The sequence below is a fragment of the Echiichthys vipera genome, assembly GCF_963691815.1.
Source record: "Echiichthys vipera genome assembly, chromosome: 13".
In the NCBI taxonomy this organism is placed as follows: Eukaryota; Metazoa; Chordata; class Actinopteri; order Perciformes; family Trachinidae; genus Echiichthys; species Echiichthys vipera.
Window position 1 is genome coordinate 26798296 of NC_139838.1, and position 72089 is coordinate 26870384.

The 72089-nt window shown below is 45.5% G+C and overlaps 2 protein-coding genes across 10 annotated transcripts in view; both read left to right on the top strand.

Moving 5' to 3' along the window:
* LOC310955465 (coiled-coil domain-containing protein 106-like) overlaps window positions 1–9894 on the top strand; it is a gene marked incomplete at both ends in the record, with an annotated part of 11725 nt that extends 1831 nt beyond the window's left edge. The window contains 6 exons of the mRNA XM_083925283.1: window positions 5835–6002; window positions 7318–7509; window positions 8615–8761; window positions 8842–9033; window positions 9143–9303; window positions 9739–9894. Coding sequence (XP_083781409.1) covers window positions 5835–6002; window positions 7318–7509; window positions 8615–8761; window positions 8842–9033; window positions 9143–9303; window positions 9739–9894 — 1016 coding nt within the window. The remainder of the gene's footprint in view (window positions 1–5834; window positions 6003–7317; window positions 7510–8614; window positions 8762–8841; window positions 9034–9142; window positions 9304–9738) is intronic.
* A 2937-nt stretch (window positions 9895–12831) lies between these two features.
* LOC310955734 (CCR4-NOT transcription complex subunit 3-like) lies at window positions 12832–49647 on the top strand. Of its 9 annotated transcripts, none has more exons than XM_083925733.1 (19): window positions 12832–12961; window positions 15697–15759; window positions 21087–21154; window positions 24116–24190; window positions 25193–25282; window positions 26947–27075; window positions 27555–27650; window positions 31233–31358; window positions 31614–31704; window positions 33613–33746; window positions 34438–34494; window positions 35639–36758; window positions 36829–36949; window positions 38317–38503; window positions 40105–40201; window positions 40538–40763; window positions 42542–42674; window positions 42888–43013; window positions 45162–49647. In XM_083925733.1, exons 2-19 carry the CDS (start codon window positions 15735–15737, stop codon window positions 45258–45260), a joined length of 3000 nt encoding a protein of 999 aa, XP_083781859.1. In that variant the 5' UTR covers window positions 12832–12961; window positions 15697–15734; the 3' UTR covers window positions 45261–49647. The 9 variants fall into 9 exon arrangements, with proteins under 9 accessions (XP_083781859.1, XP_083781862.1, XP_083781863.1 ...); XM_083925736.1 differs by having other exon boundaries at window positions 40562–40763; XM_083925737.1 differs by having other exon boundaries at window positions 38353–38503.
* Window positions 49648–72089: the final 22442 nt, after the last annotated feature.

Here is a 72089-nt window from a genome sequence, read left to right on the forward strand (position 1 = left end):
ACCCAAATATATCCACTTTAATATGACTATAACCCAAATATATCCACTTTAATATGACTATAACCCAAATATATCCACTTTAATATGACTATAACCCAAATATATCCACTTTAATATGACTATAACCCAAATATATCCACTTTAATATGACTATAACCCAAATATATCCACTTTGATATGACTATAACCCAAATATATCCACTTTAATATGACTATAACCCAAATATATCCACTTTAATATGACTATAACCCAAATATATCCACTTTGATATGACTATAACCCAAATATATCCACTTTAATATGACTATAACCCAAATATATCCACTTTAATATGACTATAACCCAAATATACTCACTTTAATATGACTATAACCCAAATATATCCACTTTAATATGACTATAACCCAAATATATCCACTTTAATGTGACTATAACCCAAATATATCCACTTTAATATGACTATAACCCAAATATATTCACTTTAATATGACTATAACCCAAATGTATCCACTTTAATATGACTATAACCCAAATATATCCACTTTAATATGACTATAACCCAAATATATTCACTTTAATATGACTATAACCCAAATGTATCCACTTTAATATGACTATAACCCAAATATATCCACTTTAATATGACTATAACCCAAATATATTCACTTTAATATGACTATAACCCAAATATATCCACTTTAATATGACTATAACCCAAATATATTCACTTTAATACGACTATAACCCAAATATATCCAGTTTAATATGACTATAACCCAAATATATCCACTTTAATACGACTATAACCCAAATATATCCACTTTAATATGACTATAACCCAAATATATCCACTTTAATATGAATATAACCCAAATATATTCACTTTAATATGACTATAACCCAAATATATCCACTTTAATATGACTATAACCCAAATATATTCACTTTAATATGACTATAACCCAAATATATTAACTTTAATATGACTATAACCCAAATATATCCACTTTAATATGACTACAACCCAAATATATCCACTTTAATACGACTATAACCCAAATATATTCACTTTAATATGACTATAACCCAAATATATCCACTTTAATATGACTATAACCCAAATATACTCACTTTAATATGACTATAACCCAAATATATTCACTTTAATATGACTATAACCCAAATATATCCACTTTAATATGACTATAACCCAAATATATCCACTTTAATATGACTATAACCCAAATATATCCACTTTAATATGACTATAACCCAAATATATCCAGTTTAATATGACTATAACCCAAATATATCCACTTTAATATGACTATAACCTAAATATATTCACTTTAATATGACTATAACCCAAATATATCCACTTTAATATGACTATAACCCAAATATATCCACTTTAATATGACTATAACCCAAATATATCCACTTTAATATGACTATAACCCAAATATATCCACTTTAATATGACTATAACCCAAATATATCCACTTTAATATGACTATAACCCAAATATATCCACTTTAATATGAATATAACCCAAATATATCCACTTTAATATGACTATAACCCAAATATATCCACTTTAATATGACTATAACCCAAATATACTCACTTTAATGTGACTATAACCCAAATATATCCACTTTAATGTGACTATAACCCAAATATACTCACTTTAATATGACTATAACCCAAATATATCCACTTTAATGACTATAACCCAAATATATCCACTTTAATATGACTATAACCCAAATATATCCACTTTAATATGACTATAACCCAAATATATCCACTTTAATATGACTATAACCCAAATATATCCACTTTAATACGACTATAACCCAAATATACTCACTTTAATACGACTATAACCCAAATATATTCACTTTAATATGACTATAACCCAAATATATCCACTTTAATATGACTATAACCCAAATATATCCACTTTAATATGACTATAACCCAAATATATCCACTTTAATATGACTATAACCCAAATATATCCACTTTAATATGACTATAACCCAAATATATCCACTTTAATATGAATATAACCCAAATATATTCACTTTAATATGACTATAACCCAAATATATTCACTTTAATATGACTATAACCCAAATATATCCAGTTTAATACGACTATAACCCAAATATACTCACTTTAATATGACTATAACCCAAATATATCCACTTTAATATGACTATAACCCAAATATATCCACTTTAATATGACTATAACCCAAATATATCCACTTTAATATGACTATAACCCAAATATATCCACTTTAATATGACTATAACCCAAATATACTCACTTTAATATGACTATAACCCAAATATATTCACTTTAATACGACTATAACCCAAATATACTCACTTTAATATGACTATAACCCAAATATATTCACTTTAATACGACTATAACCCAAATATACTCACTTTAATATGACTATAACCCAAATATATCCCCTTTATACGACTATAACCCAAATATACTCACTTTAATACGACTATAACCCAAATATATCCACTTTAATATGACTATAACCCAAATATATTCACTTTAATACGACTATAACCCAAATATATCCACTTTAATATGACTATAACCCAAATATATCAACTTTAATATGACTATAACCCAAATATATCCACTTTAATATGACTATAACCCAAATATATCCACTTTAATACGACTATAACCCAAATATACTCACTTTAATATGACTATAACCCAAATATATTCACTTTAATATGACTATAACCCAAATATATTCACTTTAATATGACTATAACCCAAATATATCCACTTTAATATGACTATAACCCAAATATATCCACTTTAATACGACTATAACCCAAATACATCCACTTTAATATGACTATAACCCAAATATATCCACTTTAATATGACTATAACCCAAATATATCCACTTTAATATGACTATAACCCAAATATATCCACTTTAATGACTATAACCCAAATATATCCACTTTAATATGACTATAACCCAAATATATCCACTTTAATATGACTATAACCCAAATATATCCACTTTAATATGACTATAACCCAAATATATCCACTTTAATATGAATATAACCCAAATATATCCACTTTAATACGACTATAACCCAAATATACTCACTTTAATACGACTATAACCCAAATATATTCACTTTAATATGACTATAACCCAAATATACTCACTTTAATACGACTATAACCCAAATATATCCACTTTAATACGACTATAACCCAAATATATCCACTTTAATACGACTATAACCCAAATATATTCACTTTAATATGACTATAACCCAAATATACTCACTTTAATACGACTATAACCCAAATATATCCACTTTAATACGACTATAACCCAAATATATCCACTTTAATATGACTATAACCCAAATATATCCACTTTAATGACTATAACCCAAATATATCCACTTTAATATGACTATAACCCAAATATATCCACTTTAATATGACTATAACCCAAATATATCCACTTTAATATGACTATAACCCAAATATATCCACTTTAATATGACTATAACCCAAATATATCCACTTTAATATGAATATAACCCAAATATATCCACTTTAATACGACTATAACCCAAATATACTCACTTTAATACGACTATAACCCAAATATATTCACTTTAATATGACTATAACCCAAATATATCCACTTTAATATGACTATAACCCAAATATATCCACTTTAATATGACTATAACCCAAATATATCCACTTTAATATGACTATAACCCAAATATATCCACTTTAATATGACTATAACCCAAATATATCCACTTTAATATGAATATAACCCAAATATATCCACTTTAATATGACTATAACCCAAATATATCCACTTTAATATGACTATAACCCAAATTTATCCACTTTAATATGACTATAACCCAAATATATTCACTTTAATATGACTATAACCCAAATATATTCACTTTAATATGACTATAACCCAAATATATCCACTTTAATATGACTATAACCCAAATATATCCACTTTAATACGACTATAACCCAAATACATCCACTTTAATATGACTATAACCCAAATATATCCACTTTAATATGACTATAACCCAAATATATCCACTTTAATATGACTATAACCCAAATATATCCACTTTAATGACTATAACCCAAATATATCCACTTTAATATGACTATAACCCAAATATATCCACTTTAATATGACTATAACCCAAATATATCCACTTTAATATGACTATAACCCAAATATATCCACTTTAATATGACTATAACCCAAATATATCCACTTTAATATGAATATAACCCAAATATATCCACTTTAATACGACTATAACCCAAATATACTCACTTTAATACGACTATAACCCAAATATATTCACTTTAATATGACTATAACCCAAATATACTCACTTTAATACGACTATAACCCAAATATATTCACTTTAATATGACTATAACCCAAATATATCCACTTTAATATGACTATAACCCAAATATACTCACTTTAATATGACTATAACCCAAATATATCCACTTTAATATGACTATAACCCAAATATATCCACTTTAATATGATTATAACCCAAATATATTCCACTTTAATATGACTATAACCCAAATATATTCACTTTAATATGACTATAACCCAAATATATTCACTTTAATATGACTATAACCCAAATATATCCACTTTAATATGACTATAACCCAAATATATCCACTTTAATATGACTATAACCCAAATATATCCACTTTAATATGACTATAACCCAAATATATTCACTTTAATATGACTATAACCCAAATATATCCACTTTAATGTGACTATAACCCAAATATATTCACTTTAATATGACTATAACCCAAATATATCAACTTCAATATGACTATAACCCAAATATATTCACTTTAATATGACTATAACCCAAATATATCCACTTTAATATGACTATAACCCAAATATATCCACTTTAATATGACTATAACCCAAATATATCCACTTTAATATGACTATAACCCAAATATATCCACTTTATTATGACTGTAACCCAAATATATCCACTTTAATATGACTATAACCCAAATATATCCACTTTAATATGACTGTAACCCAAATATATCCACTTTAATACGACTATAACCCAAATATATCCAGTTTAATATGACTATAACCCAAATATATTCACTTTAATATGACTATAACCCAAATATATTCACTTTAATATGACTATAACCCAAATATATTCACTTTAATATGACTATAACCCAAATATATTCACTTTAATATGACTATAACCCAAATATATCCACTTTAATATGACTATAACCCAAATATATCCACTTTAATATGACTATAACCCAAATATATACACTTTAATATGACTATAACCCAAATATATCCACTTTAATATGACTATAACCCAAATATATCCACTTTAATATGACTATAACCCAAATATATCCACTTTAATACGACTATAACCCAAATATATCCACTTTAATATGACTATAACCCAAATATATCCACTTTAATATGACTATAACCCAAATATATTCACTTTAATATGAATATAACCTAAATATATCCACTTTAATATGAATATAACCCAAATATATCCACTTTAATATGACTATAACCCAAATATATCCACTTTAATGACTATAACCCAAATATATCCACTTTAATGTGACTATAACTCACTTTTGCACACATCTGTTGTGAGTGTGTAGATGTTTTGGATTCATCACCATAATGTTTTGTTGTCGTTGTCAGAGCACTACATGCACCAGTCGTCGTCGTCTTCATCCTCAGGAGGAGGAGGAGGAGGAGGAGGAGGAGCAGGCTTGTATCTGGACGCCTACGAGGTCTCGTTCCCTCTGGAGGAGAACACGCACCGACCGCCTGCGTATCACCTGAGCCAGGGGCAGCAGATGATGGACGGTACGCCTCGTCTACTACTCATTGTAAAGAAGACAAAGTAGCCGAGTCCTGAGTGTCTCATGCTGAAAGAGTTTTATACTTGAACAAAAGAGTCGTCAACACAGAGTAGTGCTCAGACTCCGACTCTTAGGGCGCACTCACACTGTCCTTCTGCACCGCGCCAAAACAGGTTTTTCAGCTAAAGCCTAGTGCGTTTGACCAGTGTGAGTGCAACCGCTCCGCGCATAACTGCGGCCAGCTGGCCGTCCACGGCCCGTCTGAGAGAGGTGGGCTTTTGTAAAGCGTGTTTGCACGTGTACGAGCAAGAGCGTGCACACGAGCACGAGCACGAGGCCTACGGCGGTTCTGAGGTCATTTCCTGTGCGCCTGTTGGGACGTAGAAAAAAGAAGGAGGGACCATGCGCGGACATTTCAAACAATGGCGGTGAAAGGTTCACGTTGGTGTGATGCGGAGGTGGAGTGTTTACTGCAGATTTGGTCGATGAAAAGATTCAAAAACAGTCGACAAGACGCACAAAAACTCCGAGGTCTACGGAAAGATCTGGAAACAAAGCCACGCATCGCCATGACGTCATCAATGCGTGTGACGTGTTACGGCGTGATGACGTATAGGCAGCAAGAAGCATTCTCCGAGGCCCAGGTAGTGTGAGTACAAACGGGCCTGGAGGGGGGGACAAGGACCCTAAAGCACGGGGTGCGGTGCGGAAGGACAGTGTGAGTGCGCCCTATACTAGGAAGATGGATCGAGACAGTGAAGGGGGGTGTGTGTAAACATCCATTTGGCTGTAATGCATAAACGTGAAGATTAAGGATTCACACCAGCGGGGAAATAAAAGTGCGACCGAGTGATGAGCGTCATCCTCTAACTCTACAGCCGTGTCTGCGACCTGCCAGAGAGCGAGACACAAGACGCCGAGACGAATCATGGTTCCTCCGAGCGTTCAGGGCCGAGAACCGACCACAGCGGGCATCTAACGAATTATAGCTCTCCAATCTAATACAGAGGGATGATCCTTAAGTACACAAACTGTCTAAGGAAATGTAATTTCCCGTAGATGAAAATGTGTCTCGCTGCTGAAAGAAGTGGTCCTAAAAGGGACCGGATCTATTCGATTCGGTTCTATACTTAGATACTGTACACGTTGCATGCTAGTCTTTGAGCGGTTCTATAATGAGGAGAAAGAGAGGCGGTTTATAGATGCAACCCATGACCAGGGTATCAGAGTTTACAGGGCTGATGTGAGAGGTGTAGCACCTGTGAGATCCAGTTTTGTGCTGTAATCTTTGAGGTTACGTTTCTGATGTCTCCCTGCAGAGCCCCCGGTGCAGGAGCCACCTCACTCTCAGTACAGCCCTTTCATCCTGGTCTCTAACCTGCGGGCTCACCTGTACGTCACTCTGGAGAAGAACGCGTGGCTGCAGAAGCGCATCGAGGAGCTGGAGGAGGAACGCAACTTCCTGCGCTGTCAGCTGGACCGCTTCATCGTCAGCATGAGTGCTCCGGACGGTGAGCAGACACCAGAAATCAGGGAACATCAGGGAAAAACGCAGAAAAGTCGATGCACGATGCACGATCTGCATGTGTGCATGTGTGTGTGTGTGTGTGTGTACTATACTGCTTTAATATCAGCAGCTGAGCCACAATAGACGAGTGAGGATGATGTTTTATTCAAATATTCTTATTGTTTAGGTCTAACAAGATTAAGAATCAGTGCTATTAAATAATAAATAAATAAATAAATGAGTAAATAAATATGGGAATCAATCACGTCTGAATCAGTGTTATTAAATGCAATTAAATTCTGCAGTTACTGTTATTTCCCAGTTTGGGATCAAAGTATTTCTATTTTATAAAAAATAATAATAAATGAGTAAATAAATGAATAAGGGAGTCAATCACCTCTGAATCAATGTTATTAAATAAATAAAACAGGTTAAAAATAATAATACAAGGTAAAATACAAATCAATGCTATTAAATAAATAAAAAATAAATGAGTATATCATTAGATACGGGAAAAAATAAATACAAAAGGGTATAATATGATAAAGTTTATAACCTCTATATCAATGCTATCTAATAAATAATAAATAAATCAGGGTTAAATTAATAAATGAATAAGGAAAAAGTACAAAAAGGTAAATAGGTATGACAAGATTAAGATTATAATCTAAATATTAATGCAATAAAATAAATAAGGTAAAAAATAAAGGTAAATACAAAAGGGTATAACAAGATTAAGATTATAACCTTATATCAATTTTTTTTTTTAAATAATAAATACATAAATCAGGTAATAACAAAAATAAATTAGGTAAAAGTACAAAAGGTAAAAATATAACAAGATTAAGATTATAACCTACATATTAATGCAATAAAATAAATAAATCAGGTAAAAATAAAGAAAAATAAGACTAAATACAGAAAGGAATAACATGATTACGTGTATAACATTCATATCAATGCTCTCACATAAATAATAAATAAATGAGGGGTAAATAAAAAAGGTAAAAGTAGAAACAGGTGATAATTGTCACACTGCTGCAAAACGCTTGCTCATCATTTCCCCACACTCGGGTCACACACACACTCTCACACACACACTTTGACAGAGAGGTGCAGAGACTCCCAGCGTGTGGTGAAGGTCCAGCCTGCCAGCCCTCCCTCCCCCCCCTCCCCGATGACCACCAGGTCTGGGATGACCCTCAAACGCCTGCAGGGACCCGGCCCCCGGCCCCGCCGCAGCACCGCCATCCCCGGTGAGCGAAGCGGTGACTTTAACGCTTTTCCCTGTAGTGTCAAAGAGCACGTGGAGACGCTTCTGTTTCCCCGGCTGCAGTGAAGCAGGAGTTCCACCTGGAGGAGGACAAGTACTACACGGAGGACGAGTACATGGAGGAGGAGGACGAGGAGGAGGAGGAAGAGGACGACTCGTCCGCGGAGAAGGGCTCAAAGAAGAAGGGCGGAGGGCGAGCCCGGATGAAGATGAGGAGGATCTTCAGGATCACGCACGGGAGGGAGAGACAGAGAGGTGGGTGCGCACTACGCAAACATCTGTTTCAGCCACACACAGGTATTTGTGCCGCCGCGGTGCAGCCGAGCAGATCTAAGACCCAGAACCTCCCTTTGCTCCTCCCCAGTGAAAGACTCCGAGGGGGTTCTGATCCGTTATAAGAAGATCCTGACGACCTACCAGCGGGTGCGGAGCATGTCCCGGGCCTTCCAGATCCACGGGGTGGACAGGAACACCATGGCCTCCACCTCCCCCATCGCAGAGCTGCTGCTGGTGGCTCCAGAGAGGGTACTTTCTAATCTATACCTAAAGTTTACGCCATAAGAACATGACGGATATGTTGTTTCTAGCGCCCTCTGTGGTGGTTGGATGGAACTGCAGGTGAGCCGGTTCTGTCAGAACCTCCATCTTGTCACGTTCATTTAATTTTGCTCTTATTTAAACTTTATTGAAACACGTTCACCTCCCTACTTCAGGTCCGTCCCCTACGTGTTCAGCCCTTAAATACACACACACACACACACACACACACACACACACACACACACACTTTCCTATCACACTTCTGCCTTCACTACGAGCCTGTCTCAGAAGTTGAGGTTCCTGATTTTCGATTACACAGCGGTTTATTTACATCTATGTCTCACAGTAGGAAAACAGTGAAATGGTTTCTGCGTGCACCGTAACGAAGCGTGTGTGTGTGTGTGTGTGTTGTTCCCTCAGGTGGCCGAGGTCGGCGAGTTCGAGGCGTCCAAGGAGAAGCTGCTGGACTACGCGCGGCGCTGCTACAAGAGCATGGACGAGCAGACGCACGAGAAGGTCCAGAACATGAAGAAGACGCACAAGCTGCTGCCCATCTCCTACAGGTTCAGGAACTGAGCCGCGGCGGGGCCGATGAGGACGACGAGGAGGAGGAGGAGGGAAGGGACCTTTGTTTTGTTTTGTAAGAAGAAGAAAACGTCAGATATGTGAGGATGAGAAGACGAGACTCCATATAATAGGGTTTAATTTAGTTTTTTAGCAACAAGCTGCCGGATTTCTACTCCTCCTTTTTATTTAAGGCGCAGCTGTCGGGGTTTGTTCCCGTAGTTCGGTTGAAGGTGTGATGGAGTCACCGGATGTTGCTTTGTGCTTTACCTCAGCTGTTCACTGAAGTCACACGTTACAGTGACATAGTGTGAATTATGTGTTTTTTTCGTTTCAAAGCATCGCACTGATTTTTGAGCACCTGCAGACATTTAACGGAGCAGGTTATCAAAGTAACGGGTGAGTAAACGTGTCAAAGACTGTTAAATGTTATGTTAAATATTTAATAATCACGCAGATCCGATGATTGTTTCCTGAAATAACCGGCTTCACTTTTGTTGTTTTGTATCAAACGAGAGAGAAACGTGTGTTTGCTTTATTTAGTTTTGACATCAGCGTTTTCTGGTGTGTTAATTATTAGTTAGTAAAAGAAAAATGTTCATTTAATTCATCTTATTGTTTCTTATATGTAGCGCCTGGGTCGTATGTTCCTTTGTTATTTATGATTTGCCAGACGTGCGTGCTGATGTGTGTGTGAAGTGTGTGATGAGAAGGTTTGAAATGTCACACGACACAAGAAAGTAAAGGACTTCAAGTGTTTGACTGTTTTGTTTTATTTGACATCTCATCTTCATCCGCTTATCCGGGGTCAGGTCCCCCAAACTTCCCTTTCCCGGGCCACATTAACCAGCTCTAACTGGGGGATCCTGAGGCGTTCCCAGGCCAGTGTGGAGATCTAATCTCTCCACCTGGCCCTGGGTCTTCCCCGAGGCCTCCTCCCAGCTGGACGTGCCTGGAACACCTCCCTAGGGAGGCGCCCAGGGTTCATCCTTACCAGATGATCCTGAACCACCTCAACTGGCTCCTTTCAACACAAAGGAGCAGCGGCTCTACTCCGAGTTCCTCACGGATGCTGAACTTCTCCCCCTCTCTCTAAGGGAGACTCCAGACCCCCTCCTGAGGAAACACATTTCAGACGCTTGTACCCGCGACCTCGTTCTTATTTGACATTGAAACTAAGAATTCGTCCTTTTGAGTCTGAGAAATAATAACATTTTCCCAACACCTATAATTAAAATAAGGGCGTTAAACCACAGACGCGTACTCGCTCAGGTGTGACACTAAACTCTGTACATTTCAAGCATTTATATTCTCTGAAGTTGACTGCAACATATGTTTAAATTTGTCTAATGACACTGATTCAGAATCAGGTTTATTCTTACAAGGAATTTTCCCTGTGTTTGGTTCATACATTACACATAAATACAAATATAGGCAAAGAAATGCAACAGTCAAAAACATAAATATAAAGTAAACAATTAACTAGGAAGGTAAAAAAAAACTAGAAAAATATACTATGATAAATATTTTCCATATACAGGGATAATCATTCATCCTCCACTCAGATTTTACATATTAAGTATTTATTGATGATCAAGATCTGACGACATATGCAAGATTTTTTATATTAACACTGGTGTGCACTTTGAGTTTTCTCAGCGTGTGTTTTCCGATCTAATCTAAATTTATTCATGAAGCACATTCCAAAACAACAAAGTTGCCCAAAGTGCTGTACAGTCAGACAATAAAAACAACACAAGAAAACACTAAGACCAACTTAAAACCAACAAGACAAAAAAATAATAAAGCGTTGAGACCAAAAGGAAAGGAGAAAAGATTAAAATAGACAACTGTCTGAGCCAGAAGCCCAGGAATAACAGTGTGTTTAGCAGCAGCCTGCAGCGCCCTCCACTGGACCAGAGGACAAACGCACAGTTACAGGTTATGATTCAAGGTCTGTGACACAGTGAAGATGCAGCAGGCAGGATCCATAACATCTGATTCAGCTTCATTTACAGGATCAATAGAAAAGTTCAGATACAAAACAACCACAAAGAGACACAAACAACCACAAACAGACACAAACAACCACAAAGAGACACAAAACCACCACAAAGAGACAAAAAACAACCACAGAGATACAAAACAACCACAAAGAGACACAAAACGACCACAAAGAGACAAAAAACAACCACAGAGATACAAAACAACCACAAAGAGACACAGAACAACCACAGAACCACCACAAAGAGACAAAAAACAACCACAGAGATACAAAACAACCACAAAGAGACACAGAACAACCACAAAGAGACCAAAAACAACCACAAACAAACAAAAACAAACACAAAGAGATACGAAATTACCACAAAGAGACACAAAACAACCACAAAGAGACACAAAACAACCACAAACAAACAAAAACAAACACAAAGAGACACAAAACAACCACAAAGAGATATAAAACAACCACAAAGAGACACAAATATAAATAACAAATAAAGATAAAATACACAAAAAAACTAATTAAAATAATATATCCATGTGAAAAATATAAATTATTAGTATTACATGAACAGAAACGATAACTACTTTAAATAAGCTACTTTACTTTATTAATAAACAAATCCATAAAGGTTTTATCTAACTGCTAAAAAAGGCGGCGCTGAACTCAATTTCCCAGAACACCCTGCGGCCGACAGAGAGGAGAGGGTGTAGTGGTGAGGGGCGGGGCCTGACACCAAACTTGCCCTTTCACCTTTCCAAACTGTCCAATCAGAGCGGGGGTTATACCGGAAGTAGTAAAACAAGCTTCTCGTGACAGACAGCGATGTTTGACGAATGGGAGTACGGGAGCGTCGGCAGCGGACCAATCACAGCTAAGGTAGGCGGGACTCCTGTCCAACAGGGCATCGGAGGAGGAGGTGTTCCTGGTGGCCATCTTGGATGTGCGGAGTGATTGTTTAGCGAGAAGAATTGACATTTTTGTTTTAGAAAAATAAGCCATTAGAGTGAATCGTGACAGATTTACCGGAGCGGGACGGCCGAGGGAAGGAAGCGTAACTCGGGAAAAATCCAGGTAAATCGGTGTTTGACTCGACGGGGATGCATTTACGGGGCTTTTCTCCCCCTCTTTCTCTCCCCAAATTGTGTCTCCCACATCAAACAGCGCAGCCGGTGGGAAGAAGCTGCTGCAGCTCTGCACACACTCTCACACACACACACACACACACTCACACACACTAGCTAAAACTAACTAAAAGCAGAAACGGAGGGAACTTTAGTTTGTTTACCGAGTGTTTCCCCCGCGGACAGGCTGCCGTCGGTGCCCGCGTTGTTTATAAACATCCCGGGCGAACAAATGTTTGGCCCCTCGGTGCGACAACATGGCCCGGTTGTTTCCGTTCAGCTCGGTGTTGTTTTTACATTTAAGTGTCTTCAGTTGATGCAAACTCATCCATCAGTGTGTGTGTGTGTGTGAGTGAGTGAGTGAGTGTGTGTGTGTGTGTGTGTGTCAGCAGGACACCAGGGCCCGTGTGCAAAAGTAATGCGAATTTAAACTTTGCTTTGACATAAGTGGGGGTTTAATGTGGTCTAAATTATAAATGGATATGCTGAAATTAATGTGTATCTTATTATAAAGTGAAGCTAAGTGGGGATTGATATTAGAGATGCACAATCCTGTTTTCCGATCAGATACCGATACCCGATACCATCCGATCGTGCTGTTGCATTAATGACTGTAAACGTGTCCATGTGAGTGAAGGCATCAGGCTCGACATAAACATATAGCTAAACAATTAACACATATATAAATGTACTTTAATATTATTTATTAACAAATAAAGTGTTCATTAGCAGCAAAAATGTGAAGTGCACTGCAAACGGGTATTATAAAATGTAATATAAAACAATAACCGCTGTTGCAAACATAGAATTGATGTGATGAGATCGCTGTAACTGTATTGCTGTGTATGATATTAATAATAAATAAATGACTGGATCGGCCTCAGTCGTCTGATAGCGGATCCAGCTAATGAGTCGATATCAGCGCCGATATCCGATCCAGGTATCGGACCGGTGCATCTCTACTTTTTAGAAGAACTAACCTGTCTCACGACGGATTTCCCTATTAGTGGATGAACAATCCAACACAGGAAGACGAAGAATTACTTTCATTAGTCTCGCAAGGGAAATTCAATTTTATCACTCTGTTATTATTCATGTTACACACACACAGGCCCGAAACACACACATGCACAAACAGGACCTATATACATGCAATTAATGGAGAGATGTTAGAGCGAGGGGGCTGCCAGTGGCTCAGCGCCCTGAGCAGTTGGGAGTTTGGTGCCTTGCTCAACAGCACATCAGCAGTGCCCAGGAGATGAACTGGCATCTCTCAAGCCACCAGTCCACGCTCCATTCATGGTCCACACACAGGGACTCGAACTGGCGACCCTCCGGTTCCCAGCCGAGTCACCTATGGACTGAGCTCTAAATACTCAAAACAATCTTCAAAATGAGAAAAGGAAAGATTTAATACTAAACAAATATAATATTATCAAAATGCTACAACATGTAGAAGGAAAATAGGCAAACTTTTAAGATCCGTTTAAAATCAGTTCTGTTTCCATATCAGCCTGTTATGGTCGTGTTCGTGAGTTACGAGCTCAACGGTGACGGCGAGGGATTAATATTTTATAAAATAAAGATAGGTGATGATAAATATATTATAAATTATAAATAAATGTTCATGCATTCATCTTAAACCTCTTGTCCCTGTCGGGGTCGCGGGGGGCTGGAGCCGATCCCAGCTGACATCAGGCGTGAGGCGGGGTCCACCCTGGACAGGACGCCAGTCTATCACAGGACACATAGAGACGAACAGAGACAGACAACCATTCACACCTACGGGTGATTTAGAGTCATCAATATATAAAGTAAAGATAGGTTGTGATTAATATTTTGAAAATTATAAAAAATAAATAAGTCCAGCTCCCCTGCAGAGCTGCACCTCTGTCACCAGGGACTCAGTGTGTTGTTCACTTCAGCAAAAATGAAAATGTGAGTTTAACCTACAAATATAGATGATGGTGTCATGTTTTGAGTTAATTTAAAAGTGTAAAACTAAAGTCTAACGTCTCACCTTTGTAACCCAATACCGTTTGAACCGTTTAACTCCGTTAAAGGACGCCATCACCGGTGAATTAGCCGTGTGCTACCCTCGGCCCTGCTCACACACCCCGACCTCGCTGTAAACACAGGGCGCTGCTGGGCGTGCAAATGAACATCAATGCTGTCACCACCTCCGGGATCATACTTCAGTCCTTCAAAATAAAGTCACATGCTTCAACTTCTCCGAAATATGACGGAAAATCTCCTTACTTTCCATTTTTAGTGGATTCCACCACCTTTTCTTTCTGCGTTCTCTCATCAAAGTCACTTTTAAACACTAATTAAAAAGAAAAAGCCGTCCAAATGTATGGAAATGAACTCGTAGATTCTCAGTAAATGTGTGTAAATTAATTCTATTTGCACTTCGGTGGCAATCGCCCAGGAAAAGCCCCGCGGAAGGACGAGCGTACGAGTGGTGACAGATGCTGGTTGCCAATAAAGACCCGATCGACATCTCTCCCCATCTGTCTCCTTCCCCATCCTCCCTTCTCTCTTTGTCTTTGTGAATGTTTCTCCTGTGCATATCATTTTAAAGTCTTTTATTTTAAAACACTTGCTTATTTGCAGCGGTGTTTATTAATGTGCACTGTCCCTGTTTAAATCATAGTATTCAAACATTGTGTGTGTTTCCCGCAGTGAAAGAAGGCATGAAGACATCATCCTAGTCATCAGCCATGGCCGATAAAAGGAAACTTCAAGGTGAGATTTCATCAAACACACACAGTCGACGACTAGGGTTCGTTGCTGCGGTCTGTGGTCTGATCAGACGCCAGGTGGGCGAGGTTCACCGCAATAAAACAGGGAGCGCCACAGCCACAGGAAAGCATTTCAGAGTCGCTGTGTACTTTCTCTCTCTCCGGGACGACTGGAATGTCCCCCGATGACGTCTCTGTCGGTAAACTCCACCCACCTGTCACTTTAAGTCAGTCAAAACACAAGTCAGGAGAGCGTTTACCTCTCCGTGCTACCTGCTCGGTTAATGTGCGTTTTGTCTTGTGAGCCGAACTGGAAAAATGTACTTTTACTTTCACACACGCCGCTCGGTTGAAAGAGAAACGGAGCTTGTAAACAGAAGTCACATGCGCTCACGAGCAGCGTGTTCACCGAGCCGGTGTAAGCTGTCGTCCTGCCAGGTGAGAGGTTTCTTTAGCTTCAGCTCCAACAGGACGGATTCACCTGAGCTCTTTCAAACTTCATACCTCCTCAAGTGAGAACACATGAAGAACAAAAAGGATTGGAGCATTGGTCTGCAGTTTTTCTATCATGTGCAGATTTCCAGTATCCGTCTCTTTCTGTATCTTTATCAGACTCGTCCAAAATGCAACACTTTTAAGATGTAATATCTTGTTTTCAGCAGTTGGATTGAATTTTCTTTAACCCTCCAACAAAATGCACCATAGTTAGTTTAGAAAAGGACAAAAACTTCCATTTTCTGTGGGCTATAAAGGATCACCAGGGTTCATGTGTTCTCGCACATGACTTCTCCGGCTGAACGGCCGTCAGTTTGGAAATGAAACCTGTATCTTCGCTGAAAATCTCCTCAATCAAAAAGAAAAGATCAAGCACGAGCACCGACCAGGCTCCGTCAAACTGTGATGCATTATTACCGAGGAGGTAGACTTTCATCTAAAAATAACACACGCGCTGCAGAATCCTCACAACGAGGCTGTTCGAGGTCAAACTAGAGTTCGTTCACACAACTTAGTTCGTTCTCGACGAGGGGCCGGAACCAGAGAGTAGTTCATGACACGTTCACAACAACGATGGTAGATGCGCGTGTCGTGATACTGGAATATCCACAGAAGGAGAAATGGGCAGCACTTTGCGTTTGTTTGTTTGTCTGTTTGTCGTAAATACGCGATGCTCGAAGAATTAAAAAGGACAAAATGTACTACCAGCTCCAGTGCTCTCAGTGCATTGTGGATGGTTAAGGCCAAGTTTAGATGGAGACGCTCTAGAAAGGAAACGCAAAAAGTGGCGTTGCGTTCTCACTTTGTATTCTGCGTTCAGGCGAGCGTCTTTGGGGGGAAATCTGCGTGCATACAGTGACGCAAAAGTTTGAGAAATCCGATGTAGTGTGCACGTCAGGTGGCTAGGAGGTGCTGTGAATCGCTGCCACACAACAGCACCCAGAGCTGGTGCATGCGTAGAACCTTCCTTCTCCTTCTCTCCCTAACGGCGGAGAAGCAGGACGCCGTACAGTGTGACAGGGATCTGCAGCACGGTCTGCAGCCTCCCACCGCCTCGGCTCCGCCCAGGACACTTGAACGTCCCACTGATGGAAACAGTCCCACATGTTTGTTGTTGTTTATCTGAACTCTGCACACGGATGTTACGGAAACACGTACGCGACGTGAGCCAGCGTGAGCAGATCAGATCACACTTTTGCGTTTTTGAGTTTTTACCTCAGCGCTGGAGCCTTTTTAAGATTTCCACTTAGGGTGGTTTCACTTTTTTGCGTTTTTAAGTCCCAAAAACGTAGTCGCGTCTAAACGACACATCGTAACATCGTAACATTTATGTGTTTATTCACTCGAAACTATTTTCAACAAAGTGTACATACAGTTAACAAAGTGCCTCTTTAACGCACGAGCTGACTGCAACCTGTCCGTATCCACGTTTACCATCATCCCAACGTAAAATGACTTTTATATATCATTCAGAGAAACTGTAAACAAATAAATTACCTACGCATTAAAAAGAGGAAGTAATGTGATATAACGCTGTATGGATATTTAGTCCCACCTCGATGTTCTCCTACACCAGCTGCTGAATCCTCCCTCGTCACCCCCCCTTCCTCCATTAGCGACCGCACAGTCAGCATTAATATGACCGCAGCAGTGTTACGAGGTGACATGCATTGTTTTTAATCTGTCAGAAAGGTGTTTTCAGGCGTTCACACTGTGAGTAGGACTTTTAGCCAGTTGCATGTTACATACTGTACATTATATTCTTACAGGACTGCATTAGTTTTCTCCACCTGATAAACTGGCAGATGAGTGCGCGCAGGCTGCGTTATCTCTCATGTACTAATGTAAAGTACCTTTTATAACATGCATTTTTCACGAGGACGTCAAACACAATTTTTAAAATGCTCTGCTGTTCTGTGGAGTGTGTGTGTGTGTGTGTGTGATGTAAGAAGCAGGTTTACTCCATCACCTGGTTATAACCTCTCAAATCAGGAACATGGAATGACTTAAATATGTGTTTCCTGCTTTTTCCACCACACATCAGTTAAATCTGCTTTTTAGGAAGTGGCCCTGAGTGTGTTGGTGTTTATGTTCATTTCCACGGGCTCAGCATCGTGTCCTCTTCCTCCTCTCACCCTCTCTGTTACTCTGCTCCTCTCTCCTCCTCTCTCCTCCTCCTCTAACCTTCTCTGTTACTCTGCTCCTCTCTCCTCCTCCTCTAACCCTCTCTGTTACTCTGCTCCTCTCTCCTCCTCCTCTAACCCTCTCTGTTACTCTGCTCCTCTCTCCTCCTCCTCTAACCCTCTCTGTTACTCTGCTCCTCTCTCCTCCTCCTCTAACCCTCTCTGTTACTCTGCTCCTCTCTCCTCCTCCTCTAACCCTCTCTGTTACTCTGCTCCTCTCTCCTCCTCCTCTAACCCTCTCTGTTACTCTGCTCCTCTCTCCTCCTCCTCCTCTAACCCTCTCTGTTACTCTGCTCCTCTCTCCTCCTCCTCTAACCCTCTCTGTTACTCTGCTCCTCTCTCCTCCTCCTCTAACCCTCTCTGTTACTCTGCTCCTCTCTCCTCCTCCTCTAACCCTCTCTGTTACTCTGCTCCTCTCTCCTCCTCCTCCTCTAACCCTCTCTGTTACTCTGCTCCTCTCTCCTCCTCCTCCACTAACCCTCTCTGTTACTCTGCTCCTCTCTCCTCCTCCTCTAACCCTCTCTGTTACTCTGCTCCTCTCTCCTCTTCCTCCTCTAACCCTCTCTGTTACTCTGCTCCTCTCTCCTCCTCCTCCTCTAACCCTCTCTGTTACTCTGCTCCTCTCTCCTCCTCCTCTAACCCTCTCCGTTACTCTGCTCCTCTCTCCTCCTCCTCCTCTAACCCTCTCTGTTACTCTGCTCCTCTCTCCTCCTCCTCTAACCCTCTCCGTTACTCTGCTCCTCTCTCCTCCTCCTCCTCTAACCCTCTCTGTTACTCTGCTCCTCTCTCCTCCTCCTCCTCTAACCCTCTCTGTTACTCTGCTCCTCTCTCCTCCTCCTCCTCTAACCCTCTCTGTTACTCTGCTCCTCTCTCCTCCTCCTCCTCTAACCCTCTCCGTTACTCTGCTCCTCCTCCTCCTCCTCTAACCCTCTCTGTTACTCTGCTCCTCTCTCCTCCTCCTCTAACCCTCTCTGTTACTCTGCTCCTCTCTCCTCCTCCTCCTCTAACCCTCTCTGTTACTCTGCTCCTCTCTCCTCCTCCTCCTCCTCTAACCCTCTCTGTTACTCTGCTCCTCTCTCCTCCTCCTCTAACCCTCTCTGTTACTCTGCTCCTCTCTCCTCCTCCTCCTCTAACCCTCTCTGTTACTCTGCTCCTCTCTCCTCCTCCTCCTCTAACCCTCTCTGTTACTCTGCTCCTCTCTCCTCCTCCTCCTCTAACCCTCTCTGTTACTCTGCTCCTCTCTCCTCCTCCTCTAACCCTCTCTGTTACTCTGCTCCTCTCTCCTCCTCCTCCTCTAACCCTCTCTGTTACTCTGCTCCTCTCTCCTCCTCCTCTAACCCTCTCTATTACTCTGCTCCTCTCTCCTCCTCCTCCTCTAACCCTCTCTGTTACTCTGCTCCTCTCTCCTCCTCCTCCACTAACCCTCTCTGTTACTCTGCTCCTCTCTCCTCCTCCTCCTCTAACCCTCTCCGTTACTCTGCTCCTCTCTCCTCCTCCTCTAACCCTCTCTGTTACTCTGCTCCTCTCTCCTCCTCCTCTAACCCTCTCTGTTACTCTGCTCCTCTCTCCTCCTCCTCCTCTAACCCTCTCCGTTACTCTGCTCCTCTCTCCTCCTCCTCCTCTAACCCTCTCTGTTACTCTGCTCCTCTCTCCTCCTCCTCCTCTAACCCTCTCTGTTACTCTGCTCCTCCTCCTCCTCTAACCCTCTCCGTTACTCTGCTCCTCTCTCCTCCTCCTCCTCTAACCCTCTCTGTTACTCTGCTCCTCTCTCCTCCTCCTCCTCTAACCCTCTCCGTTACTCTGCTCCTCCTCCTCCTCTCACCCTCTCCGTTACTCTGCTCCTCTCTCCTCTTCCTCTAACCCTCTCTGTTACTCTGCTCCTCTCTCCTCCTCCTCTAACCCTCTCCGTTACTCTGCTCCTCTCTCCTCCTCCTCTAACCCTCTCTGTTACTCTGCCCCTCTCTCCTCCTCCTCCTCTAACCCTCTCTGTTACTCTGCTCCTCTCTCCTCCTCCTCTAACCCTCTCTGTTACTCTGCTCCTCTCTCCTCCTCCTCTAACCCTCTCTGTTACTCTGCTCCTCTCTCCTCCTCCTCCTCTAACCCTCTCTGTTACTCCTCTCCTCCTCCTCCTCTAACCCTCTCCGTTACTCTGCTCCTCTCTCCTCCTCCTCTAACCCTCTCTGTTACTCTGCTCCTCTCTCCTCCTCCTCCTCTAACCCTCTCTGTTACTCTGCTCCTCTCTCGTCCTCCTCCTCTAACCCTCTCTGTTACTCTGCTCCTCTCTCCTCCTCCTCTAACCCTCTCTGTTACTCTGCTCCTCTCTCCTCCTCCTCCTCTAACCCTCTCTGTTACTCTGCTCCTCTCTCCTCCTCCTCCTCTAACCCCCTCTGTTACTCTGCTCCTCTCTCCTCCTCCTCCTCTAACCCTCTCTGTTACTCTGCTCCTCTCTCCTCCTCCTCTAACCCTCTCTGTTACTCTGCTCCTCTCTCCTCCTCCTCCTCTAACCCTCTCTGTTACTCTCCTCCTCCTCCTCCTCTAACCCTCTCCGTTACTCTGCTCCTCTCTCCTCCTCCTCTAACCCTCTCCGTTACTCTGCTCCTCTCTCCTCCTCCTCTAACCCTCTCCGTTACTCTGCTCCTCTCTCCTCCTCCAGGTGAAATAGATCGATGTCTGAAAAAAGTAGCGGAGGGAGTCGAACAGTTTGAAGACATTTGGCAAAAGGTGAGTATGGATATTGTGACGGCAGCAATCGATTCTTTTTAATATCGATTTCATAAACTATCGTCTCAATTAATCGTTTTAAGAAAGTAAGGGCGTGCTCACACTGTCCTTCTGGCCGCGGCCAAACCCGGTTTTTCAGCTAAAGCCTAGTACCTTTAAGCCGTGTGAGTGCACCCGCTCCGCGCTCAACTGCGGCCAGCGGACCGTCCACGGCCCGGCTTGAAAGAGGTGGGCTTTAGCGGAGCCGTTTGCACATGTACGAGCACGAGCGTGCGCACGTGTACGAGCACGAGCATGAGGCCTACTGCGGTAGCGTTATGTCCGCCTGTTCGGACATGTAAATAGAAGGACCGACCATGCGCGGACATTTAACAACAACAACAACAATGGCGGTGAAAGGTTCACGTTGGTGTGATGCGGAGGTGGAGTGTTTACTGCAGATTTGGTCGATGAAAAGATTCAAAAACAGTCGACAAGACGCACAATAACTCCGAGGTCTACGGAAAGATCTGGAAACAAAGCCACACACACGCGATCAATGCGTGTGACGTGTTACGGCGTGATGGCGTATGGACAGCAAGAAGCATTCTCCGAGGCCCAGGTAGTGTGAGTACAAACGGGGCTGGGGCGCGGGGGGGAGAGGGAGGGGGGACAAGGAACCTAAAGCCCGGGGCGCGGTGCGGGAGGACAGTGTGAGTGCGCTCTAAGAAAGTAGTCCCAGCACTGTTTCACAATTCTTTGTCCAAATTAGAAAATGTAAAGATTTTTAAATTTCAAATGGTTTAAAGCAGATAAACACAGAAGCACCAGGAGTAAAATGTCTATATATATATATTTATATTAATGTATATATAAATATATATATAAATATGTCTTGTTCTGTCCAAAACCTAAAGATATTCAGTGATAATTGGAGAAAACTAAGAAAACCAGCATTTGAGAAACTGGTACCAGAGCCTCAAAACTAAAAAATGAATTCTCATAACTGTTGTTGATTCACATTCACAATTGAATATTTTATTTATTTATTAACGTATTTATTTGTTCTTCCTGTGGCGCATTTCAAAGCCGAGTTACATGTTTCACAAAACACAATATTATAGGATTTATGTGTAAAAATGTCAAAACACAGAGAAACAAAACAAGATTAAAAAGTATAATAAACAGAAAATGCAAAGGTTTTAAGAAGCTGTCAGACATGGAAAGATCAATCAAAAGGTAAAAGACATTAAAGAATAATAATAATTATTATTATTATAACTAAACACATGCGAGTCTGTGCAGGTGGTTAAACTGAGGGACCGACAAGCGATTAGATAAAATAATGCTGACAAAAATCAGGGTGTCACCTGTAAATTTATATGAACAGTGAAAGAGGGAAATGTTTACTCTGTTGCGTTAGTTTCATCTTTTTCCTGTCTGTTGATCACATTCACAAGTAAATATATTATTTATGTATTTATTTATATTTCAAAACCAGAGTTACATGTTTCACAAAACACAAAACTATAGGATTTATGTGTAAAAATGTCAAAACATAGAGAAATAAAACAAAACAAAACAAGATTAAAGTATCATAAACAGAAAATGCAAAGGTTTTAAGAAGCTGTCAGACATGGGAAGATCAATCAAAAGGTAAAAGACATTAAAGAATAATAATAATAATTATTATTATTATAACTAAACACATGCGAGTCTGTACAGGTGTTTAAACTGAGGGACCGACAAGCGATTAGATAAAATGTCAGAGTGTCTGTGGATGGTAAATTTATATGAACTGTGAAGGAGGGAAATGTTTATTCTGTTGCGTTAGTTTCATTTATTTCCTGATTTGCTTCTTGAGTTTTGTGAGCTGGGGCGAAGACGTCTGCAGTCACAGTAGTTATAAAGAAATCTACCGTCATCACAGAATGTGCAGCGCTCAAGATACTGATAATAAAAGGAGGTGTTGTTAGAAGAGAGCTTGACCCGGAGCTGACAGCAGCACCGGGGCTCTCAGGGCGCACTCACACTGTCCATCCGTACCGTGCCCCAGGACGTTTCACGGCTAAAGTCTAGTTCGTTTGACCAGCGTGAGTGCGAGTACGCTTGCCGGTCACGGCCCGTCTGAGAGAGGTGGGCTTTTGTAAAGCACGTTTGCACGTGTACGAGCATGAGCGTGCGCACGTGTACGAGCACAAGCACGAAAACCAAGCAGGGACCATGCGCGGACATTTCAAACAATGGCGGTGAAAGGTTCACGTTGGTGTGATGCGGAGGTGGAGTGTTTACTGCAGATTTGGTCGATGAAAAGATTCAAAAACAGTCGACAAGACGCACAAAAACTCCGAGGTCTACGGAAAGATCTGGAAACAAAGCCACGCATCGCCATGACGTCATCAATGCGTGTGACGTGTTACGGCGTGATGACGTATAGGCAGCAAGAAGCATTCTCCGAGGCCCAGGTAGTGTGAGTACAAACGGGCCTGGAGGGGGGGACAAGGACCCTAAAAGACGGGGCACGGTACGGATGGACAGTGTGAGTGCGCCCTTAAAGGGGCTGTTATCAGAAGAGCGCCCGGCCCGGAGCTGACAGCAGCACTGGGCCCTCAGAGTCGATCTGCTCTGCTAATAAAGAGGCATCAACCTGTTTTTATTGTGCTGCTCTGGTGAGTTTTAATGCCCAGCGTCTCTATAAAGTGTGTGTGACTCTGAGACGCAAATGTTGTTTTATTCATTTCACTTTAATTGTCTCCGCAGCTTATTTTCTAATCCTGTTCGTCTCGTGTTTATCTTACTCCCTAATGAACTGTGTTTCCGTCCCTGCTGCACCAAACCTCTTCTCCTCAGAGATCCCGAGAGTTAATTGAAAGCGCAAAGCTAAAACAAAGTGTGAGCAAATACTTCATCGCTTGTATAAAAATGAGGACCCGCGCTGTTGTGTTTCTGTACCAGAACTTGTTTGTTTTCTTCCCCTCACAGCTTCACAACGCAGCCAACGCGAACCAGAAGGAGAAATATGAAGCAGACCTCAAGAAAGAGATTAAAAAGCTCCAGGTGAAAACACAGAGACGATGCACACACGCCTTCACTTCCCACAGTATTCTGTCCAAACACGACACGACCCATGTTATATCTTTGTTAGTTAAAGCTGTGGGCTCTGACGGGACTTCATGGTGCGTTCAGGTGCACCCCGCAGAAACTTAAACCGTTGTTTTAAAGAACCATGATCACAAACAACTGATTCTTTGCTGTTCATTGGGATTTTCTGATGATTCCCTGACGTTCCTGAATCTTGTCGTCTCTGAAGTTCGACGTTTTCGTAGCCTTCTTTGTGTAAATCCTCCTTCTTCTTTCTGCTGTTGTCCGCAGGGCGATAGAAACATCGACACGCGCCCTTTTTGATTTGAATTGTGCGTTGAGTCTACGCCCGTCGTACGAAATGTGCTTTATAAACAAACTTAACTTGACTTTTCATTCTCCGTGAATTCACCGAACATTTAGTCGCTGTATTCACACATGAGCTCACTCAGAAATGATCTGGTCCTTGTAGTATAGAGCCGGGAGAACCTTTGTTTGATGCCCAGTCTGACTGAATCGGACATATGCGTTCTCACACACAGCCTCGCCGGGTAATATCTAGGTCCTTTAAGGTGTGCAGTGCGTGTATGAGGCAGCCAGAGTTCACCTGCTGAGGCCCCATCTGTTTCCAGTTTGGGTCCTGAAATTGGATGAAAGGACATTAATTGTTCGCTGATTTGAAAATGTTTAATCTTGTGCGTGTGTGTGCGTGTGTGTGTGTGTGTGTATGCGCTGAGTATTGAATATCACCGCGGTCAGCCAGAGGCAGAGTGTGCGTCCTCTCAGTGTTACCATGAGAACCAAACTCCAAGCCAAGCCTGTTTGCTGCGTGTAGACACCAAGTTCACCATCCATGACTGTTGAGGACGAGTCTCTGCACGTATTCACTGATGTCTCTGCATCTCTCTCCCTCCCTCCCTCTCTCTCTCTCTCTCTCTCTCCCTCTCTCCCTCTCTCCCTCTTCTTCTGGTCCCTCAGCGTCTTCGAGACCAGATCAAGACGTGGGTGGCATCCAACGAGATCAAAGACAAAAGGCAGCTAGTAGAGAATCGCAAACTCATAGAGACGGTGAGTAGCACACATCATGCTCATTGTGACACTCCCTCCAGGACCCGCGGTGACTCTGGAGGGTTGTGTTTGTTCTGAACTCTGGAAAAGTCTAAAATAATGTATTAATGACAAACTCCAGGTCTTTATAAATGACCTAAAACTATATTCTGCTTAACTCTGTCATTGACACGTCAGGTTAAAGAGGAACAGTTTACCTGAGTGCTCTGGTGAGTGTGTGTGCGAGTGTGTGTGTGCAAGTGTGAGTGTGTGTGCGAGTGCGTGTACAAGACCAGAAACAAAAAATCTTATTTTCTCAGAGATTCAAAGGTCAGTCTTGACATTGGAAACAGCAAAAACACATGTTTGTTTGCAGTATCGTTTATTTGCTGTTAGCTGAATAAAGGGCCTAAAGGGGGTTCACGTCACCGCGTTGTAACTCGCCGCCTCCAGGCGTTTCAACGTCACAGAGGACAAGCGGTTTTGACCACGGCGCCAGAGGTGTGAAGGGGTCGCACAGATTTTGCTCTGCAGCCCGGAGGAGTAAAGGCTGGAACACAAACAAATGAAGTAAACTAAAAACTAAATGAATGAAAGTGTATGAGAGCAGATATTGTTAGTTAGTAACTTTATTGTCAAAAATGTGGAATATCCACAAACAAACTCATTCTGTACACGAATCTTTCATGTTGTGGTTCAAAATTGGGATAAACTCAAACTGGTTGTTCTGTAAAAGCTTCAGTTTGTCAAACAGAGTGAAATGAAGTCTGTGCTTTGAATTCCTCTTTGTTTTTCTTATTCATCTAAGAATAAAATGGCAGAACAGATTAAAATGTTGCCAAATAACTTCTCAGATCGCCCGTTTGAATACAGAATTGCGCCCAGGAGGTGCTCATCAGGGCGCTCTTCACGGAGAACTCGTAAACGTGGGAGCTGGTCCGATATCAAACACCTGTTCTTTAGCGTCGCTCGCCCGCCCGTCGGGCTCCAGAGCCACATTATTCCTTTTGATGAGGGTTATGACTGAACGTGAGCCACCTGCTCCGCACGACGAGGCACGAGAGCGACTCGCCAGCTCCCTCTGATCTCGATGAGGAGGTTTTTTATCCCGCAGCCGTTCTTCAAAACTTCCTGTGGTTTTGTTGGAGACGTTTTGTCTGGACCAGAAAGCAGGAAATTACAACTTCCTGGGTGTTTACACAGAGATACAGATATATGACATTAGTATGACAGTCCGGAGACTCGTCCGCGGGGTCTGTAAGGCCTCAGACTTGGGTGTGAACATCACTGCTGTGGTTCGTCTGCAGGAGACGAGGCTACAGCCACCTCCAGTAACAGACAGTGTGTGGCCTATTTCTGCTCTGCAGAGTGGGCTTTAATGACTCCTCTAGTGTCAAACCAACATCTATTATCGCTGACTTCTTCTATTTTACAGCTCCATCATCGTTAAAGATTATTTAAGAGCAGACAAAAGCAAAAGAAATCTGTCGTTTACTTTATGTTCTTTGTCTTCATCTCCTTCTGCACGTTTGTCGTATCGAAGGATCCGTGACGCAGACGTTTTTTCTGTTCGTAGAATGTAAAAGATTATTAAATGTGATCCACGTGTAACAACAGATACGGCTGGTTTTATAAAGAGGTTTGTGTGTGTGTGCGTGTGTGTGTGTGCGTGTGTGTGTTTGCAGCAAATGGAGCGGTTCAAAATCGTGGAGAGAGAAACCAAGACGAAAGCGTACTCAAAAGAAGGCCTGGGTCTGGCCCAGAAGGTGGACCCGGCCCAGAAAGAGAAGGAGGAGGTCGGCACGTGGCTAACGGTGAGGAGCGCTCTCTCAGAGTGACCGGAATGCAAGTGAAGCGGGGAAATCTCTGGTTCACACACGGCTCTGATCGGTCGTTTACATCTGCAAAAACAAGAAACTGACTTCATATCATATTCATATTTTATCAAAGAGTTTAAGTCGCACCCGCGGCCAAACTATGAAAAAAACTGCGACTTATAATCCGAAAAATACAGTATGTTGTTTCCAAAAAATAATATTTCTGATTCTGTTTTCCACTGTGCAAACTCAGCCTCCCTCTCTCATTCCTTCAGCCTCCTTCCTGAAAAGCTTGCTGCTGCAATAAATATTAGACTTTGTGCAAAGTGCCTGATAGAGATTTTCAGTGTGCGATCACATTCAGATAAAGAAAAGCAGCAAATGTCAAAGATTGTAACGATTAACTGAACATAAACAGGTGAATTGTCTCGGAGCCTCGACACGCTGTTAACGCTCTGTCCCTCTCTTCCCTCCAGAACACGATAGACACGCTGAACATGCAGGTGGACCAGTTTGAGAGCGAAGTGGAGTCACTCTCAGTCCAGACGAGGAAAAAGAAAGGAGACAAAGAGGTCGGTCTGTCCTTCTCCCTCACGCATCCCTTAACTCTCTCCCTTCCTGTTTGTAGCTGACACACATGGGGTCGGTCGGCCTCTCTCCTCTGTGGTGCAGAGGTCAGATAAAGCGTCCTACATCCATCTTCTCTCTCTGCCCTGACCAAGACAACCTGCTGACCACTTCTTTCTCTTTCCCTCTAACGTCCTCTCCGGGGGTCTCATTATCAAAAAAGACCTGTTTTACCCTCCTGAGGACAGGGCAGACACGTACGGCGCTCGACCCTGCAAGAAAGATGGTTTTGACGATTCTTCGCGGCATCAACATCTTTTTTTTCTGTTTCGTATTTTCCGGACTATAAGTCGCTGCGGAGTCACACCAGCTAAAAAAATGCATAATGAAGATGAAAAATCATGTCTTTTTATGGGTCCGTGTTCTGTCAGAGAGGCGGTTGCGTCGCATGAAGCGGTAACACAAAGTGGATCATCCCGCATGAGTATTCATCGCCTTGGCAACTACCTGGGCGTGGAGGCGTAACTGCACCGTTGACTCTCTCTCCCGGCAGCACGATGTTCAAGCACCTGTGTGTGAACTTGTTCCTCTGCTGCGGCCACCGAGCTTTCAGCCCGCGATTAGCTTCTTTTTGTTTTCTTCAGTGCAGTAAGAGTATCCTCCGCTTTTCGCCCGTCCCTCAGAAGTTTCCCGCTCACTCCAAACTTTCCTTCTGCTGCTCGATTACCGCTTTGCGTTTTAAACGAACATGAAATTATATATTTTAATATAAAAGTCGCACCTGAGTACAAGTCGCAGAACCGGCCGAACCATGAAAAGGTGCGACTTCTAGTCCGAAAAATACGGTAATTGGCTCCTAAGTGAAATTTGCTCAAAGGACGTTTTTATACATTTTTCCCGGAAAGGTTTGTTTTTGTGAGTTCAACCTTTATTTATTCATACGGCGCTTTTCATACAGGAAAGTCTCGCAAAGTGCCGAGTTACAGAGATGTACAGAAAAAGAGAAACATCAAATAAACCAGGAGAAGAAAGTTAAAAGAGCCCAACCCTCCCACAGTTATGCACAGAGACACACACACATATGTATACGTTCATACACACACACAGCCACCCTGACACACAGACACACACACACTCACACCTACACAAACACTAGCTGTCACTACAGAGACATGGCCGGGCAGCGAGACCTGAGGTACAGAGGAGGCTAGAGGAGGCTACCTTTGGGGGGCAACCACACCAGGAGATGTCCCAGTCCAAGGTCACAGGGAGCACCGCCGCAGAGACCACCCCAACCCGGGCAGACAGGAGCCTCCTGTTAGCTGTGCCGTTAGCTTAGCTGTGTGACATTTCTCTTCTGGAGGATGATTCATCTCCGGTGTCACCTGCTCACTGACCAGTTTCCTCTGCCGACAATATTCAAAAGCGCGTCATCTTTTTGTTTCAGTCTGTTTCCTCGTTAACGAAAACCACGTCCAGATGTTTAACGACCTTTTACATTCATTCAAACTTTATTTAAAGGTTATTTTGAAGTGTGATTGTACGAGGTTCTTATCCACAGTTAGTGGATGACGGTCATCACGCCGCCTCTTTAACTTATAAAGATCCTTTAATGTCATTTTAGCGTGCACGAGTCATTTAACTCAGGTCCACACTTCCCTCAGTACTTAGCGCTGGACCCGCTGGGACATTAAGAGTTCATATTTAGCCTTTTAGCGTCTGTACGCACTCAGCACAGAAGCGTCCGCATGTTTCTGACATGTGCCGCCGCAACATTAATATGGATTGTGATGAAACACATTAATATGCTCCACTCCGCTGCCTCCGCTAATGCAGCCGAACACCATACATCTAAAGTGGCTCTGCCTGCGCTGTGTTTGTATAATCGCATCAGTTCAGCCGGGGACCCACAGAGTTACACGTGTTTGTGTCTAAAGTTTTATCTAAAGGAGACGTTTCACTTTTATGCTCAAGTTTAAAAAATAAACAGAAAGAAAATACAAAAGAAACAACCGAATTTGTGACGTGTGACGTGTGACGTGTGACGTGTGACGTGCTCGAGCGCTGCCGAACACGTGTGAATTAACCGTGGAGGAGAATTAAATATTGAAATCAGAAGTGGTGCTGAGCTCATGTGTTGTGATGCATGAAGCCACAAAGTGCACAACGCAGCTGTTGTTTCTCCCCACGTCTGTACATTTCATTTTAAAATTTTAAACGTGCTTTTTTCCCTTGATTTTGTTTTTCTTTTGAAATGTTTTTTTCTCGCTCTCTCAGTGAATAATTGATTGTAATGTTCTGCACTGGATTGAGGCGGCGTATGTCCTCAGCATGTTGAATATGAACATTTTTACATCAAATATTTACGATTTCAAGTTTTTGTACTCACGGTGTTAATAATTAACAGTTATCACCATCAGTTAAACAGTTAAAAGTATGTATGTTTTTAAGTTTGTTGCATGGTAAAAGAAAAAAAGGCCACATAATCATGTAAACGTCCATTTTGAGAGAATAACATTAGAGTAAATCTCTGCCTCTACTGCCGCCACATGACTCAAAACAACTTTAGTACACGTTTAAAAACTGAGGGTAAACAACGAGACAACAAGCTCCTGCACAAAGCTCGGTCCCTCTGTCTTTTCTGTTCTAGCTGCTGTGAAACTGAGCTGCGTTTTTAAATTTTGAGATCTTAAAAACGCTCCGACGGAAAAACAAGTAATCGTGAATTCATGTGGGAGTCACCTCAGCATCTGATCTCATCAGAACGCGGCCTTACTGGGAAAGTAAGGTTAATGATCGGTGAACGAGGGTCGACTGATGGTCAGCAGCAAATTCTACCACAGTGTCCCTACATTCTACTTTCTTTTCATTATTTTCTGGATGGAAAAGCATCTGAAAAAAAAAATTTAGACCATTAAAACTCAAAAGAAAACCAGACTGAACACTCTGTTTGACTCTTTACTCCATGATCCATAAATACAAATTCACTGCAGCTTTAAGGGCGCACTCACACTGTCCATCCGTCCCGTGCCCAAACAGGTTTTACGGTAAAGCCTAGTTCGTTTGACCAGTGTGAGTGCAACCGCACCGCGCCTAACTGCGGCACACTCGCCGTCCACGGCCTGTTTGGGAGAGGTGGGCTTTTGTAGAGCCCCTTTGCACATGTACGAGCACGAGCGTGCGCACGTGTACGAGCAAGAGGCATAGGGCGGTTCTGAGGTAATTTCCTGTGCGCCTGTCGGGACATAGAAAAAAGAAGGAGGGACCATCAATGCGTGTGACGTGTTACGGCGTGATGACGTATAGGCAGCAAGAAGCATTCTCCGAGGCCCAGGTAGTGTGAGTACAAACGGGCCTGGAGGGGGGGACAGGGACCCTAAAGCACGGGGCACGGGACGGACGGACGGTGGGAGTGCGCCCTAACAGGCTCTTTTCGTGTAGCTGCTCAAGAGGAACCCACATGTTGTGTTATAGCTTGGTATCATTTTATGACCTGAACATGAAACGATTTTAAACTGACGCCAGAATTGTTTTCCTTCTTTCCCCCTGGTTCCTCCCCAACCTCGCCCTCTCTTGTTGTGAAGAAGCAGGACCGGATTGAGGAGCTGAAGAAGTTCATCGAAAGGCATCGACACCACATCCGGATGCTGGAGACCATACTGAGGATGCTGGACAACGACTCGGTGCAGGTGGACGCCATCAGGAAGATCAAGGTCAGCTCACGTCTTTATAAACCACCGCCACGGACACTTTAAAGCTTTTTCCGTCTCTGAACTTGTAGATACAACTTATGTAAACCTTGTTTTTTATAATTAACTGTCACATTGAAGAATAACTGTTCTAAAGGAAATCAAAGAGCGTTGCTTTGTTGCTGAGAACCTTCATCATTTGTAATATTTCTATCGACTGAGACTCAAACATCCTCACACATTAACTCTCCCTCTTCCATTCGCTCTGTCTTCATAAAGGATGATGTGGAGTATTATCTGGACTCGTCGCAGGATCCAGACTTTGAGGAGAATGAGTTTCTGTACGACGACCTGGACCTCGACGACATCCGTGAGTAGAGAAGGACCCGGGGTCATTTCACATCATTACAAACTGGAAATATAGATGGTTTAAAGGTTAAATCTGAAGAAAAGAAACGGATATTAACAGTAAAGCCAAGAAGAGGCTTGTTGTGTGGCTCCTGGAGAAAAGAGGAGAAAACGTCACAATTTGAGAGCAAAGGTTTGTCTAACGGCTTATGCAGCCACCAGGCGAGAGGGGAGGAAAATATTGCTATTTTTCTCTCCGCTAGCGGAGGAGCAGAAAGTATTTCTACTTCTGGAGGTATTGCTACCTGTTGTTCAGAAAAATATTGCTTTTTTTCACGTCAGTAGATAATCGTACAGCTGGCAACGAGGCACCCCTGACCCAAGTTGTGCACTCTAGTCTGTGGACAGTTTAGCCTAACAACCAATATACAGTCATCTACAGGCTTCTGTGAGAAGCGAGAAGAGGTTTATGAATGACGACTCTTGCTATGTCAGCCTATTATATAGGGGGAGGGTCCCTGCTCCCCCTGACATAGGCGTCATCAATGCCAGCCAATAGGGGGCTGGCGTAGTGTTATTGTGCTTCTGATGAGGTCACGCAGGAGGCGTTCCCCATAGTGAGACACGAAACGAATGCTATGAAAGAGAACTACGACATTATCCAGATGATGGGTCATCAACTAAAACTGCTTGAATCTGTTGCTGTTCAAATGCTGTTTGTTTGTTTTTTTGTTCACAAATGATAAGTTTGCAATGTGGCGCAAAAGTGATTTTCAGACCTGGAGGTGGGCGGGCACTCATTCAGGGGTGCATGCTCATTGGCTAATGAGTTTTTGAGTGACAGCTCAGTACTACAGATGCCGTACAGTGCAGCAAGACCGTTTCTGTTTGGGGTTTAAACTTTCACCATCCTCTTGCGTACTTTACTTCCTATAAGATTAATGAAGTGTAAGTGCTGATATAAAGCTCTCCCTCTCTCTCATGTAGCTCTGTGTGATGCACTGATGCTTTGTCGTTGTGTTGTGTTACATTAGCTTTTTTCTTTACAAAGGCACAAACCAAAACGTTCACTTGCTGCACTCCTCAAAGCAATTTCAGTCAAAAGCAACTGGACTTAGAGTGAGTGGCTATCATAAGAGTTGCAATCACAGTCAACAACGGTCGTTGGCACTTGGAGCACAAAGGGTCCTAGTGACATCATCGGCCTTGTGAGAGGTTAAATACCTGGATCTCACACCAGTTAGTTGGTCCTGGTCCTGGTCCTGGTCCTGGTCCAGTCCCAGCCTGGTCCTGGTCCTGGTCCTGGTCCTGGTCCTGGTCAGATGCGTACATGAACTGATGAAGCCTCTTGGATGAGAGGTGAAACGTCTTCCTAGACAAATAACCAAGTCCAGTTGCTTTTGACAGAAATTGCTTTGATGAGAACGACGACCTGGACACATGAGAACATTCACAGACTTGCTGCACTGTTCAGGGCTGATCTGTCACTCAAAAACGGGGTACGCACCCTCTGCTCGACAGGTCTTCACATCACCTTTGCTCCACATTTCACTGCGATATTTGGAGAACTTATCATCTGTGAGCAAAACGACAACATTTAAGACTTGTAGCAGCAGATTCAAGCAACTGTAGCTCCAAAATATCCAAGAAAAAAATTAAAAACAGCGTAAAAACAAACTGATTTTGTGGAAGCTGGGCCCATGAGCTTTCACACCACAAGGAAAAAAACAGACTATCTGGTGTAACACCGTTAAAATGGACCAAACAGCTCAGGGGTGAAAGCACCCAAAGATACAGAACATACAGGCTGAGTCTCCTAAACGTATAAGACAATAAAAGTCACCAAACTAATGGCTAATACTAAGAAATGACCACGTTAACGCTTTGAATCGTTGAACACTTCTCCCTCTGTGTCTCTGCTCTCCTGCAGCTCAGACGCTGGTCGCCACCTCCCCGCCGGGAAACTCAAACTTGGAGGACGAGATCTTCCAGCACTCCAGCAGCACGCCCACCTCCACCACCTCATCTTCACCCATCCCCCCCTCGCCTGCCACTTGCACTACGGTGAGAAAACCAACAACAAAGTTTCACCTCGCATGTAAATTGTTTGCAAACTTATGAGATTGAGAAATATCGATTACTGCTTTTCCACCAAAGAACAAACCTGTGTGGTTATTTATCTCATCTTTGACCTTTTTGAAGATATCACTAATAGTGGTAATGATGTAATATCGGTGATATCTGCAAATTATACAGATTTGTTGCGTTAATGTCGAGTGAAGTCAGGTCAATATATCAAATGTAAACGTAAAATAATTGCCTTTGTATGTGCTTTTGTAGTGCCCTGCCATCTGCTCTCATTGTTCCGCTCTGCTGTCATTATATCATCTGTTCTTCCTCTCCGCCCACGCGCAGCACGCAGTGAGAGTAGTTATTATAGGTCTGATGTGTCTGAATAGAAGGCGTGGTATTGTTAAATGCCGCTGACATGAAGTCGGCATGAAAGGGAACGTAAAGGATGAGACGTGAGCCGCGGTGATTCCTGGGAAATGTGAAGTTCAGTCGGTGTTGTTTAACCTTTTAATCATCCAAGTGAAGATCCTAAGAAAACGTTTGTGATTTCACTTTTTATGCCGTAGATTTGGACTAAAGAGGTCTTTTTTAGACACAAGCTCCTTTAAAAAATGTCCCCCCACTGACCATCACCTTTGGGTTTCTCTGTGGCCTGACGTCGTTCTTCATTCGTGTTTTTCAGGAGAATTCAGAAGACGACAAGAAGCGCGGACGTTCAACAGACAGTGAAGTCGGTCAGGTGAGTAAAGGCACTGAAAGTTAGCGTCCCCTCTTTGTCTCTTGTGCTGCGTTTGCACAGCGCGGTACATCTCAGCTCTCCTTCACTTGCTCCTTTATGGTTTTTCTGTCAGCAAAATTGTGAAAAGTACTTTTTTTTGGTGCCGCCTCGGTCGAGGTTCGGAGGTTGAACTGAGACTAGAAGGTGGAGTGAAAACGCTGCAGACCCCTGACTGATCAGAGAACACAGCCTGCACATTTAGGGATGGGCGTGACTAATCAATCCTTTTTTTCCAACTCTTATTTTGAGAGAACTTTATTTATTTTTTTACGCTACCGTGCAGAGCTGATTTTTTTCTAGCTGAACTTTAGTCATATATTTATAAACCACCTCATTTCACTACAGACACCTGAATAAATGTGTTGTTGGAGCTAAACAGGACCAGATAAGATGAGGACTAGAGGAGCCTCGGAGGTGAAGAGTGTGTCTGGCACTGCGGGGCTGTTGAAAGTGTGTGTAGGTGTGTGTGTGTGTGACAGAAGGATGGAGCTTTAGGGAGAGCTTTAGGCACTCGAAGTGACAGACGGGCTCCATATCTGTGTTGTTTTTCAGGAGCATATTTAAAAACTGGTTCCACACATTCAGTGCGTATTTAACGTATTGAGGGCGCTGATGTGACGCAACAGTCGGACGCTCACTGGCTGTCAGGACACGGAGGATGCGTTTTAAAAGTTTTATTTCCCTCTTCGAGTAATTCATGTGATCACTCGATCTGGGAAAACATTACTCGTGCCCATCCGTACCACCAATTCATTCATTCATCTTCAACCTCCCTGTCGGGGTCGTGGGGGGCTGGAGCCGATCCCAGCTGACATCGGGTGTGAGGCGGGGTCCACCCTGGACAGGACGCCAGTCTATCACAGGACACATAGAGACAAACAGAGACAGACAAACAGAGACAGACAAACAGAGACAGATAACACACCTATGGGCAATTTTTTTTAATTTTAGAGTCATCAATTCACAATTTTTTCTATGGCAACCCGCAAAATGTGAACATGACTGTAAACCGTGTAATTGAGGAGGTGCGGACACTGACATTGTGGTTTGACACTGTGAAAACATGAGCTCTTGCTAAAAGACAAACTTCTGACTTCTCTTTCAGTCACCTGTGAAAAACGGAAACCCCTCTTCCTCGTTATCCTCTTCGTCCTCCTCCTCCTCCTCTTCCTCATCCTCCTCCTCCTCTTGTTCTTCCTCAATCTCGGGACTGACCTCATCCTCACTCGTCTCTATGGCGACCATCACGGGCGGAGGCCTCAGCGGCTCCGGGGTCAACAGCCATCACAGCGGCTTGGGGGGTCTCCTCTCCAACACTTCCGCCGGCAGCTACAGCAACGCCACCCAGCAGCCGCCGCACCTGTCGGCGCAGCAACATCAGGCCAAAAACTTAGTGAGCTCCCCGCCCTCTGCGCCGATCTCCATCCCCATCACCTCCACCAACAGCCACATGATCTCTGCTGCCTCCTCTCCCCCCAACGCCATCACACAGGGGCTCTTCACTTCAAACTCCCAGTCCCAGTCTCTGTCGGGGCCCACGGCGACCTCCAATAGCCTTGGCCTCAGCCTGGGGCTCTCGCTGGGGAAAGGCGGGATGTCCGGTATATCCGGTATGTCCAGTATGTCCGGTATATCCGGTATGTCTGGTATGTCCGGTATGTCTGGTATGTCCAGTATGTCCGGTATGTCCAGTATGTCCGGTATGTCCAGTATGTCCGGCTCCATCACCACCAGCCCGATGTCCGGGAGCCTTGGCCTGTCGGGGATGCCGGCATCCCTGAGCAGCATGGCGAGCCTCCTGTCCGGTTCCACCCCAGCACCCTACGCTCAGGCAGCTTCGTCAGGAGCGATCGGCTCTGGCCTACCAGGCTCACTGGGCGGCATCGGCATCAGCCCCACGACGACCAACAGCGCTGTGGGCTCCATCGGCAGTGGAAGCATCACAGTCGGCGGGCCGACGTCCACGACAGGGGGTCTGCTGGGCCCGGCCCCGGGGTTAACCAGCGTCGGCTCTGGGATTCTGGGTTTGGGTTCTGGTCAGTCGGGGGTGCAGGGGTCTTCCCTGGTGTCCCTGAGCCCAGTAGGAGGTTTAGCTCCAGGTAGCGGAGTGGGAGTCATCGGAAGCAACGGAGGCAGCTCGGGATCAGCAGGCAGCGGCGTGGTGGGAGGGAACCTGTCGCTCTCCGTCAGGCCGCCGAGCCAGCAGAAGCAGAACGGTAGCACGAGTGAGTATCTGAGCGGCAACAGCGGAGCAGAAGATCAATGCACAAGGCTCTCACTCATTCATTTATTCAGTGTCTTTCTTCACAGGTTACAGCGCCGTGGTAGCAGACAGCACAACAGACTCCGCCCTCACCAGTGCCAGCCAATCACAAAGCAGCCAACCCTCGTCTTTGACCTCCACAGCCAATCAGCCGTGAGTAGAAAATATCTGGGGTGGGGCTGTTGTTGAGTTTGTACAAAATTGTCACTGTTTTTATTTATTTATTTAGTTTTGACCTGGAAAACAGTAATTTCCCAGTAATGTCCTAGGGCTGGACGGTATGGACAGTAGGGGTTTGACTCTACCGTGTAGCAGGCGCAGCAGCTCTGACGTAACCGCGCAGATCCGCGGCCCGTAAGCGAGTATTCGCTGCCCGTTCGAATACAAGCCTCTGTGAAAAAGTAATTCATGGCCGATGTTGACTGCTTTCATCTCTCACATCTCAACGCAACTACCTCAGCGCGTAAATACCGGCGCACTGGGAGTCTGGCTCCAAGCGCTTCTCATTGGTGCACGGCCACAACACTCCACATACTCCCGCTGTATATCCATCGCTCCTCTCCACACCTGTTGCTCTTGCAATCGTTTCAGTCTGGTGGAATCCGTGGTTACATCACCACCGCAATGTCTCGTTCTACTTTAAAAAAACTAAAGGTTGACACTGAAAACCGTCAGTTCAACAGCGAAGGGACATTGAAGTATTTGTAGCTGTAAAGTAACAGAAGTTATCAGATTAATGTAGTGGAGTGAAAAGTAGAATATTTCCACTGAATTGAGGTGGAGTAGAAGTATAAAATACACACGTAAGAGCCTTAAACTTGTACCGTATTTTCCGCGCTATAGGGCGCACCGCATTATAAGGCGCATAGAACAGACGCTACAGTGGAGGCTGGGGTTACGTTCTGCATCCTTTAGATGGAGCTGTGCTAAAGGGAACGTCAACAAAACAGTCAGGGGAGGTCGTCTTGTTGCTTCCTCCACTTCGGCACCATTGATTGGTTCATGTTAAACTCTCTGGCTGCTGCTCTATTCCCGTGTTCTACTGCGTGACTAATGGCCTTGAGTGTAAACTCTGCGTCGTACGCGTGTCTCTTAACAGGAGCCATTTTGGGCTCTTTACACAAACACACACATGGAAATGAAACGGCACGCTTCGCGCAGTCGTATATCTCAACATGCACCGCGCGTTACTTCTTCTACGGGGAAAAATAGAGTCGGAGGCTGCTCACCGTAGTTAGAGACCTGTTGTGGCTCAATGTTGGTCCTTATATAAGCGCACCGGATTATTAAGGCGCACTTTTGAGACATATGAAGGTTTTTAGGTGCGCCTTATAGTGCGGAAAATACGATACTTTAAGATAAATACACCGTGATATAATAGCGTTACCGTCTATGCTTCAAATTACACCACGATATACATTTTAGGCCGTACCGTACAGCCCTAGTGTTTGATGCCTGTTCACTGAACGTGTCCTGTCATTTCACTGCAAAGTTGACCCTCTCTGTGTCTCCTTATTTAGTCCCCCCTTTCTCCCATTCTGTCCCTCTGTCCCCAGTAAGGACACCGGTTCCAGTTTACTGGGATCGATCTGTTTGTCGTCCAGCTCCCCGTCACCCGCCTTCTACAGCGAGGCCAAGATGGTGAGCGGCGGCGGCAGCCTGCTGAACGGGCCGCTGTCCTACTCGCAGTCCTCAGACAGCATCAAGGTGAGAAGGTTACGACACACGCACGCACGCACGCATGCACGCTCGCACACACACACACACACACACACACACACACACACACACACACCTTCCTGTGATTTATCACCCTTCTGCAGAAACTGTCAAAGCAGCTTAGTGCAATAATCACTGTACTGTATATAACACTTTAATACACTTTATTTATTAGTATATAGAGTTTGTTGGAAGATGATGTCCTGTAAATGTAGGTGGATTTTGATTGGGTGTCAACGTTTCTGTCGTTATATCGTTGCGTTAAGGACGAAGAACAGTTTTCTGATTCTCGGTGTGGACGGCCCTTTACTGTTATCTTGGAACAGGTTTTTTAAGGGATTTGAGAATTAGTAGAAACGATGTTTTGCACGTTGTTCTGTTTACAAAGATCCAGTAAATTAATCTCCACAGGCTTTTAATTTGCATGCAAACACTCTCCAAACTGCTTCCACTATGATTTGACTCATTGTGCCAACAGTGAGATCCATGTGGGGATTATTACTGTGGTTGTTATTGTCTAATCGTGAGAATCATGGAAGAACAGCAGTGAAGTGATTAAACCGAGCGGACTGAACACGTGTTTGTTCTGCAGCTTCTGTCTCCTTCAGTCGACCTCTGTGAGGAAACGTCACGTGTGTAACGCCTCATTACAGCGGCAGGAAACACACTCAGTGTTCACCAAAATCACATCGTTTCACTCCTGAGAAAGTTGTTTTCCAATCACACACTTACAACAAGTTACTGAAGGTGTGGCTGTGGAGAACTTTACTGACAAAGCAAAAGGGTGCAGCATCAGTGTGGAGCATCATAGCAGCAAAGATTGATGTTATTCTGTGCAGAATGAATTACCAAAACATAAAACTTAATGGTCTTAAAGTGAGATCTTTAGCACAGTAAATGGAAAGAGTCTTGTCTTCTCATGTGTGGAGAAAGAAGATCAGAGAGCAGAGCAGCCTGAGTTATTAATAACTAACAGAAACATTGTAATATTTCTCTCCCTCTCTCAAACTCGGAAGCACCGGCGCAGAGCTGCAGTCCTTCCCTCTGCTGACAGTTGTGCTGCTATAACGTTTGAAGTTGTATAAAGTTTGTTTGTTGGGTCGAGCGGTCGATTAATGGTGCAGATCAGCTCACACACACACACACATGTGCGCGCCAGACGCAGGCGCCTCTTTTGCTCCTGGGGCGGCTCTACGACACCTTCGCTCGGTCTGTGTGACTGGACAAAAAGATGGCGTTCCCTCATATTTCTGTGTGAAAACGCAGCGGTTTTCATTGTGGCATTGAAACAGGAAAGGCCCTCCCACACGCAGGTCGAAACACAATATCGTCCAATATCTCATTGTCTTGCTGTCGGCTTCGGGCTGTATGGTGTATTTTATCGCTCCTCAGCTGCGTCTGTTGTTACATCAGGAGCATCTTTGAGGGGACGGGGGACGGGGGGTAAACAAACAACAAAAACAAAAAGGGATTTCCATGACAACATCATCACTGGTGCGAGTTCCTCCGCAGGGGCAGGTACGATAACCGTGAGCGCACAGTCCGCTAGAATCTGTTTTCCCATGAGTCTCCTTGTCTGTCCACATCAGCCCCAGGAGCCTCTGAGCAGCCTGAAGTCCATGGCCGAGCGAGCAGCACTCAGCTCAGGGATGGAGGGAGACGTGCCCTCCCTGCACCTCACCCCAGGTAACACACACACACACACACACACACACCAACACACCCGCACATTCGCACCTTAATAAAAGGAGATGGGTGGTTGCTACAGAGCAGAAATAGAAAGGCTGTAGTTTAATGGAACAAAATGTCATCTCACCTCCCACTCGCAGCCTCCTCTGAACAAAAACTGCTGATGATATTATCAGCCCTGACTCAACTTCTCTCTCTTTGTCTCCCTGACTTCAAATCCCGACTCCCTCCCCCCTCCCGCACATCCTCTCTCACTCCCCTACATCCTCGATTTCCTCCACCCTCTCCCTTCCATCTCCCCTCTGTCGCTCCTCTACCCTTTGACTTTTAAAGTCTCTGTCTCCTGTTTCTCTTCAGACATCTTTCCCAGCAGCACTACGGCCCCCTCGGGCCCGCCCTCAGCACCTCAGCTCTCGCTGTCAGAGGTCAGCATCCCCCCCTCATTGGGGGTCTGCCCTTTGGGGCCGGTTCCCCTGTCCAAAGACCAGCTCTACCAACAGGCCATGGAGGAGGCGGCGTGGACGCACATGCCCCACCCGTCCGACTCCGAGAGGATCAGGTGCGGTCAAATATTTACATTTTTAAAGCAAACGCGTAATAAAATCACAAGGTAGATGATAAACCTTCATGCAGCACAGTTGGAAAAATCATTCTTTGTACTTCCTTCAGTGTTTTGTTTGTTAGCAGCAACAGAAGATTGTTTTCATTGTTGTTTCTCACTCATTCATCGGTTTGTTGTTTGGTATAAAAGGTCAAGAAATGGTGGAAACTGTTGATCAGTGTTTCTCAAAGCACAGAGATGATGTCCACAAATGTCTCGATTTGTCCACAACTCAAAGATTTTACGTTTACTGTCGTAGAGCAGAAACAAAACAGAAAATATTCCCATTAACGTAGAGCACTGCACAGTCTGAATGAAGCTTATTTTATACAATTTTTATTACAATTAAAAGACAAATGTGTTAGAATTTGATTGAAAATTCAATAAATCCAAATAGAGCTGCAACAATTAGTCTTTGATTGACAGAAAAATAATTTTTGTTAATCAATAAGTTGTTAATGTAATGTTTTATCTGCGTAAACAGACTTTTCTAAATCCTTTCTAAAGCAAAGATGTAGAAGAACTTTTCTAAAAGTCAGGAATAATTAGGATATAAGGACTAAGGTGGACGTCACACCACAGTCTGTATTCTGTATTTAGTGTTTAATAGAAGCACCAGTGTTGTGGCGTTCCTACACACACAATCAGAGAACGCATCACACTGTAGCTACAGTGCGGTCTGCCCACACAGCTGCAATTGACATTTAAATCCAAGCACTCCAACCCTCTTGTCCAACAGTGGCTGTTGTGTTTTACAGTCAGAGAGCGACACGCACACACACATGCACACACACACACACACACACAAACACAGAACCTGCAGGGATTTCGTCATCCGAGGTTAAAACCAGATCATGACGTCGACAGTCGAATGAAATAAACACTCGACAGGAAAATCTTTGTTTCACGTGTTCCATAGAAACAGAACTGATGTCCAGCGCACATGAACTGTTGTTTATATTGCTTGTTTATAAGTTATCCCATCACATGAAGAGGCATCCGATACTTTAACTCACCACTTCTCAAACGTCCTGCTGGTTAGTGGGACACAATGATTACCTCTGGTACCCACTAAACTCACAGCCCGGTGGAAACTGAACAGATAAACTGGGTTTGTCACAGATCTAAAAATCTACGGTTCGGATGGAAAAGTGCATCCGTGAGGAACTCGGAGTAGAGCCGCTGCTCCTTTGCTTTGAAAGGAGCCAGTTGAGGTGGTTCAGGATCATCTGGTAAGGATGAACCCTGGGCGCCTCCCTAGGGAGGTGTTCCAGGCACGTCCAGCTGGGAGGAGGCCTCAGGGAAGACCCAGGACCAGGTGGAGAGATTAGATCTCCACACTGGCCTGGGAACGCCTCAGGATCCCCCAGTTAGAGCTGGTTAATGTGGCCCGGGAAAGGGAAGTTTGGGGTCCCCTGCTAAAGCTGCTGCCCCCACGACCCGACCCCGGATAAGAGGCTGAAGATGAGATGAGATGAGACAACCTCCGTGAAATGACTCGCTCATCAGAATTTGATCCATTTGGTCCGATGACACTTTGAAAAAGTCTAGAAGAGCCGCACGATCTCCATCAGTCTGAATATCACTGATTACACTCACATACATTCATTAACACGAAGTGTTGGTTTGATTGATGCCGTATGTGCTCTCGTCTTTTCACTTGTGTTATAATTCCTCCTGTTGCTTCTTTGCATTGCTTCTGTCCCTATAACGCCCCCTGTGTGTGGTTGTTACAGGCAGTACCTGATGAGGAACCCGTGCCCCACCCTGCCTTTCCACCACCAGGTGCCACCGCCCCACTCCGACACTGTAGAGTTCTACCAGAGGCTTTCCACAGAAACCCTCTTCTTCATCTTTTACTACCTGGAGGTAAGCTGTGCAGTTTACACACACGTTTCCTCGATCATGTTTCAGAGTTTGAAGATAGAAAATGATGCAAAACAGCAGTTTAATCCCCAAATAACTCATGAAATGTGTTTGAGGATTTCTTGAAATCTGCGCCTGAACCTCAAACTGTATTTCCTGGACGTGTTCTTTCTAATTAAAGTCTTGTTTTGTCGTTTCTGCTTCTCTTCTCTGAAGGGCACTAAGGCCCAGTATCTGGCAGCCAAAGCCCTGAAGAAGCAGTCATGGAGGTTCCACACAAAGTACATGATGTGGTTTCAGAGGCACGAAGAACCCAAAACCATTACGGACGAGTTTGAGCAGGTCAGCGTCACATCTTTGACCTCGAGTGGAGAGAGAAAGAGCATGCACACACACACAATCACCCTTTCCTGCCGCTGTTTCCAGTCAGTTTCCAGTCATCTCTGTGCGTTGTGAAAAGATCATAACAGGCTCTCAAAACATCGATGTTAGACAAGTAACCCAGTGCAGACATTTTGGAATTTAGCCGTGCACATAAACTGCATTACCAAGCAATCACGGTGCAGGATGGACAGCAGTTAGTGCAGACTTGATATTCAAGGTGATGGATAAAAGCAACAATGTACCATGTGGATTTTAAGGTGCAAGAGAGAGAAAGGTGCATGTCAGTGATAAGTCACTTTGAATAATGTGAGTTTATTCCCTGAGTGTTGTTGTGCAGCGTTGTAGAGTCTGACGGCAGCAGGTAGGAATGATTCCCTGTGCCGTCTTTAAGGCAGCGAGGTTGTATGAGTCTGCTGCTGCTCTGAAGCTCCTCCAGGGTTAAATAAATGGTTTGGTCTTTAGCAAAGCACAAAGCTATTCAGTTTAATATAATATCAACCAAAGAAAAGAAGGAAATCTCCATCTTTGAGAGGCTGAAATGAGCTTTTTCTGCCACTTTTGCATGAAAAACTAATGTGACGATTGCTCAAAATAGTTGCTGATTACTTGTCGATCGACTAAAAGTTGCAGTTTTAGATGAAAGTCTGCTAAAGAGGTTTGAATTCTGCGGTCAAGGTAGAGTTTGTTTTGACATATGCAAGCGAGGACCTATGAAACGGCTCTGGCAGTCCTCCTGCAATAACTGTAACTCAATAACTTTAAACGATTTTAAGCAGCAATTTCCTGCATTCTGGTGAATTTTTAACTTTCCTGCATCGATTTATGGCGGGAACGTCTTTAATTTTATCAAAGTAAAAGTCCTCGGCTACATTCCTGTTTTTGTTGAGCGCCTTAAATATTCAGGGAAGAACGTAACGACTGCAGTAATGAAGTGAAATTAGAAAAAACCACAGTACAGTAGTCATCATGTCTGCTTTAACCCAAAAATATCCTCTTGTGCTTGGCTTTTAGTACAAGGATCCTGTTTCTCAGCCCATGTTTGATTAAAGTTTGCACATTTTTAAGACTAAACTGTCAAAATATAAACGTCTCGCTGCGGATCAGAAGGTGCATTTTTCCCCCACAGTATGAAAATGATCATCTCATTCTCTGCTGCGGAGTTACTGAGCAGTCGAATCATTTATCATTTCGCCGCGTATGTTTGTGGCCAAGCCAGACAAAGCATGCTGGGAGATGCTCATAAAAGATGCGTTTGTACACACGTTAAAGGCCCTGACGCGCCAGACCCACAGTCGGGCTGTAAGCGAGCAACTGTCGCTCTAGCTCTCGCAGCGTGTCCACGCACCGTTGTCGACTTTTGGGCCGAACCGATGGCAACCCAGCGGAGCGCGTCGGTGAGAGAGATCACTCCGACAGTTCGGATTAAGCAACTAGAAAACGGCACCGACGACTAAAGTCAAGAGGTGGTGCGATGGAAAACTGACTTCAGGTGAGATGATTTTATCAGCAGAAACAGTTCGTGGTTGTTTGTGTTATCGTTTACTCTCCTGTATAGTAAATATCACATGTTCTTTCAACGTCCGGTCGTGTCGTTAATGTGCGTCTTGAGTCCGTCCTGTCGGTCTTCACGTGCGCTGCCGCAACAGTCGGTTTTCGTTGCCACTTGTTCTGTCGGGTCGGTGTGTCCGGGCCTTTAAGAGCTTTTCTCCTAGAGCAGGTTTAATTGTCCGAACCACCTCAACTGGCTCCTTTCAACTCCTTTGCGTTGAAAGGAGCCAGTTGAGGTGGTTCAGGATCATCTGGTAAGGATGAACCCTGGGCGCCTCCCTAGGGAGGTGTTCCAGGCACGTCCAGCTGGGAGGAGGCCTCGGGGAAGACCCAGGACCAGGTTGAGAGATTAGATCTCCACACTGGCCTGGGAACACCTCAGGATCCCCCAGTTAGAGCTGGTTAATGTGGCCCGGGAAAGGGAAGTTTGGGGTCCCCTGCTAAAGCTGCTGCCCCCGAGACCCGACCCCGGATAAGAGGCTGAAGATGAGATGAGATGAGGTTTAATTGTCGTCCTTTTGTCTATAAATCACCTTCTGCATTTGAATTCCTCTCCAGGGAACGTACATTTACTTTGACTATGAGAAATGGGGCCAGCGGAAGAAGGAGGGCTTCACGTTCGAGTACCGGTACCTCGAGGACCGAGACCTCCAGTGACCTGCTGAGAGGAAGACGGACAGACGTACGAGGAAGTGAGAGAGGGACAGACGGATGAAGAACAAACGAATAAAGAAGGGTGCTCCGCCTGCTGACATTCCTGGATTTGACCTCAGCTCGACGGGGAGATGTTCGGGATGGAGAGGGGCCTCCCTCTGACCCTCCAACCCTGCCTCATCACCCTCACCACAGCTGTTATTACTCCTCCCACCCTGTCATTCCTCCTCCTCCTCCTCCTCCTTTCCATCATCAGGTCTTTTATTTCCATATTTTCCTGAACTGGAACTCTCTTTGAAACAACAAGACTCTCACAGCGTATAATCAGTCTATCGTGTGCTTTTCCCCTCTGTGTTAACTTCTTCTGTTGGCTTTAAAAACGTGTGCTTATATACGCCCCCCCCCTTTAAGAACCAAAGATGATTGGTTAACCGTAAAGTACAAGCTTTTGTCTTCTCTTAAACAGACAAAGAGGTAAAACCCACGCTACAACACGTCCGCAGCAGCAGGGCAGGATTCACGCGCGACTTTCAGTTTTTCTCACTCCAGACAGAAGCCGAGGCGGCGATCAGAGGGGGTTTGAACTCACGCGAGATCAGTACAGGAACTTAACGACCCTGAACCCGTAACTGAACCCGTAACTGAACCCGTAACTGAACCCGTAACTGAACCCGTAACTGAACCCGTAACTGAACCCGTAACTGAACCCGTAACATCTCTGCACAAACCTTCGGATGTGCGCCCTAGCTGCCAGTTTATCAAGAGTCCCACTGGAGCTAATGAACTCGCCACTGAATGAACGTTTTTGAAAAAGTCGAAAACGCTTCAAACCCCATGACAAACATTTTTATGCGTTGTCTAATTTTTTTTGCTGAGGTGCGACAGACGATGGAAAATGTGCTGCAAGTATGAACTTTCTTTTGCATTCACGTTCGATGACTTTTTAAAAAGTCTGCGCCCTTAAAGTGATAAAAGAGGTGCAGCAGGAGGTCGAGGCCGGCTCCAGATCTGCTCTCCGGCGTCGCTCGGGCGTCGGGTCTCGACTTCTCTCTGCTCCACCTCTGCTTCTTTTCCTTAGTTCCTAAGTTTCTTCTTACTTTGCTGCTGGATTTAGTTAATACCACCGGTGTGTGTGTGTTACAAACACACTCCTTCCCCCTCCAGAGTATCTGAACTTTAACGGCGCCTCCTGAGCAGCGCAGACGTTTAGCTTCGAGAACTCGCCCTCCAAAAGCGGCGATCCTGCGGCGACAGCTACACCGTAACGCCACGGGTCGTTAAGTTCTTGTAATGGTACGTTTCCACAACGGCAAGGTTGTTTTTGTTTTCTCACGCTCGATGGGCGCGTCACCAACTGTCATTTAAGTCTCAGGCTACACTCGCCTACCACCACGATCGGACGCTTCCCTTGTCGGCGCCCAGATTTAAAAACCGACCGACGTGGCGGCTCATTTGGAAACTTCTCCTGATATTTCAAAAATAAGACACGTCATACCAGAAATAAGTAGCAGACTCCATCTTCATGTTTAGATCGTCCACAGTTTGAAAGATTTCCATGAGTTTCCAGAGGCGGCGAGTCTTTCTGGACGCCGTCGGCATTTTCCCTAAAACATCCCAGAGCTCAACTTTATGCAAATGGGGAGCGGGCACCTCGACGCCTGGAGACTGACGTCGACACTGAATGGGAAGCGGGGGAAATGGCGTTCCTCGTATACACGTTTACCATCTGTGTAAGATTTGTTTGGAGACGACAAAACTCACTAAACAAAGTTTGGTGCGAGAATCAGGTCAAAAAAACGCGACGAGCCTTTCGCTCCGGCGTCCCCGCTGGCTGGCGATTGTGACCTTTTTTGTAGCTAAAAACCGCTCTCCCGCCCTCCTGGTGCTGCCGCAACAAGGGCTTGTCGAGCTTCATCACCTCGAGCCTCGCAAACCGACCCTCCAACCAGCGAACCTGCCTCGACCGTCGTAGACGTGACACCGACACACCTGCCGTTCACCACCAGAGGAGAACACACACACCACCACCACCACCAGCCACATGTGGGTAAAAGTTGTCCGTAGGTGGCACCGCACCGCACCGCAGGCTTCTCTCGCTCTTAATCCTCTCAGAGTTTGTATTCTCCCGGAGCGGCTCGTTTTGTGAATCCTCCGGCCGCTGCGGTGTAAAAATATCCTGCCCTGCCTCCTCCCATCGAGCCACGGTGGAGGAGTGTGAGAACACAGCCGGAGAAGTGTTGGTAGTAACTGTCTTCTACCCGGTGGGCAGTGTTATGTCACAGCACTCTGAGAGGAAAGGGATCAGAAGTGATACGTCAGGGTTACATTAAGACTTCTGCGTTCACCCATCCTTCTTTAATTCACCCAGGTTGCAATTTCACAAAACCTAAACCTCGTGTTTTCTCGTCATGCGTGAAGTTTTGGTTTTATTTGTGCGAGCGATCTCTGCCTCCACTTCCTCCGACACAATGAAGGTCATTTTGGGAAATACGGATAGTTGCTGTAGGAAGGTGGAAGAGAAGATCGACACTACTCACGCGAAGCTGCAGCCAGTTAGCTTAGCTTAGCATAAAGACTGGAAACATGGGGAACAGCTAGCCTGGTTCTATCCAAAGATAACTAATTAACACGTTCAATGTTGTCAGCGTAGAAATAAGAAGTTGCGGTTTTACGGAGGGTGACGTTCGGGATAATTTCTTCGTTGGAAGCATCGACTTCCTGGGAAATCGTTCACGTAAAGCCGCAAAGAATAGTTTGTACGTTTAGTTTTCCCGCTCTGTTTCCAATCAAACAAAGTTTCAGATTCATTTCCTCTGGGTCCGGTCATCGATTCATCGCTTCATCCGTTCATCTCCGCGGTTGCTTTTGGATGCGTTAAAATCCCGTCTCCAGACTCAAACTCGCGTCACGCCGCTGCAGACGTTAATCTGTAAACAGGTGACGAGTGTAGACGTCGTTTGTAGCCCGAGAAGTGTCGACCAATCATGTTTGAGCGCGCAATCACAACCTCAATCATTTGCTTTGTGTTATCGTTTAATCTGCTCGTCACCGTCACAGTCGCCGTCACAGTCACCGTCTCTCACCGCGTCGGCGAACTTATCGTCCCGCAGAAATCCTTTTGCGTCTCAAAACCTGCACAAATAAAATCCGAACTATCCGCACGACGAGACGCACACGAGGAAATGTTGCCGTCAGTATTTTCTGGGGGGGTTGAGCTGATGCTTGAACACAAAGAGCTCCAGCAGCGATCGTTGTGAGCGTCGTGGGTGTTGGATGCTACCAGCAGCTGGATGGACAGTGTGTTAGTCTCCCACCCGCCTCCCTCCCTCCCTCCTCTTCTCTTCTCTCCGTGCTGAAGAGCACAAACAGAGCAACACCAGCACTGCTGCCCACGTCTCCTCTGTCCTCCAGCTTCATGTTTACACGCTGCAGGTTCCCACCGGGCACACAGTAAACACACACACACACACACACACTGCCCAGTTCTCACTACCAACGAGTCGTGAACTCCGCTGCCGACACACAGCCTCTTTTTTTTTTCCCTTATTGTTTTTGTTTTATCACCCAAACATTCACTTTTCTCACTCGCTCCCTCTCTTCCGTGTCCCTCCCTCCTCCTCCTCCATCACCTCCACCACCTCCTCCACCTCCTCCTCCTCCTCTCTTCACGCCAGGTAGATGTTTCCTTTATTTCTCAGGAAGTATTTGATAGATCATTTTATGAGGAAATGTATCCGCCAGCAGCTCCCGTCGCCACCGCAGCACAACAACAACAACAACAGCAGCAGCTAAATAACCTCCCCGACAGATTCGTACCAACACTTAAATTTGAACCAGTCATTTGGGGAAGTCGCTCTCTCGACCGGCCCGTGGCCCCTTTGCCGTTTCACCCAAAAGGCTTTTTTTTTTGTTTTGAAAATGCAAAATATTATCCTCCAATGTTTGGAGCAGCACCTGGAAGAGAGACCATCTTTACGTTTCGTGTTCGTTTGGATGTTTGTTTGTTGTTTTCAAACCCGGAGGAGAACGAGGAGCCCTGTTCTGTTTCTCTAAAGATCAGGAACTTCTCAAGAGGAGTGTGAGGTGTTTTTATAGCCAAACACACACACACACACACACACACCCACACACACACACAAGCTGTACACTTACCCACTTGACTGACAGTCCTGCTTTTAACCTTTTGGGTTTACTTTGACAAGCGGAGGGGACGAGAGGTGGATCCCAGAGCCCAAATGTGAATCTCTCTCTGCCCCTTTGACTCAAGTGTTGTATAGACTCTCATTCTTCAAACCTCTCCTTTTGTTTTTTTGTTTTTTTGTTGTTGTCGTGAGACAGCATGGAATTATGACACTTGCAAAGTGGCGCTGAAAAAGTAAATAATGACATAACCATGAATAAAGGATTGTAAAATATTAATAAAAGAAGTACTTTTCAGAAAAACTGGAGTGGTGCCGTGGTTTTGTGTTCGGTTTTAAAAACGTTTACATAAACAAACACAAACAGACGGACGGGGTTAATGTCAAGTTCATCCGTAAAAAAGAATCAGACACGGCTCATTTATTGTTTTATAAGGTTTTATTACGAAGGACAGACAGGAAATGGGGTGAGGAGAGAGGGGGAGACCTGCTCAGAGCCCAGTTTTAAAAATAAACAGACAGATGGCACCACCACCATCAGCAGAGACCTGCACACAGGACCACGGCAGCAGGCACCACCACCATCAGCAGAGACCTGCACACAGGACCACGGCAGCAGGCACCACCACCATCAGCAGAGACCTGCACACAGGACCACGGCAGCAGGCACCAACACCATCAGCAGAGACCTGCACACAGGACCACGGCAGCAGGCACCACCACCATCAGCAGAGACCTACACACAGGACCACGGCAGCAGGCACCACCACCATCAGCAGAGACCTGCACACAGGGCCACGGCAGCAGGCACCACCACCATCAGCAGAGACCTGGGAGACGACAAAGCACAAACAACTCCGGGAAGAAGTTGAGTTAGTAACATGCATTGATGAGACATGAATGATACAGACAGAGAGGAGAGAAGCTCAGAGGATCAGGAGCAGTGTTACCCCCCTGCAGACTCGGCCTGTAGCAGCAGAACTACGCAGAACAACATCAGTTTAACAATAACAACATAGCTAAGGGCTAAAGCTTTCTCTTTTCATCACTCATAACTCAAAGAACCGTCAACGGCCGTTAAAAAAGTCTCATTTCCTCCATGTTTGTGGAAAAAAAGGTATAAATCAGGTTATGAATGCTTTAAGAACAAAGCCCTCTGTAAAAACCTTCCAACTTGAACTAATCTCACTTTAATTTCTGCCATTTTCCTCAAGAATCCCAGTTTCTACCTTGATTCCTAACCAATCAATTATTACTGCACCCACCGTCTTCGTCCCAGCGCTCCCAGCTCTGACTGCGCCCTGCACCTGTCACTGCCCGGGCAGAGGAGCGCGTTCTCACCGTAACCCTTCGTCCCTGTAAGTGTGACTGCATTACGCGCTGCTGTAAGGAACAATAAAGCTTTAATGAAGCTTTAGTGGGAGGACGCGGGGGACGCTGCGGACCGCTCGCTCTCTGGGAAACACATTAAATAAATGAGCAGCAGCTGCGTTTGGTTCAAGGGCGCTTTTGATTCAGGTCGTCTGCGTCTTTTCTGCACACGATGACCCGTCAGCAGAGTCGGGGAATGAGTAACAAAGGACGTTCTGTTTACATTTACATGAATATTACACAGAACTTGAATGTGACTGGAGTGTTTTCAGTTTGTGCAACTTTGTGTTTTTACTCCCAAAGATTATTTTTCCATTGGTTTAGATTAAGATTATAGTTTATATTCTGTTTATTAAGTCACGTTTGTTCCATGATGCGTACTCCAGGTAGGGAATGAGTCCCGACCCCAAGTGAAGGACTTCAAGTACCTGGGGATCTGGTTCACGAGTGAGGGGACGATGGAGCGTGAGTTTGGCCGGAGAATCTGAGCAGCAGGGGCGGAGCTGCAGTCGCTCTACCGCACCGTTGTGACCAAAAGAGAGCTGAGGAAGGCAAAGCTCTGGATCTACCGGTCAATCTTGGTTCCTACCCTCACCTGTGGTCATGAAAGCTGGGTCAGGACCCAAAGAACCAGGTCGCTGGTACAAGCGGCCGAGATGTGTTTCCTCAGGAGGGGGTCTGGAGTGTCCCTTAGAGAGAGGGGGAGAAGTTCAGCATCCGTGAGGAACTCGGAGTAGAGCCGCTGCTCCTTTGTGTTGAAAGGAGCCAGTTGAGGTGGTTCAGGATCATCTGGTAAGGATGAACCCTGGGCGCCTCCCTAGGGAGGTGTTCCAGGCACGTCCAGCTGGGAGGAGGCCTCGGGGAAGACCCAGGACCAGGTGGAGAGATTAGATCTCCACACTGGCCTGGGAACGCCTCGGGATCCCCCAGTTAGAGCTGGTTAATGTGGCCCAGGAAAGGGAAGTTTGGGGTCCCCTGCTAAAGCTGCTGCCCCCGAGACCCGACCCCGGATAAGAGGCTGAAGATGAGATGAGATGTTTCATGATGGACTCGTTTTCTATCATCCTTCATTAAAGAGCTGTCACTCTTCCTCACACGTTCACACGTTTTTTTTTTTCCCAGAACACACTGCAGCTTCCTCTGTCGCCCGCTGAGCGTCTCCTTCACAGCAGCTGGGAGTGAACGCTGTTGCCAAAGGGCACCTCGGTGCTGTGCTCTCACCCCCGGGCCTCAAACCGCCCCACTTATTTACACCACGGCTGCTTTGATGTGCCGGAGCGACGCTTGTTTACTCCTCGCACAGTTTGGCCTCGTGTAAACCTGGGACATATGGAGATGTTGGCGCCATATGGCCGTGTCTTTGCTGCGGAGAGTCTCGCTCGCCTTCTCTCTCTGGGTGACTGGCTGCATGTACGCCGCATCATAACATGACTTACCACGGGTCAGCGCCTGCAGATGTTTGACTTTCTGCTTTTTTTGGAGGTGTGTGTGTGTGTGTGTGTGTGTGTGTGTGTGTGTGTGTGTGTGTGTGTGTGTGTGTGTGTGTGTGTGTGTGTGTGTGTGTGTGTGTGTGTGTGTGTGTGTGTGTGTGTGTGTGTGTGTGTGTGTGTGTGTGTGTGTGTGTGTGTGTGTGTGTGTGTGTGTGTGTGTGTGTGTGAGAATGGGTTCAAGTGGTCGATAAGCAGGAGTGTGTGTGAAATTGTGTGTGTGCTTGTAAGAACACTGCTTGTAGAGTCACTGAGGCTCCATCCACACGCCTGCGTTTTCATTCTAAAACGGCGTTTTGCGTCCTGGGCATCCATTGTGCATGAGTATACCGCGGTAACGGCAGTAACGGCGGTAACGGCAGTAACGGCGGTAACGGCGGTAAATGACTTAAGTGTGTTTGTTGTTGTTATCTGATGAAACCAACAGGAAACAACACCAAATGTTTGTGCTGAAAATAAAACAGCATCTGTGGTTTCGCACATTTTGGAGATACAGAGTTTTTCTCTGGGCACCGTTACGTGTGTGTGTGTGTGTGTGTGTGTGTGTGTGTGTGTGTGTGTGTGTGTGTGTGTGTGTGTGTGTGTGTGTGTGTGTGTGTGTGTGTGTGTGTGTGTGTGTGTGTGTGTGTGTGTGTGTGTGTGTGTGTGTGTGTGTGTGTGTGTGTGTGTGTGTGTGTGTGTGTGTGTGTGTGTGTGTGTGTGTGTGTGTGTGCGTGTGTGTGCGTGTGTGTGTGTGTGTGTGTGTATGAGTGACGCACTCTCTGCTGGCCAGAGGACACTTTGACTCATCCCTGTCTGTTGACTGTACTGAGGTCTGGCAGGTCCATCACTGAGAGCAGCATTCATCCTCCCTCCATCCTCCCTTCATCCTCCCTCCATCCTCCCTTCACCCTCCCTCCATCCTCCCTTCATCCTTCCTCCATCCTCCTTCCATCCTCCCTCTATCCTCCCTCTATCCTCCCTTCATCCTCCTTTCATCCTCCCTCCATCCTCCCTCCATCCCCCCGTCATCCTCCCTCACCCTCCCTCCATCCTCCCTCCATCCTCCCTTCATCCTCCCTCCACCCTCCCTCCATCCTCCCTCTATCCTCCCTCCATCCTCGCTTCATCCTCCCTCCATCCTCCCTTCATCCTCCCTCCATCCTCCCTTCATCCTCCCTCCATCCTCCCTCTATCCTCCTTCCATCCTTCCTCCATCCTCCCTCTATCCTCCCTCTATCCTCCCTCTATCCTCCTTCCATCCTTCCTCCATCCTCCCTTCATCCTCCCTCCATCCTCCCTCTATCCTCCCTCCATCCTCCCTCCATCCTCCTTTCATCCTCCTTTCATCCTCCCTCCATCCTCCCTTCATCCTCCCTTCATCCTCCCTCCATCCTCCCTCCATCCTCCCTTCATCCTCCCTTCATCCTCCCTCCATCCTCCCTCCATCCTCCCTCCATCCTTTCTTCATCCTCCCCCATCCTACCTTCATCCTCCCTTCATCCTCCCTCCATCCTCCCTTCAACCTCCCTCCATCCTCCCTCCATCCTCCTTTCATCCTCCCTCTATCCTCCCTCTATCCTCCCTCCATCCTCCCTCCATCCTCCTTTCATCCTCACTCTATCCTCCCTCCATCCTCCCTCCATCCTCCCTTCAACCTCCCTCCATCCTCCCTCCATCCTCCTTTCATCCTCCCTCTATCCTCCCTCTATCCTCCCTCCATCCTCCCTTCAACCTCCCTCCATCCCCCCTCTATCCTCCCTCCATCCTCCTTTCATCCTCCCTCCATCCTCCCTCCATCCTCCCTCCATCCTCCCTCCATCCTCCCTTCATCCTCCCTCCATCCTCCCTCCATCCTCCCTTCAACCTCCCTTCATCCTCCCTCCATCCTCCCTCCATCCTACCTTCATCCTCCCTTCATCCTCCTTTCATCCTCCCTCTATCCTCCTTCCATCCTCCCTCCATCCTCCCTTCAACCTCCCTTCATCCTCCCTCCATCCCCCCTCCATCCTCCCTCCATCCTCCCTCCATCCTCCCTTCATCCTCCCTTCATCCTCCTTCCATCCTCCCTCCATCCTCCTTTCATCCTCCTTTCATCCTCCCTCTATCCTCCCTCCATCCTCCTTTCATCCTCCCTCCATCCTCCCTTCATCCTCCCTTCATCCTCCCTCCATCCTCCCTCCATCCTCCCTTCATCCTCCCTTCATCCTCCCTCCATCCTCCCTCCATCCTCCCTCCATCCTCCCTTCATCCTCCCTCCATCCTACCTTCATCCTCCCTTCATCCTCCCTCCATCCTCCCTTCAACCTCCCTCCATCCTCCCTCCATCCTCCTTTCATCCTCCCTCTATCCTCCCTCTATCCTCCCTCCATCCTCCCTCCATCCTCCTTTCATCCTCACTCTATCCTCCCTCCATCCTCCCTCCACCCCCCCGTCATCCTCCCTCTATCCTCCCTCTATCCTCCCTCCATCCTTTCTTCATCCTCCCTCCATCCTCCCTCCATCCTCCCTCCATCCTTTCTTCATCCTCCCTCCATCCTACCTTCATCCTCCCTTCATCCTCCCTCCATCCTCCCTTCAACCTCCCTCCATCCTCCCTCCATCCTCCTTTCATCCTCCCTCCATCCTCCCTTCATCCTCCCTCCATCCTCCCTCCATCCTCCCTTCATCCTCCCTCCATCCTCCCTTCATCCTCCCTCCATCCTCCCTCCATCCTCCCTTCATCCTCCCTCCATCCTCCCTTCATCCTCCCTCCATCCTCCCTCTATCCTCCTTTCATCCTCCCTCCATCCTCCCTTCAACCTCCCTCCATCCTCCCTCCATCCTCCTTTCATCCTCCCTCTATCCTCCCTCCATCCTTCCTCCATCCTCCCTCCATCCTCCTTTCATCCTCCCTCCATCCTCCCTTCATCCTCCTTCGATCCTCCCTTCATCCTCCCTCCATCCTCCCTTCAACCTCCCTTCATCCTCCCTCCATCCTCCCTCCATCCTCCCTTCATCCTCCCTTCATCCCTCTTTCATCCTCCCTTCATCCTCCCTTCATCCTCCCTCCATCCTCCCTCTATCCTCCCTCCATCCTCCCTCTATCCTCCCTCCATCCTCCCTTCATCCTCCCTCCATCCTCCCGTCATCCTCCCTCTATCCTCCCTCCATCCTCCCTTCAACCTCCCTTCATCCTCCCTCTATCCTCCCTCCACCCCCCCCCTCATCCTCCCTCCACCCTCCCTCCATCCTCCCCCCATCCTCCCTCCATCCTCCCTCAATCCTGCCCAGAGGAAGTGATGTAAAGGCTGAACATAATGAGAGAAAGAGGAGAAAACAAGGAAACAGAGTGCTAATTGTCTTCCTCCCTTTCTTTCCGCTTCGTGAAACAGAAGTGTCGAAGGTACTGCGCGTGAAGAAGCACGTGATGCTGTGTTGTCTCACGCACGTCTGAAGACTTCCCTTTACCTCCTGATATTCAAGAGTGTGTCTCCGGTGCACACCTTACTGCGCGCTAAAGGACGCGCCATCTTTGCTTTGACCTACATTCCTCCGCCTTGACGCTCATCCGTTCATACATGTTACTATAGAGATGAGCGCTGGAGGTGGTGCTGCTGAAGCAGACGTTGGAAAGCGCCCGGAGAAAGTTTCCCAGCCCCGCGCTCGCACTCTGAGCTGCCGGAGGCCCTGTGCATGCAGCTGTTTACTGCGAACAACCAGAGATCCTCTCAGCGGCCTCTCTCTGAGGTTTGAATGCAGGAGGACGAGGACGAGGCGGAGGTGGAGGGGGATAGAAGTCTAAGATCCAGTCGAGGGTCAGTCTGCTCCACAGCAGCTCGTACTGTGTGATTCGTCTCTGACCTCTGATTGGAGGGTGACATGCAAACAGCCTGCAGGGGAAACTAAACTATGATTCAGTCACAGAGCATCACGTCAGAGCAGGACAGCAGCGACAGCAACAAGCTGTCCCACGATCAACAGTCTCCTGACGCTCCAGTAGCACCACTCCCTGAGGGCGCACGCACACTGTCCTTCCGCACCGTGCCCCGGGCTTTAGGGTACTTGTCCCCCCCCTCCCTCTACCACCGCGCCCCAGGCCCGTTTGTACTCACACTACCTGGGCCTCGGAGAATGCTTCTTGCTGCCTATACGTCATCACGCCGTAACACGTCACACGCATTGATGACGTCATGGCGATGCGTGGCTTTGTTTACAAATCTTTCCGTAGACCTCAGAGTTTTTGTGCGTCTTGTCGAATGTTTTTGAATCTTTTCATCGACCAAATCTGCAGTAAACACTCCACCTCCACATCACACCAACGTGAACCTTTCACCGCCATTGTTTGAAATGTCCGCGCATGGTCCCTCCTTCTTTTTTCTATCTCCCAACAGGCGCACAGGAAATGACCTCAGAACCGCCGTAGGCCTTGTGCTCGTACACGTGCGCACGCTCGTGCTCGTGCTCGTACACGTGCAAACCAGTCTACAAAAGCCCACCTCTGTCAGACGGGCCGTGGACGGCCAACTGACCGCAGTTATGCGTGGAGCGGTTGCACTCACACTGGTCAAACGCACTAGGCTTTACCCGTAAAACCCGGTTTTGGCCCGGTGCGGAAGGACAGTGTGAGTGCACCCTGAGTGTCCCTTCTACATAAACCTATAAAAAGTAAGGTGTCACATGAACCTGTTCCCAAAACACAGGCCTTTATATCAGGGGGCCCGTGTTCCTGTCCCGGACGACAGCCGAACCTCGACCTCTATCCAATCATCATCGTCACCTTCTGTCGTCTAAACGTACGTGATCACAGCGCCCTGATGTTTCCGACCTCTGAGACACACACGCTCGCTGCCATCATTATAAAACACACGTGCTCCGACAACATGAGCACAAAAGCAAAGAACATTATGGAACATGAGTCACCTGAAGACCTCGGCTGACATAATGGTTTGTTTTGATTCTTCCATGTTTCGTGAAACAATGGCTCATGAGGTTATTGTTGTTGTTTTTATTGTGGATATAATTTATATTTTAGCATTTATGGAATGAACTCTTGCAGGTTTCCCTTTGGTTTATGTTGAAACGCGGCAAATTCCAACGCTCATTATTGTGTTGTGTTGTGTTGTGTTGCGTTGTGTCCTGTCATGTTACGGTATGTTGTGTCGTGTTGTGTTATCTTTTGATCATGGTTGACCCTTTTTATGATAAGAAGATTAGATTAGATTATATAAACACTCTGGATGATGGTCACAGGTTGTTTTCAGTTGCTATCAAAGTGTAATTACAGCACAAAATCCTCCAGTGGTCTTTTTCAGCTCTTACAAACATTAAATAAACCATCGAGACGTTTGTTTTTGTGTAACAACTATTAACAAAGAAATCCAGGAGAGTCGCTAACAGTCGGATGTTGCTAACACTTATTAGCTCGGGGCAGTCCGGTGAAGGCGTTAAAAAGTCTTTTTTAAAATAACAGCAAACCTCTGCAGCAGCATGAGAAGAGTCCCTACACACACAACAAAGCACCAACAGCGTAGTTAGTGAACCCAGAGTTTATTAAAAGAGTGTTTTAAAGACTTACCTGCTGGCGCCTGTACCAGCTCCTCTCATAGTAAAGTCCATTACAGTGGATTACCAAAGTCAGTCCCAAAGGAAGGAGCCCATTGCTGCTTTGTTGTGTGTGTAGGGACTCTTCTCATGCTGCTGCAGAGGTTTGATGTTATTTTGAGCAGCATTAGTGGTTAAAAAAGACCTTTGAATGCCTTCACTGGGCTGCCCTGAGCTAATCAGTGTTAGCCACGTCCGGCTGTTAGCGACTCTCCAGGATTTCTACTCTAATAGTTGTTACATGAACAATGGCTTATTTGATGTACGACCATGGGATGATTTTGCGCCAGAATTACACTTTAAACTACGCTACAGAATTTTAGCTTAGTTTGCCTCGGCGGCTGCGGCGAACAATTGCAATCTGTGCGTGGCGATGCCTGTTTCATAATCATATTAATTTACTTGTTAATGCTCGGCTGAACTCGTTGTTGAGTCCAGCACATCAGTGTACTGTGTGGATGCGTGTTAACTCCCCAGGACAGCATCAGTGTTATCGTAACCACACTGTAACCATGTCTTGGTGATCAACAGTTTCCGAGCAGCGACTTCCTTCAGTCTTGGTTGCCAGGCAACTCTCAGAGATGCTGCACATGATAACTGTTGTTTTTACATCTGTGTTTGTCTACAGATTAAACAGATACAATGTGTGGATTAATGAACATTAGGCTGCCTTTACATAGGGAAATTCGCAACACTGCATGAAACATGATTTCAATGCAACTTGACATAAAGAATCGGGCCCGTGCGACACCATTTAAGAGTTTAATTTGTTCGTATCATGTCAGTTTTTGTGTGCGGGTAGAAACGTCATGATTGATATTTAATAACCGTGTAATATGGGCTCCGTGTTGTCCAGATCACATCCTCGTATATCTTTAGACCTCTCCAGCAGACGACTCTCTCTCCCACACTCACCAACAGCAGCGAGCGCACAAAGCCTCTGGGGACTTTTCCTGGTTTCCTGTTCAGGGGATGGAGGGGAGGGAGGGGATGGGGGGGGATGGGGGGAGAAAAGCCAGAGAAAACGAATCAGGTGTCCGCTAACGCCGCGTCGCCGGCTGCCTGAGACCCCGGAGTTTGACCTTCCTCGTCTAATCAGAACAGTGAGAATCCCTCCTCATCCTCTGCTCATGGGCGGACTGAATCCCCAAGGGGATCATTAAAGGTTCATTTCTTCAAGGAGTACCTCACAGCACGCTGCCCCCTCTGAATCATATCTGCTCGGCCATATCTTCCTCCTCCACATGCTCTAATTTTGCTCTTGGAAAAAAAAAAAGCTCTCTCTGTTGAGCTTTTTTATTTTTTCTGTTGTTGGATTTTCATCCACAGAAACGTCTTTTTCGACCACAAGTCTTTTGTGACGACGATCCATAACTGATGCTAACGCTGTGGTTGTTGCGTGCCCTGTAACATGCTCCTGTAACATGCTCCTGTAACATGCTCCGGGCCAGACAAACACCCGGACCTGGCAGTTGTAGCTCCACTCAATGCTGAATCATTTGTTTCTGATGACCTGCTTTAAAATAAGACCTGATGCTGATGACACCCCATTTCCTCCGATGGTCACACAAAGCAAAACAAAACCACAGATCTTTGAGAATAATGGACTGTTCAGTCTGACGGGTCAGGGCCGAAAGAACGAGGTCGCGGGTACAAGCGTCTGAAATGTGTTTCCTCAGGAGGGGGGCTGGAGTCTCCCTTAGAGAGAGGGGGAGAAGTTCAGCATCCGTGAGGAACTCGGAGTAGAGCCGCTGCTCCTTTGTGTTGAAAGGAGCCAGTTGAGGTGGTTCAGGATCATCTGGTAAGGATGAACCCTGGGCGCCTCATTGTTTTCTGTGTAGGGACTCTTCTCATGCTGCTGCAGAGGTTTGCTGTTATTTTCAGCAGTATTAGTGGTTAAAAAAGACCTTTGAATGCCTTCACCGTGCTGCCCCGAGCTAATCACGGACCCGGGTGTTAGCGACTCTCCGGGATTTCTCCGTTAATAGTTCATACACAAAAAAATGGCTTATTTTATGTATATAAGTATGGGAAAAGACGCCGGACTTCAACAAACAAACAAACAAAAATGTCACTATGGGTCATAATAAGCTGCTTTATAATTAACTAATAATGTAATTTCTTTTGGTGAGGATCTGCGATAATTACCCCTCATGATTTCCAATCCATTTTAAGGACATTTAGACAATATCATTTTTAATGAATGAAAAGTTTTCATGACTCTCTCGTCTTAGGATCCAAAAATGTTATGTTTTCTGTAATCTGAGCAGCTTTTCCCACCATTAAAGACGAACACATGGACTTTAAGAGTTCGTTTCTCTCCGGCGGCCGTGTTGTTGTGTTCCCTCTGGAGGAAACTGGCACAAACACTCAGCGTTCAGAGATGAGCTGACCTTAAAAGATTTCCAATCGCTTTGAATTTGAAGGTTTCCAGACACTCGGCTTTGTTTCTGTGCGATAAACCCATGAACATAGAGTCCTTTTAGAGAACGTGACCAGTGAAAGCCTCACGGTTAATCATTCATAATTAATCATAAATGATTTACGCTGACAACTGGAACCAAATCTGCGGAGATGCTTTTTTTTTAAACGACTGAAATCAAACCTCTGACACACACACACACACACACACACACACACACACACACACACATGGAAACCCCTCCGCATGTTTAATTCAGTGTGCTGCACAGAATCGATCTCCAGCCGTGCATTGATTGGAGTTTAGTGAAGGTATCGATCTGTTGACACTTGAAGCTCTTGTTGTGGAGATGCACTGCAGGCAAGCTTCAGCTGCACCACTGGGAAACGTTCAAACAAACACCTGCAGGGACCTTCTGACTTCACGGTTAAATTCATGTCAATGTTCCATCAGCGTTCACGTGTTTTTGAGCCGTGATACGTGTAAAATAAAGTGAGCTATATCTCTCTAGGTCGTCCTCAGACGAGCCGTCCATCGTTGTCTCCAGTCATCCCGATCCTCCATACATCTTTCCAGTTCGCTGCTACTCTGGGCTCCTGCGTCCCTCTTGAGTACGTCCACGTATGTTAGTGTGGGGCGTCCTCTTGACCGGCGCCCGCATGTCGGTTCCCACAGCACCAGCTTGCAGGCTGACGGTTCTGTGTGTCTTTGGCGGTGCCCTGCAAGTCTCATATGTACATTAAAGGATCAGCAGCAGAGTTGTCTTTAGTGAGGGAACAGCTGGCAAACGGTTGGGTCGACGTGCGCCAACTCCTCTGGCTATGACGCAGAGACCAACGTGTAGCTTCTCCATCTGCGGTTCCTCCGCAGAGTTCCTGCTGAACTCAGGTCAGAGCCGCTCTGAAACCTACAGACTTGGCACGAGATAGAAAAGTGCATGAAAGTGGAGGATAACTTGAAGAGTCCAACTGAGGTTCGATACAAAAGGTCAGACCTGAAGAGCACGAACGGTAAACGATGCAGTGGAGATTGAACCCGTTAACACGGAGTTCGTCCACTTCTCAGGCGGAATATGAATCTTCCCAAATGCTCACTTGTTCTGTCATTTCCTCATGGGTATTATTTCAAACGGTTCATTGTATACTATGTTTAATTAGCGTGATTTTTAATGCCAAAAATCCAAAGTATTCAGGGTGAAAATCCCCTAAAACAGAGACCACAGGACACAAATGTTCCCACCATGAAGACGTTCTTTGGGCTGTGGAGTAATGCCTAAGCCTGGGTGTAATGGAGTTGATCTTGGAGTTGAACACATTCAGAGACACCAGACTTTGGAGTTTAAGCTCTGACTGCAAAATGTTCCGCGTACTTGGAGCAGAAAATCTAAAAGCTTTCTTCCCCATTTCTGTTCTCACCTTAGGAACCGCAAAATGCTAAAACTCCTGAGAGTGGAGACTGTCGGCCCTGTTAGTTAAGATCAGTAGGGAAGGTAAATAAGATGGAGTCATCTCAAGAGTAGCCTTGTAAATTCAATTCAATTCAATTTTATTTATAGTGCCAAACCCCAACAATTCCCCCGTAGAGTACGGTGGCGTTGAAAACCTTCACTATAACAGACAGGAACGTCAGACAGACCCAGCTCTGTGGAGGACGCACATCTGTCTGCACCGGCAATGGCCGAGCCTGCACACATACAACGACGGCCAACTTACACATGAAAGTGGCCAGAAAAAATGGGCTTCGTATCCACATTACTGCGGGAAAATCCGATCTGTATCCATGTGCTCATCATGTGACTGTAGCCTGAGACTTCTGGTCCCCTTAAAGCGATCAAAACCTCCTGGTTGCTCGTTCTTCTCCCACCTAACGTCGCACTTATGTTTAAAAACTCTTCCTACATCCTTGGTTGAACTCGTTCCACTGCAAGAGGAGCTCGGGGACACATTGTGCCTTTACATAAAGAATTAATTTGCATAAACATGAATAAATGAAACGTTCAAAGTGAATCCAGTTTCACATTAGCCGGAGAACCTTTGTCATAATCAAAGGGGACAACATCACACAGGGTATATCTGGTCCAACCGGAGCCTGTAGTCCGAGTTCACCTGATGTTTGGCTGCTAAAATGACGATTGTGTGATTGATGTCATGAGAAGATTTCTACTTTCAGGTCTGACGGGCGCCAAAAAGGTGCTCAGCTCAGATTTCCCAGTATGTGCTTTCATCATCTCTGTGCAGCTCCAACCAACAGTGTGAAGGGGGATACAATCAACACCTCTCTCACAGCACCGCGGAGAAGGTGTTGATTGTGAAGAGAGGAAGTTAAATTGAGTTACCGTATTTTTCGGATTATAAGTCGCAGTTTTTTTCGTAGTTTGTCCGCGGGGGTGCGACTTAAACTCTGGAGCGACTTATGTGTGAAATTATTAACACATTACCGTAAAATATCAAATAATAGCCCGGGCTATTATTTATCTCAGTCACGTAAGAGACTAGGCGTATATCAGCAATCGTCACACACACACACACACACACACACACACACACACACACACACACACACACACATGTCAACCAATCAGAATTGGGCGGGGGCGGGTCATGGCAGAAGTGCGTTGTGGAAAAAAAAGATGCTAGCTGCTACTTCCGTACCGTTGAGTTGGCGGAGTTGTTCAGAAGTGACAGCGAGGAAGAAGAGTTCAGTGGATTCAGTGATTAGCCTCACGCCCGATGTCAGCTGGGATCGGCTGCAGCCCCCCCGCGACCCCGAACCCGGGATAAGCAGTTGAAGATGAATGAATGAATGCTCAACATGTTCAGACTGAGCCAATGAACCATATTGACAAGATAAACTGAATATTAACCAAATGTGTGGGTCTGGGTAAAAAATTTGATTTTACTGAAAACTATTAAAATGGATTTATAGCGTTTTGGAAAAGAGCTCCTCGTATGTTCTGTTCCTTCTTTATTCTGCATTTTCGGCCGGTGAGACTTTTAATCCGGAGCGACTTTTAATCCGAACAATAAGGTATTTAAACCGAGACCTACGAATCAGGATGAAGCTTCGTGGGGGACATCCCGTTCACCCCGGACCTTTAAGAAGAAGAAGAAGAAGAATTCCTTTATTCGCGATGGGGAAATTCAATTTTCACTCTATTTTTTCATGTTACACACACACACACACACACACACACACACACACACACACACACACACACAGGCCCGAAATATACACACACACACACACAGGCCCGACATACACACACACACACAGGCCCGACATACACACACACACGTGCACAGACAGGGCCTATACATGCAATTAATGGAGAGATGTTAGAGCGAGGGGGCTGCCAGTGATCGGCGCCCCAAGCAGTTGGGGGTTCGGTGCCTTGCTCAACAGCACCTCGGCAGTGCCCAGGAGATGAGCTGGCACCTCTCCAGCCACCAGTCCACGCTCCATTCATGGTCCACACAGAGACTTGAGCCAGCGACCCTCCGGTTCCCAGCCAAGTCACCTATGGACTGAGCTACTGCCGCCCAAAGGAACAGCCAGGCACAGCTGGGATTTGAACCCAGGATCTCCTGTTTACTACACAGGCCCGTTGACCAGCTAAGACACAGCACCACCCCACGTGGCATTGAAGTCTCAGCAGTGGAGAGGCAGGAGCACTGACAGGAACACTCTGCTTTATTTACTGCCTGCTGACCTGCGAGGTCGTTCATGTGCTCTGTTATTTTCCACCGACGTGCTCGTGTGCATAACATAAAACCGACAGGCACGCCGCTGCTGCTGCTGCTGCTGCGATGTGAACACGGCGTGCACTTTTGTCTCTCGCGCTGCGGCTAATGTTGCTTCTGCAGGGTGAGGATGCTGCTGCCTGTAGCTTTTCGCATACCTATTCATTACTGAGGAATATGAGCGAGGGCTGGAGGCAGAGCGAGCGCCGTAGAGATTTGCATATTACATTTTCTCTCTTGGCGTCGGAGTCGGCGGCGAGCGATGGAGGCTAAAGGGCCTGAGCCGCAGAGGCCGGGACAAGAACAGGGAACAAGCCTCTGCTAATTTACTGGCAACGGGGAAAAAATCATAATTAACACGTTAGATGTAGAGGCTGTGGTTGTCAGGGTAACTGATGACACCGCATTATCACTTGGCGCTCCTGCATCCCCCACCCTCCCTCCTTCCTCCCGTTCATCAGGCAGCCATTGAGCGGCTCCGGGCAGGGAGGAGGGGTGAGGAAGAGGGAGGGCAACCCCATCTAAACTCATATTAAACCCCCATACATTCACAGAAGACAGTTCACAGACCTTTGTTAGTCTGCTATTAATCCTGGAGAGTCAGTTGCCGTAGTAGATGGTGACACACTACAGTGGGGAGCGGTGGGAATCAGAGGTTGTTGCATAAATGGCTGCGTTCTTTGTTCTCAGGACCACTTTTCATGTCTTTGGAGTAAAACCAAATGTTTTAAATGTCTTTTTTCAACATGTTCCATTCACCTCCATTGTAACAACGGAGAAGATCTGAACTCAACTGAAACTATAATCCTGTGTGTCCTGCACGTCTCATCGATGCTAACGTTGTGCTACACAACGAGCTCAATGTTACGTTTTCATCTGAATATTACAATAAAACGGGCGACACGGTGCTGTGGTGGTTAGCACTTTCGCCTCACAGCGAGAAGGTTCCTGGTTTGAATCCCGGCTGGGGCCCCTCTGTGTGGAGTTTGCATGTTGTCCCCGTGTCTGCGTGGGTTTTCTCCGGGTTCTCCGGTTTCCCCCCACAGTCCAAAGACGTGCAGGTGTTCGGTTCATTGATGACTCTAAATCACCCGTAGGTGTGAATGGTTGTCTGTCTCTGTTCGTCTCTATGTGTCCTGTGATAGACTGGCGTCCTGTCCAGGGTGGACCCCGCCTCACGCCCGATGTCAGCTGGGATCGGCTCCAGCCCCCCGCGACCTCGACAGGGACAAGAGGTGGAAGATGAATGAATGAATGAATATTGCAATAAAACGTTGAAGTCCTCTTGCAGACGTGTTTTAGAGTATATAAAAATACTCTGCTATGATTATCATCAAACAGAGTTTTCACACCAAAAAAGTGAGAAAAACACTCTGAAAAGTGTGTGTTTGTTGTGTGTATGTTTGTGTGTGTGTTGTGTGTGTGTTGTGTGTGTGTCTGAGCCCAGGAAGAATGGGGATCCCAAGAAGAAAGAAAGAATAAATAATATTTTAAATAAATGAGACTCCTTAGCAACAATGACTACTAATCAGAATCAGTTTTAATGGCCAAGTATGCACACACACACACACACACACACACACACACACACACACACACACACACACACACACACACACACACACACACACACACATGGTAGACATATAAAAGTACACATAAGTAAAACAAAATAATACAAAATAAATTGGGACAAATATACAATCCAGATGGCAAAAGTAAAAAAGACAGGCACATATGGATATATACAATATACATATAAATGTGTGTGTGTGTGCGTGTGTGTGTGTGTGTGTGTGTGTGTGTGTGTGTGTGTGTGTGTGTAGGGTCTTATATACAATCATACAGATATAAAACAAATGCACAGAGTGAACATACTACAGGTGGAGGCAGATGTAAGAGGCAACAATAATTGACGCTCTGCGCATTAATATTTACATTACCGGGCAGCGGCCACAGGTGCGCGTTTACCGGGAACTTACGCTTCCGAACGCGCCTCAGCCAATCAGAGCCGACGGCGAGGACTCCCCCGCTCCGTGATTGGCTGATCATTCCCAGTACTTGAGGAATGCACGGGAACGTAGGGCTAGTGCCATATTGTCCAATCAATGACTTGGCCACGAGAGCGCAGCGGACCTGTATGAAAGCAGCGCGTGTGTGTGTGAGTGTGTGAGAGAGAGAGAGTGTGTGTGTATGTGTGTGTGTCGGAGTCGGACAGGCAGAGGGAGCAGCGTCAGCGCCGCGTTTGGATTCACCGCGACGATCCGAACGGACACACCGGGGACGTTACACTCGCGCGTCTCTCTCTCTTTTTCTAAGCGCGCTGGGTTTCTACTCTTCCTTTGTGTTTTTTTCTTTTGTACCGGAGGGGCGCGAGGCTTCACTGCGGCTCATCCGCTCTCCTCGCGCAGACCTGGGATTTACAATGAAGCATGTAGGTGCCACATTTCCTCTCCCGGCCCAGGGATCACAAGAAGACGACGGCGAAGGAAGAAAGCAGGTAAAAAAAAAACCCGTGCGTAACCGTGCGTAACTCCAAACATTGTCCCGTTTGTTCCGCAGGGAAAAGACATCTGTGAGTGTCGCGTGCTCATCGTGACATCACCCAGACTCTGATCTTTTAGTGTTATCTCTAATTTCATATATACATGTGAACTTAGAGGCGTCAGTGATGCCACAGTCTCACTGCCAGGGCGCATGTGTGCCGCTGCGATGTTTGCGCTTCACCGTAGAGCCTCCATTGATTTATTGAAGGGGGGGAAAAACTGTCATCTCCACGGCATTTTAGTTCCGATTCACCCGAGACACTGTCTTCATCTCGGTTCCTTCTTCCTCTTCTTAAAAAAAGAAGATGAACTGGTGACGGGTGCCGCATCTGTAGGCTCAGCATCCTCCGCGGAGCCCCTGCGTAAAAGAAAAACAGGTATTTTTGTGTTTGTTTGTCGGTGTTTTCGTTGAGTCCGTGGTGTCGCGGTGTGTTAGAGAGGCGAGGACGTGTTTTTCTTTATTTCAACGTGAGGCTGTTGTCTCATCCGCTGCCAGGCATACGTACAACACAGTGAACGCCTCGGCATAATGCAACAAAACCCTCCCATTTTGTGTCTCGCTGTGATGCCCCTGAATGCAGCAGCAGCGGCATCACCCCGACGTGCACTCCGTCAGCCAGCGGCTTCAAACAATGGGTAATTGTGCGTTTCCGCGTGCATGTGTGTGAGTTTGTGTCCATGGTTGCTACATTAGAGTCGTGGAGGAAAAAGACAGATCACACACATGCACAGACACACACACACACACACACTCTCTCTCTCACTCACACACACACACACACACACACACACACACACACACACACACACACACACACACACAGAGTGCCATGGCTGTGAGCATAATTGCCTCATGAATGCTAATGCATCATGCTAATGCAGAGAAACACTGCAAACTCTCTGCTGCACTGCTGCTGCCTCATGGGCTCACAGGTGCTCAGGCAGGCCTTACCTAACTTACTGTGTGCATGTGTGTGTGTGTGTGTGTGTGTGTGTATGTTAGGGCATCCATGCGTGTAGGTGTGTGTGTGTGTGTGTGGATGATATCACCCTGCTGTGTATGGTTGCAGGGCCGTGTGTGGTGGAGGATGTGTGTTTTAAGCAGGATGTTTCAGGGCCGCACACCTACACCTGCCTCACAGGGTCAGCAGAGTGAGGCTGCGTTAGAGGATGAGTGCTTCCCATCCTCCATAATCGACACACTTTGAATCGGCCCGTTTGGCCACATCCACAAAAAACAACCAACCTGATGTGATACTTGGCTTTCAGCAAAGTGACTCACTGAGAATTAAAATGCGACCTGAAACACTTTGAATCTGTGAAAATGGTGAAAGCGGTCCAGGGTAACGTCTCCAAACGGCTCGTCACGTCCCACTCACGCTCCGAAACTCACGGATACCAACACGAAACAGACTAAAGATGCAAGTAAGGGTTATTTTCATTAGTGGTGATGTTTTTGGTTAATTTGCTGATTGTTTGCACCATCAGAGAAGTCTTTTTTAGTGCTCATTTAGTGCGAGCAGCAGTCAAAAACCAAAATATTGTGAATTTGCAGAGATATAAAACAGAGAAGCATCAAATCCTCACAGTTTAGAGGCTGAAACCAGGTCATACTTTGCATTTTGTCTTGATAAATAGAATATAAGTATCAGTATTTAGTATATTTGCTTCTTAGCAATGTTTTAAACCACACTTTACATGATTGACAGTTCAGTTATAGTGAAGTGTTTATGTCCTTATTTCTAAACCTCTTCCGTTTAACTTGTTTTCTCTTAAAGTCGTCCTTCTTCATCCTCAAAAATCTAAATTCTCTCACTGCAGCGTCTTAAAGGTGGATGTTTCCCGGCCTCTTCACCTCTGACAGTAAACTCAATGTCTGTCTTTGAGTTGTGGACAAAACAGAACATTAGAAGACGTCCTCACTGTTTTTAAACCATTATCTGACATTTTAAAGACAAAACAACTAATTAATAATGAAGAAATAAGATTAAAAGTACTCATTACATAAAAAATCGACTTAATACATATAGGTAAGGTAAGATTTCTGTGTCATCTCCTCTAAATCAACATGAACATGGGGTAACGGCCCTTTGGAGGCGAGCAGGAGTGAGCGCTCTGTCCCCCCACAGACGCCTCGACGGAGCAGACCGCAGTGCAGCCGCAGGACGTGCTGCGTTCAAGTGAGGGGCATGGCTGCGGTTACACATACGTCCCAACCCTACAGCTGAATGATCACACTTTTCCGAGCTGTTTGTGTTTCTGTGTACGCCTACCTTTAAGAGGGAAATCAACAAGTTCACGCCCACTCTCTGGGGGCTGTTGAAAGGCATGCTGGGAAACGCAGGGAAACACTGACTGAAGTGGAAGCGGACGGGAAAGAGCATTGCACATCACACGTTGGTGATCTGAGAGAGTATCGGGGGAGGGGTTGTGACTTAAAACCCCAAAGTATCCAACGCTTTGGTGTTTACTTTGGGCGATATTTGTCTCTGTGTCTTTTAAAGGCAGTGTAGTCGATGACTTGAAGGCGTTCTCGCATGATGGGTGACTTCACTCATGGTCCCCGGGCCCGGTGTGCTCCTTCCTGATGTGGTGGAGGAGGTGGACCGTCTGCAGCTTCACCATCCATCACGGTTGTCTTATGAGTCAGCGGTGATTAATCCGATAGGTGGTGGTCAGGCTTTCAGTGCGCCCCGGAGAACGGGCTGCGTACGTAGACAAACGGCCTTGACTTCACCCCCCGCGCGTTGGGGGATTTCACCGGCGGCTCAGGTGTTCGCGTCATCACCGGGGGGGGGGGGACGTGGGTACAAACGGCTGACAGACAACCTTCAGGAACAAACACGAGAGTATTTGTACTGCACAGCGACTCCTCTTCCTGGAACTCCCCCCGCCGCATGCGCCGATGTGAGAGAGACGCAGGTGGAAGAAGCCTGATTCAACATCTGTGCATGCGTCTTCGCGGTGACGAAACCTTTGCTCACCTGTGTCTGACGTGAGATGTGCAGCGTTTCGTTAAACCGTTCGTGTCAGACGCTTGTTTTTAATTAAAAGTTTCCGTTTGATCGGTGACACACAGTATGGCTGACCTGGTTGGGCTCCATGCTGGCTGCTCCTGCGTCAGCTGGGAGTGTATCCAGTCCAGTGGTTATACTGGAGCACGTTCAGAGCCCGCATGGATGGACTGAAGCTATTTAGAGTCACTCACGCGCAAAGACAAAGTAGAACAAACAGAGGTTTTCCTGGATTTGAAGTGAATCTGTAGTGTTTGTGTTTTTGCACGAACCTCAGTACGGAGCAGAGAAACAAGCTTTAATCCCCCACAGATGCAGAACATGTGGGTTTATATCCCTCCTGTGATGTGATCTGATATTCTGTGAATGAGAGAAAGCGTCCCCGCTGTATTAAATCATGATAACCTGGTTGTGGTTTGACGGATCGGCTGAGCAGAAGGGATGGGCAGATACCGATCTGATAGTAATTACTGTGCGCTTCACTGGGCGGAAGAGACCGGGGTCGATCTTTCTCTGTATGAAGCAACGACAAGTTTGGATGTTTTTTGTGTTTGGAGGCGTCTTCAAGAAACTTCCCAATACAGAGGACACTCAGGAGGTAGAGCAGGTCGTCCAATAAGGGCGGGTCGGCGAATGTCCACGTGTTCGAAGTGTCCTTAAAATAAGACGCTGAACCTCAAATTACCTCCAAACGCCTTGCATGAGAGCTTGCTGCCTGTGTGTGTGTGTGTGTGTGTGCGTGTGTGTGTGTGTGATCATGCACCATAAACAGATGTTTAGTCAACCAATCAGCTCACAGCACAGAACATTTAATTGGTCACATTGTTAATTATAAACGGGCCGCCGGGAAGCGCCAAATCTGCTCTGATTGGCCGGCGTGTCCGGGTCTCCTGCATCAGCCAGGAAGTGCTGACGGCTCCTTTAACCCTCCTGTTCTCCTAAGGGTCAATTTGACCCCATTTAGTGTTTAAAATCTCTAAATAACGACGTCTTTTTTGTTTTTTTTTGCTTTATATTTATGACTTTTCCTCATTTTATGGGGACGACTCATAAAAAACCTATAATAATCATGATTATATATATTTTTTATTGTTATCGTACATGTACTTGTCACATCGGTGATCCTTTGGGTCAGTTTGATCATCTGGATGATTTAATCATTATTATTGTTTATTTTACAATTCAAATCTTATATGAGGTCAAATTCATGCTGCTGTCCTTGATAACGGACGTTACTTTCATTCCAGATGTTACAAATAACACAAAATAGCACTTAAAATAACAGACTTACTTTAAAACACACACACAGAAATCCCTCCATGCAGTTTAACATCAGTGATATTTTTCATTTTGTTAAATAAAAACATAAAGTACCCGACTTCAGTCACAGTCTGAGTCACACATTGATTATGATCATTTTACAGATGTTTAAACTGCTACGGTCGAATCGAGCCCTAGAATAAATGGTGTTAGTCAAATTTGAGGGCAACAGGAGGGTTAAAGAACAGTTACTGAAAACAAAGCTGTGTGCATGACCAATACCACCATGTGCGTACTCAGCTATTCATTCTTATACTCTAATATATTTTATACATCTTTAAATAGCTTTTTAAATTGCTGTTTTAAATGTACTTGTATTGTAAATGGTAAATGGACATGAACACAAACAATGCTGAACCGAGGCCGGGCAGATTCCTTCGTGGTCCGACAGTGAAGTTGAGTTACTTCTCACTGTCATCAATTTAAAATCAGCAAAATTCAGGATAATGTGGTAGTTGTTGTAAATGGACTTGTACTTATAAAGCGCCTTTCTAGTCTTCTGTCGACTCAAGGCGCTTTCACAGTGTTTGTCACATTCACCCGTTCACACACACATTCACACTGATGGCAGTGGACATCTTCATACCATCTAATCTGACCATTCACACCACAGATACACACCCATGAGCAGCACGGGGAGCAATTCGGGGTTCAGTGTCTTGCCCAAGGACACTTCGACATGTGGACCAGGAGAGCTGGAGGTCGAACCGCCACGACCCACTCTTCCACTGAGCCACAGCCGCCCCCACAATGCACCAAAGGAGTTGCACTACAATACAATGATAATAAAGGCTATTCTATAATATTCTATTCTACCTCAACCTGCTGCAACAACTAGAAATCCAGACAAACAGTTATAACGTACAGTGGTCATACGGTCATTAATGAAGACAAACAGGAAGTGTTAAATATGACAGTATTAAGGGAGTGGTGAGTGGTGACGGAGCTCCCCAGTGACGTCAGGCTGGAGCGCAGACTTCGTCTTTTGGTTGTAATTTTGTTTTAAGTTGAAGAATTCCTTGTAAACGAGGGTCAACATGTCCCAGGACGCTGTCTCTGATTGGCTGCAGGTGTCATCCATCCGCACCGTGATTGCATGTATATGTTAAAACGTTAAACTGATGGAAACCAAAGAGCAAAACACTGGGTAGCAATTTCCAGTTGCCCATGGCAACCTGCTCCTGAGTGACGATTCATCATCACATATATTATAGATTACGTAGACGGTCAC

Excerpts from the sequence above, each read along its gene's own strand:
- LOC310955734 (XM_083925733.1), top strand. The coding sequence starts at position 15,735 with ATGGCCGATAAAAGGAAACTTCAAG. Across the intron at positions 33,747-34,437 it reads CGCCTGCCACTTGCACTACG|GAGAATTCAGAAGACGACAA; the intron begins GTGAGAAAACCA and ends CGTGTTTTTCAG. Across the intron at positions 34,495-35,638 it reads CAGACAGTGAAGTCGGTCAG|TCACCTGTGAAAAACGGAAA; the intron begins GTGAGTAAAGGC and ends CTTCTCTTTCAG.